At 32.8% G+C, this 59,867-nt stretch overlaps 3 protein-coding genes and 1 pseudogene across 8 annotated transcripts; 2 read left to right on the plus strand and 2 right to left on the minus strand.

The window, feature by feature from the left end:
* Positions 1-823: 823 nt before the first annotated feature.
* On the minus strand, positions 824-2,970 carry LOC120343098 (heat shock 70 kDa protein 1-like; annotated as a pseudogene).
* Positions 2,971-6,940: 3,970 nt separating this feature from the next.
* On the minus strand, positions 6,941-9,896 carry LOC120331033 (uncharacterized). The gene is made up of 6 exons (XM_078110770.1): positions 9,707-9,896; positions 8,720-9,467; positions 8,192-8,354; positions 7,940-8,003; positions 7,545-7,710; positions 6,941-7,352 (listed from the first exon to the last, which is right to left on the minus strand). Exons 1-6 carry the CDS (start codon positions 9,894-9,896, stop codon positions 7,250-7,252), a joined length of 1,434 nt encoding a protein of 477 aa, XP_077966896.1. The 3' UTR covers positions 6,941-7,249.
* A 5,056-nt stretch (positions 9,897-14,952) lies between these two features.
* LOC120343432 (heat shock 70 kDa protein 1-like) lies at positions 14,953-23,505 on the plus strand. Of its 2 annotated transcripts, none has more exons than XM_078111329.1 (13): positions 14,953-15,488; positions 16,885-17,001; positions 17,886-18,015; positions 18,244-18,350; positions 18,731-18,982; positions 19,436-19,559; positions 20,087-20,249; positions 20,549-20,696; positions 20,996-21,166; positions 21,266-21,427; positions 21,752-21,982; positions 22,619-22,819; positions 23,204-23,505. In XM_078111329.1, the coding sequence occupies exons 2-13, from the start codon at positions 16,936-16,938 to the stop codon at positions 23,285-23,287; spliced, it is 1,839 nt and encodes a 612-aa protein (XP_077967455.1). In that variant the 5' UTR covers positions 14,953-15,488; positions 16,885-16,935; the 3' UTR covers positions 23,288-23,505. The 2 variants fall into 2 exon arrangements, with proteins under 2 accessions (XP_077967455.1, XP_077967456.1); XM_078111330.1 differs by lacking the exon at positions 14,953-15,488 and adding an exon at positions 15,502-15,520.
* Positions 23,506-25,166: 1,661 nt separating this feature from the next.
* On the plus strand, positions 25,167-56,673 carry LOC120343430 (uncharacterized). Of its 5 annotated transcripts, none has more exons than XM_078111275.1 (43): positions 25,167-25,609; positions 34,265-34,354; positions 34,752-34,881; positions 35,386-35,483; positions 35,572-35,823; positions 36,214-36,337; positions 36,710-36,845; positions 38,905-39,052; positions 39,304-39,456; positions 39,624-39,770; positions 40,108-40,314; positions 40,682-40,882; positions 41,271-41,345; positions 41,692-41,886; positions 42,211-42,300; positions 42,636-42,815; positions 42,997-43,080; positions 43,433-43,567; positions 43,746-43,835; positions 44,115-44,249; positions 44,402-44,485; positions 44,740-44,877; positions 45,105-45,185; positions 45,608-45,802; positions 45,883-45,972; positions 47,247-47,381; positions 47,734-47,832; positions 48,169-48,327; positions 48,538-48,627; positions 48,954-49,088; positions 49,332-49,421; positions 49,765-49,950; positions 50,240-50,329; positions 50,659-50,796; positions 51,221-51,310; positions 51,770-51,916; positions 52,723-52,803; positions 53,103-53,255; positions 53,345-53,434; positions 54,210-54,332; positions 55,399-55,545; positions 56,013-56,168; positions 56,333-56,673. In XM_078111275.1, exons 2-43 carry the CDS (start codon positions 34,283-34,285, stop codon positions 56,435-56,437), a joined length of 5,454 nt encoding a protein of 1,817 aa, XP_077967401.1. In that variant the 5' UTR covers positions 25,167-25,609; positions 34,265-34,282; the 3' UTR covers positions 56,438-56,673. The 5 variants fall into 5 exon arrangements, with proteins under 5 accessions (XP_077967401.1, XP_077967403.1, XP_077967402.1 ...); XM_078111277.1 differs by having other exon boundaries at positions 55,459-55,545; XM_078111276.1 differs by having other exon boundaries at positions 45,614-45,802.
* Positions 56,674-59,867: the final 3,194 nt, after the last annotated feature.

Here is a 59,867-nt window from a genome sequence, read left to right on the forward strand (position 1 = left end):
GAAATTTCGCCAAATAGGAAATTTCGCCGAATAGGAAATTTCGCCAAATAGGAAAATTCGCCGAAAGAGCATTTTGCTGTTAAACAAGTATTCATGATAAAAACAGTTAAGTTTATAAGGTTAGGGTTAGGATATTCTCTTAAATAACGAAACTTTTTTAAATAAAAACTACTCCAAAAACTCAACTGTTTTTATCACAAATACTTGTTTTACAGCAAAATGCTCTTGCGGCGATTTTCATGCGGCGAAATTTCCTGCGGCGTGATTTCCTTCGGAGAATTTTCCTAGAACCCATATTCCAATGCATGGTGAATAGATCAAATCTACCTCATCTTTAGTCATGTTTGCATCCGAAAGTGTATCTTTTATTGTCTTCATGATTTGTGAGAAAAACTTGCAGTTCGAATCATGGAACTTTGCTCGACTAAGTTTGCTTCTCATATGAAGACCATTAAAGATCCCATCTACTTGGACTCTAAATGCGTGTAACAAAAAATCAAAATGTAATACTAAATAAAAATTAAATCACTGAAAAAGCTGGATCAATACCAAATCACTTACGTTGCAATCTTCTTAACTGAAAGCTGCTTTTTCGCATATTCGCAGGCAAAGCGTAGTCGAGAAACTCCTACCTTGTCTTTTGACATGTCACATTTGTTCATACTATTGAATTCAGTTACAAAGTGTTCCATTGTTTCATTGTTTCAAGACATTGTCCAAATCATCGCCTAAACAAAATAAATGAAGTTGTGACTTGTGACGCATTGTTAGCAAACGTGTTTGAAAAAGAAAGTCTTGAATTAAAATATTTGTTCTAGTTTGGTTAATGGGCCTGCACGCCAAAGACGGTTGAAAATATTACAAATTTGAACCAATATGTGTTTGTTATCCTATAATTGTTACCTCCCAAGTGCGTATCTCCTCCAGTAGCTATTACGTCAAACACATCCTCCTCTATATTAACAATTGTGACGTCAAATGTACCACCTAAGTCAATTACAATCACCGTTTGCTTCTCTTTGTTCTAGATGGCAATCAGTATCAAAGTTAATGGTTTGCCACCTTGGCGTGTTTAAGTCACGATGAGATTTTTCTTATAGGAAAACAAATTAAAAAAAAAAAAAATGGGAGAATAGTACCCAAATATAAAGCATTAAATATTTTTCTCTGAGTTTGCTTTCAATTTGACTCTTGGTAACAAAATAATTTACTTAGAACGCAACTGTTATCCTTAAGTACAAAATTCTTAATTTTACTTCTAGTTTTAAATTCATTAAAGCAAAAACTAATAACTTGACCATTGATGAATGAGGATCACGCTTGCCATAGCATTTAATAATAAACTGCGCGTATATGCAGATTTTCATTTTGTTGGGGTATATTTATGTGATAAATGAATGATAAATCTCTCGTTGCTGTTGGACATAACGTTTTCAAGCCCAGAATGATAGGCTGCATTATCACTTCAAATTTCTGCCCATTCGGTTGAAAATGAATACTCTATAATCAATTTTTTATATATATATTCACCTCTTAGTCCAATCCATAGGCGATGGCCGCAGCAGTTGGCTCATTGATAATACGTAGAACGTTGAGTCCCGCAATAATTCCGGCATATCTTGTTGCACTACGTTGTGCATCGTTGAAATAGGCTGGCACCGTTATCACAGCATCTTTGACTTGTTTACACAATTTAACTTCAGCTGATTTTTTTAAAGACTCGAGAATCATTGCGCTTATTTCCTCCGGAGAAAATATTTTACGCCGACTAATTGAAATAACCTGAACATTGATAACAGAATCGTGTATTAGAATAAAAAGTAATGAATTATCTAAGATCTGAAAGAATGTTGTTGGCTGTAAACACAAAATTGTTTAACGATTTTGTAAGCGTAAGTGTGGTGTTTGTTATATATAGCGAAAAAAATTCATTTTCACAATGAATTCACACCACGTGTATTATGATTTGAAATTCGAGGATTAGCTTGAAGTTGGCAGATGTCGCCACAGGGTGTTGTTCAGTATTTTCATTTATTTTGTAAGCGTAAGTGTGGTGTTTGTTATATATAGCGAAAAAAATTCATTTTCACAATGAATTCACTCCACGTGTATTATGATTTGAAATTCGAGGATTAGCTTGAAGTTGGCAGATGTCGCCACAGGGTGTTGTTCAGTATTTTCATTTATTTTATGACAGATAGTCACAAATGTATTTAATTTTTGAATTATTTAGTATAGTTCAACTTTGTGTAAAAAGCTTAATATAAATATAAATTTTAATACGGGTATTTTTGGCCTATTATCTTCATTAATAACGGTGAATCCCCACAGTTTCATGTCAGCTTGCACAATTGGATCATCATACGTTCGACCGATCAACCGTTTGCTTTCTGAAATATATTAAAACTTATAAAAGCGACTTGTGTATGTATTGAAGTCCAATGAAAGAGCAATAAAACGTTTACAAAATCAATTGTTTTTGGATATAACAATTTGGCTGAAAATAACAATTGATGTTATTTTGAGGATCTTGAATAAACTTGAGAGTATTCTTATGGATAATGTTGCGGATTTGAGTTAACGGATATTATTATTTTATTTGCGGTTCAAAACATTCAAAAATTTAAATGTAAAATAACACTCACCGAACAAACTGTTTTCAACATTGAAATGCGCTTATAGTTTTGCGGCATCACCTACTAGCCTCTCATGTTCAGTGAACGATACAAACGATGGAGTTAATCGATTGCCCTGGCCGTTTTCAATGATTTCAATCTGCGGTATATAGAATATTGTAGCATTTTAAATTTTAATCATACAGTGGTTTAAATATTTTTGTAATTTATGATTTTATTTTATCAGTCGAGTTCGAAGTTTTCTTTGATGATACAAACGTAAACGTACCTGATTTTTTCTATAAACGCCTACACATGAGTTCGTTGTACCTAGATCAATTCCAATAGCTGACATAACTAAGATTTTGTATTCTTTAGGCCTATGATATCAATGCAGAATTAGTAGTTGCCTAGCAGTTCCTCAGGAGTTTTTTGTTTAAATGGAAACATCATGCATAAGGATACGGAACTAAAGTCAAAGCCAAATATGACAAAAAAAATATTGAAATTGCCAGATAACCAAGACAGGACCACCTACTTTGACTTTAGCAGTATTGCATGCCCTACAAAACATTTTTGCAGTTCATGCCTACTGGAATTAATTTTCTTTTTGATGAACTGGGGTGATCTGGCTGTGCATTACGATATTATAACTTTACTACGATATGTCACAAATATTAATGTCTAGTCTACTGGAGTATTCGGGCTACGCATTACAATACTATACCTCTACTACTAAAAACCTTTACCTCGAATTACATTAATATAGACCACAAATATTCTCTCAAAATGAATCCCTCATTCATTTGGCAGCAAACTTGGGGACAACAAAATTTGCTAAAGAATATTCAACACTTAATATTTGAAGTTGAGTTAAATTTTATTTATGAAGTTTTTAACTTTACCTTCTGCCCGACTGATCAATGTTTAAATGTATACATGAGCGTAAAATCAACAAATTTAAATTGGCCGCCAGGTTGAAAAATTGTATGTAATAATTTAACTGCAAGGCACTTCAAATTTTTCAGCTTCTTGTAACGCACATGATTCTGCTACATTACTCAGTTATAACACATATCTATATGGTTATCTCTATAACACATATTTTATGGTCCCAGCCCAGATAACCGCAAACGTTCTATTTGATATACTGATAGCTGATGAATCAGACAAAGTCATATGCGCATTTGCAGATAAAATATTTTTTCAAATATAAGGCTCATACCGGTACATGTGTGCTTTACAGAAATGAGTGACCCACTGCCCTGAGACTTAATCAAATTAAATGTTTGAATACACTTTATTGAGTTTAAACCGATCAAACTAATCTATGCTCCCAACTTTTCATAATATGTATTTTAAACTAGCTTGCGTAATTCTACATGCAACAATTTCGAATATAATTGTATCTACCTAATCCGATTATCAATAAGTAAACGGAGACAGTCAACAAATACTAAGAATTACCTATCAAGTGTATGCTTTGCCAGACAGTTGAAGCATTTTCTCGCGTCACAGTACTTTTTTCAAATATTTATTCAAGTCTCTGTCACATGAATATTCGAGAAACTCGATGGCAAATGGCTGTTCTGGATTTTCGGATCATATCTAACATCTACATAAACCAGTTTACTGCATACAGCGTGTTTATTTTTCCGATTTGTTGCTACTTTCTTCACATAAATTGACTTTTTGCTTACTTAACTTACCAATACTTAATTTCGTGCAAACCTAATTCAAGATCCATTATCAATTCCGAGTTATGTTGACTTTTACTGGATAGATTGAAATTGATCCCACAAGCAGCTAACCATATTCCATTTTTTGTCCAACACACCCGAGTCCACTTGTGACCTCTGTTGCGTATGTCCTTCTAAATGAAATTTTGAATAAGACGTTGCAATGTGATTCACTCTAGTATTCTTTAAAATTGTAACTGATATCAAGCTGTCGTTTAAGGAATTTTAGGTCTCGAAAGTGTCTGTTATCTTATCTGGTCGATATAAACATTTTGAGCTGTTGACAAATCGTGTCCATGATTAAATATATCAGAAATATAACGAAAGTCCGCTTTTCTTCTCAACTATTCAAACGAGAATATCGGTCAGAGACCGAAGACTTATCGATCGAAAGTTAGGGGATCCCCCAAAACAGCGCTCTTACTCCATAGTGATACCTTGTGTCCCATCACTAATTAATTAATAACTCGCTAATTATACGACATATTTCATCCAAAATCAATAGGCTTGTGGTACGACATATGATGAATGCACATGCAAAATCTGGAGCAGATTCAATCTCGCTTTCCTGAGATATCACAAACAGACCAACAGACAAATACCTATCAACATACTTGCCGATTAAAATCGATAAGTAACAAACGAGATAAAACGGTTATAAACAAAGCTATAGATGGCATTAGAGAGTCGATAAGAAACATGTCAACCGGAAAATCGTATTGCGGAAAGGCGAAGTGGTGGTTTCCCTCGCATGATCAGATGAAAATTCGATTTTTACTTGCCAAAATTTAAATTTCACAAATCAATTAATATGTATCTTATTACTCTCAAGTTACTGTCAAATTTTACTAGTATGAGTTTATTTCTATTTGTTTTGCATATTGTCGCGGTGTCGCTGCTCAAGGACCCGTACAATAGTTCTACTGACTTCCTCAACCTGCTATATTATGAGTCTTTTTGTAATTTCGTAATTTTAAAAACTAAAGTTGAATCATTTTTCATCAGAACCCAAAATTTAAAGAGTAAAGAAAAAAGCAAGAAGAGCTCGAAGAAACATGCAGACAAATCTTTAGTAGAATTTCAGGGGGTTCCGAATTTCTGCGAAATCCTAAAAAGTGATCCTCAATTAAGACAAAGCTGATTCAGCAAGGGTTGTTTCTCAATTTTTACCTTGAATAAAGATTACGAGTAATTCGGATTTGTAATAACCATAACTATATCTTTGTATTCTGTTATTTGTAATTAAAAAAATAATTGATCTCACCCCTAGAGATAGTGTTGAACTGATTTGTTGACTTAATTCAAAAGTTTTTTAGTTATAATGATCTTTTCTGTGCTTCAACTATTATTTCAACATACAAAGGTTCAAAATCTCGTTATGTAATTTTCGAAGTTGTATACATGTCCTTAACTTCATTGCTTCGAACTTTTATTAAACAGACATCTATTTTTATTTTGAAAAAAAGACTATTATAAAACAAAAATTAATGAAATGTTTGATTTCACTCTTTATTAATATTTTATTTAATATATATATGATTATTGTAGCAAGCATATAGGTTATTAAAGTTATTTACGTTCATATGTTAGCATAGTTGGAAAATCCGTAATACGGATATTATATCGTATATAACCATTTTATTAACATCGGATTGCTAATAAAATGTACTCTGCAAAAATATGTAATGAACACTGTAATAAGAGTGTTTTCAAAATATATGTTTCGGAGCCAGATTATTTTATATTTGCAACATAGAAGGCGAGCATATAATCTGGGTACGAAGTTTTAAGAATTAAGATTTTTTTTATTCATATCAATTTGTGTTGTGGTTGATCATTAAGCTGAAGACTTGTACAATATTATTTGTGCGTTCTACAATGCCTAAAACATATTATTTTAACTTGTCTTGATCCCAAGACAAACAAGACACCATATATTTCATAACAGAATTGTCAATCTTGTCCCTCATCTAACAAAAAGAGCATGTCGGTTCTGAAAATTGTAAACAAGAATAATCGTTCAAGTCGAACCATTCAAGGCCAGGGAGAAAACCTGTTTAGTTTACTAGTTCATTAGCTTAGCTCACAACTTATAAACTTATCACAAGACTAGTTTATTAATCAAGTAATAAAATAGCGATTTTGGAAAATTTCTACCTATTCAATTACGCCATTTTAATTTTATGGTGAGTTGCGGAAACATACGGCAGTATTCGAAGAATTTAACTAAACTTATCGATATCAAAAGGTTTTTGAAAAGCAAATGCAGCTGCGAAACTTTAATGCAATTTTAGGGTAAAAATTACAGGAATTTCCGGTAAAATCGCCGTTAATCACCTGTGAATTTCGCAGGATGTTACTAGTAATCCTTACAAGTTTTTTTCGGTAATTATCATCGGCAATCCGTAGTAATATTTACCGACGCTATTCTGAAAATCCGGTAAAAATCACCGTAATCCTCCTGGCATTACATTTTACCGGACATAATCAGTAAATATTACAGGCTATTATAAGAAACCGAATTTATTTACAAATAAAATGAAATTGGAAACTATGCGAAAGAAACGGAAAGAAATTGTCAACAGTGATAAACCATGAAGAAAGAAATGGTGAAAACAGTAATAAACCCTGAAGAAAAAAATTGTATAAAAAAAACAGTGATAAACCATAAAATAGAAACACTGAGGAATAGAATGAGTGAAAAAAAACCTAAATTTCATAAAAACAGCTAAAACCTTAAAATGAGAAAATTCCAAATTTTTATATGTCAAATGGATAAGTCACATTATCATCTGAAATATAATTTAAACAGTGAAAAAGTGTAACCTGTCCAAAGCAGTGCAAGTTTCTTTGTATAAAGTTTGTGGAAGTTTTCATTGTTGATGGTATATTGAATTATTGGAATTTTTCCAGTAGGGCCTGAACTTTTGGGTGTAGTCTATTTTCATCAGTCTTCTTTTTTGAGCGGGGGGCATTGTCACCAATTCCTGCGAAGTATCTGAAATGGAATGTGTAAACAGGTTCAACGACAAATATACAAAAATAAAAATAACTTTTGACTAAGTTCTAATATTTTAGCATTAAATACTTGCCGCCAACCAATCTAATGCCCTTGCAAGCCTGAATGCTCGCAGAGTATATCTAATTAAGTGATAATATGATTGTTAAACTAGCATTCAGAATAGCTCACCGTTGTACAAACTCGTACGTTTTCTTTGCCTCCTTCGGGTATTGCATATTGAAAACGTAATAAGATCCAAAGGCGCATGTCACTGCATCGAAGAAATCTGCACATTCAATATATACAGACTTTTCCAATATTACATGTAGCTTGCTAGCATTGATAAGAGAGGTGCCTGAAAATATATTCAAATTACATTCCATTACAATTTTTATCAACATATGCGTAAAGACCGGAAATTGTCTTTTTCCACATTGTGGGCACAAATGGCGTTCTGGATATTAGCCGTGATCATTCACATTATGTCAAAAAGCATGGGATGTCTGTGTAGATACAGACCAATATCATGAAGTGTAGGTTATAACGTTTTTCTGATAAAATTAAACAAAAAAAAACATTCTTACCACGAATGATAACTGTTGGTGTTGGCTGCACAACCTCACATATTCTCTCGTCTGTTACATCTTCCTATAGATGGATAAAATAAAGGATTGAGTAATGTATATGATAAAATATATCATTAATATTCCCAAATATCACACCCCATATCGTTAACTGCCAGATGGACCTGACCAAATATTTAACTTACAAATTTAAAATAAACCTCACTAGGAAGAATAAGTAGTTTTTTTACACAATTCCAAAATTGTACCCACATCAAATATCTGGTAAATGGATGATAATTCCTCTTTGAAATAACATGCCAAGAGATCCAGAAATCTCAAAGTTTTTGGAGCTTTAGACTGATGCTTCTCACACTCGGCCTTTATGGATGCAGCCAAATTGTTCATTCCGGAGTAATTTGATGTCTTTAGTTTCCTAAATAGAAATACTTTTACAAAGAAAGCATTGATACAAAAAAGTATTGCTTTATTATACAATGGCTGCTTTGTGAGTTCCCACTACTTCTCTAAAAGAATATACTGGATACACTCAGACTAGGAGTGGCCTGAATATAATAACCAGTTTTTCCGCTAAATCTTAAATAATTTGGAATATAAAATTTGTTCAAGAAGTACTTTTTCAAATGTCGCCCCACAAACTATTTTTTAAATAAACAATAAAACATTATATAAATATAAACCCGGTACTTCAGAGTATTAAACATTTCTTATAACTTCAAATAAGGAGAAAAGGAGGAGGACTTGTACAATTCCAAACTAGTATATATTTGTGATTGATACCTGTAAATCTCGATCCCATTATTTTCCATACTGCTGCGCAAGAACTGTGTGGAATCACCCCTTCCCTGTAGCCTCGCATAATGTTCATACAGATAAAGTTTTTCAAACAAGAATGGCCACTCCAACCGTAAGTCGGTTATCATCATGAAACTGTTAATGGTTAATCGTTGAAGGTCGAATGTGGACGCCATTTTTATCAATACCGCCGTGGCATTGTGGTGCTGCAACTTGAAATGTTCTTTTAACCAATCTTGGTTTTTTACCATATCATCTGTATGATCTGTTGATGTTGACTTTTTTTCCGGACTTCCAAACTTTCGCTTGCGTGGCGTTTCATACCCTAGCCTTCGTCTGCTCCTTCTGAAATACTCTCGCCTGTTTACCATCTGGTCACAAAGCGATTTATGACCAAATCCGATAACTTGCCCATTAAATGCATCTTGAAAGGCCTCAGGATACTTGTCCGTAATTGCCCTTGCTATATAATCGAGTTCTTTCTTGGACGGCTTTTTGTTGATTTTATCGACATCTTCAACCAATATCCTTACCATCTCCTTTCGGAGCAGAGGAGGAGGTTTCAATTTGTTTTTACAGCACACAAGAAGTTCCGGAGGAAACTTTTCCCATGGTACTTTGAATTGAAACAATGACTTCGGTGTTGAAGAACTTGGTATGTCCATGCTAGTCGAAGTCGAAGGGGTTGAGGCCGGCGACACATCTTCCAGCATCCCCGAAGACTTTTCAGATTCTGCAAACACAAAAATATTTGTCAGGTATGATCATAATAAAAACTGTTGGTTTTCAATTTTTCATAAAATACTGATGGCTTATTCACAACATTAAAGTCTAATGAAAACAATAAATCATAATGCAACTATACATGAAAGAAAAAACAACCATTTCATACATTTACGCATTGGAAATATGTAGAAAGAAATCATAGGAAATGAAAAAGATGGCAATGCCAGAATACAAGTAGAAGCTTACCAACTTTCCAAGCATTTAGCAAAAGACGAATTTTTGCAGGCTTCAAAACTCCTTTGAGGTCATCCTCAACCACCACGCATAGATCGCTCACTTCATCAACTCCCACATCGTCACACAATACTTTTGCCGCAGCTTTTACTGCTTCATTTGGCAATGAAGGTAAAACCTTCAAAATTTCTCTTTTAGGCATATCCATTTAATTGTCCCTTAATAAAATATCTTAATGTGGAAAAAGAAAAGGCAGCATTAAACAATTTGGATCACAACAAATGACATGATAAATGACAATAAAAGCGGTCAGAGGTTAACAACAAAAAATCAGACACCACAAAATAATTCTGAATCAATTGGAAACAATGATATCAGAGGGATTGAGTTTTTGACGTTAAATACAAGTTTTTCATGACTTGTAATAATTTGTTTTACATAGGCTGTCAAAGCCAGTGCCTTCAAAACTCCTAATAGCAGGAAGGATTATAAAGCATGATTAAAAGGAAACCACAAACGGCCTTCACATTGATAAACAGAAATTTGGTGATAATCTGCAATGTCCTTAATCTTTACTGCACGACATCTAGGCGAAGCATCAAAATCCACTAAACATACCCCTAATGAAGGTACATATTGTGCACTCATAATCTCAACTACAAAACTAACATCATCCTCTACATCGACAATGGCCTTTATTTGTTCAATAGAGAAACAATCATCAGTTTTGTCCAAAAACACACAATCCTTTTCTTTGTACAGCACACCTTTCAATTTGACTTCTTGAGCATTTGGCAATCTTCAATTTTGATACCAACTATTTGCAAAGCTTCAGTTACTCTGTTAGAAAAAACACATTCTAATGTGGCAAACTTTTGCATGCATGGATTTATAAAATCTTCTTCCATAGAACAGGCCTGCATTATCTGATGATTCGTTGCAAATGAATGAGTCACATTAGTAAAATTTCCGAGCTGTCTTGCTAATCTTTTAAAATATAAATGTTTGCTTTCAAATCGCAAGGTCCAGGTCCGTATTAGTGGTCCAAACATTATCATTAAATAAGGGTAATGAACAAGGAAATGGTGTTTGGGTCTCAGTTGAACTTCAGGGAATTGACTACTTCGAAGGGAAAGGTATTCATCAATACGTTAACCCAGGGCACTCAAAGCCTCTCTGTCATTTGTCGGAGAACATATAAATTCAACAATTCGCCGCAACAAAAGAACAAGCTGCCAAACAGGGTCATCCGGATTGATGATGTATTTCATAATCCAAAGTGGAAAAAGTCTCAAAAAACACCAACTTTGAGATGCGCTACCATCCAACTTATCCATATTTCTTCGTAAAATTGGCGGTTTTGATGGCCCATCAAATCTGCTGTATTGGAAGGTTGCCATAGCATTTATGATGTAATCAAAACTGAACCACTTTTTGGTAATAAAAAACTTGATAAACAATGGAAGTTCGTATTGCACGACACCTTCAAAAATGTCGTGCGCAAAGCATGGTGGTAAACCTGGTCCACATACATGATAATAGCTCAGTTGATTGAATATAGACTTATGTTTCACACCTTGAACATTACCACCAACCAGTTCACAAGCCTCGGCAGCGTTGTTGTAAGACGTAGGAGTTCTAGCAAGGCCAACTTTGACTGGATTTGAGTGAAAGTCATTTCTCTGAATAGTACAATAACGACAAAAATACTGTGAAGTTCCAAAATTTGTAACAAAACCCCCAAGCCAATGACTCCCCAAATTATCTCCAGCAATACAAACAATGCTACCGCGTACAAGTTCATCGAAGCCAAGATCAACACCATCAGTTTCGAGAATTTTCAAATCATTCAGCAAAGGCTTGAAAATATCTTCAACACTTGAAGATTCAAGATATTTTTCGTTCACCAGCAATACCAGCTGAATAGAGTTTATTTTGGATCGACAATATGGATAGATGTTTCCCAGAGAAAAATAACAAGCCAGAATTTTATGCTTTCTTTTGGCAGATCCTAAGGGATTAACAATTTCGAAAGCATCTTGATATAGGATTATTTAAAGTCGAGGTAACGAGTTATTACATTGAAAAAATGTATTATTCATAATAGCTTCTCCATCCTTTACATCTACTTGATGTCCATCATTGCAAGGGGGATTCTGAACTGTTGTCTGATAGAAGAAAATTTGAACAAAGCTTTTATAGACTGTAAAATTGGGACATATTTATAGGTTGCCAGCTCCAAATATTCACGGTTAGTAGAACGCCCTATATTGAAAGATATTGGTTCAACAAATGGAAATTGTCGTATGTAAAATTGTTCACGAGAATATTTCGTTCGGAGAGTGCCATCACTTCTTGGATTTGACATTAGTGCATTAGAAACAGAACTCTGCAGCTCCTCAATTACGGATTCAGGAACACCCCCACTGGTTGAGATGTTTTTGATCACATCCAACACAATTTCACTTTGATTGATTATGAGCAATGATTCTTGGTGTATTATTTTGTCAATTGTGATACCGGGAACCAAATGTCTATATTGTAGAGATGCATAAAAAAGCGCACTTTGTTTATAAAATATTTCTGAAGAATTTTCTGATATTGTCACTGGTTCCACGTCGGAAAAGTTTGTTTCAGCTTCAGTATCTATGGATGAAGATGTTGCTCCACATATTGGATAATGTATGGATTTATGACAACGATAAATATGACTACAGAATGATCTATAATTGCTGTAATCTTTCAAGCAGTTTATATAAGGGCAAATAATCACTGATCCAAATTTAGTATGAGTTTCCAAATGCTTTAAAATTTCTTTCAAATTATCTCCTTTGAAACTACAGTAAGCAATGCAGCAATTTAGATTAACTTCCATGGATTATCAAAATTTAAATACTTTTCATGTGATGTTACTGTGTTAACAAAAATAAAATTGTGATTTTATATTTAGTCTACTACAATATTGTAATACCATAGACAATAATCAATCAATCAATAGAGCAGCGGTCTCAATATCCAGATATCACTGGAAAATAGCAATCGGCTGTTTTTGTCACTAGATTTTAAACAGAAACAGCAGCTTACATACCGGTACCATACTGTTAGCCATTTTTGCCCTTCGATTTATAGAAAGTGTCAGAGAGTAGACAATATACACAAACATTTTCATGCTGAATGTACCAGAACATACCGCTACGACTGTACAACTGTAGTCTATCAGGATACGATATTCTATTACTACATTATCGGCATTCGCTGCAGATTATATGAACTCTGGAACAAATCAAACTTTAAAAGGGATGTACACTTAGAGTGACTTGCAGCCTTATACCAATACAGTCTGATAAAGTCATTGTACCGGTAGTTATTCTTAAGTTTAAAAAATACTTCAATAACTACTGAACTTATGTACCGGCATTCACTGAATCAGTTAAGACTATCTGTTAGGTACCGTACATCACCAAAATTATATTAGTTACCGTACCGTTGACCTTAACGTGGCCGATATCGCTACAGTCAGACAGTTAGTCTAAATCTGTAAATGCAGAAATGGGTAAAAAGCAATGCTGCAAGTCCGCACGTCCGAAAAATATAAACTAGGAAACCCTAGCTCTTGTCTGATCTCAAAAACATATAACGGTACCGTACCGTACCGGTATCCAAAACATGATGCAGTGATGGGTACGGTACGATAGACCAGTACCGTATTCTACGGTACAGAAGTATCGAATCCTATTTAGACAGTAATAGTTGGCACTAAAACAAACACAACACATACATTTTGACATTTGCAAACCCAAATCTGCATATCGCCCAACTATCCTGCTTCCGGTACGGTAACAATAACAACTGACGATAACCAACAAACGGACAAAGAGCATCGCTCAAAGTCTATTTTACAAGTCGAAAGACAAAGAATCGGATGGCGTGATAATTCACGTGATTGAATACCGCCTCTTATTGGCTGCTGTCTTTTAGCAGTGTGCGCACGCAGTGTTATATACAGCCCCGCCCCCAATGCCTGTAATATTTACCGGTTTTTTTTCGTAAAATCCGTTACCGACATATTTTTGTAATTTTTTACCCACAAAATGAGGGTAAAATTTACCGAACATTTCTTAGAGTGTATCTGCAAATAACTGGCTAACTAATTCCAATTTTTGTGGTCCTCCAAATAATCCACGAAGTCTCTAACCCATAATGTATAAACTTTAGGGTCAGGAACGCGCTATTTGATAAGCTGATAGCTGAAAACCATTTGTACATATAATACTTTTCAAAATGTTAGATTTTTTAAAGACGAAGACCCCTGAATCGTCTGCTCTATACCAATTCCCAACTTAATAACAACGTCCACGATATCACACATGGTGTTTTGAAATGGTTTCTGGTTTTCTAAATTATGAGATCAATACATATATGAAAAACGGCTTGCCCGAAACTTGTTCAAAGTGAATGTTTGAATATACCTTATAAGTTTTTTGAACTGTTGAGTTTACACCGATCAGGCTAATCTATGCTCCCACACTTTTATGATATTATTTTCAACCAGCTTGCGAATTACTGACTGTAAAATACTAGGAATATAATTGCATCTACCTATTTCGAATTATCAGTGAGTATAAGGGGACAATTAACAAATACAAAAACTTACCTATCAATTGTATGCGCTAACAGAAAGTTTTTACGAGAAGCTTACTCCGCGTGACGATACTACCAATCTCAAATATATATTCAAAGCTCTGTTAATGGAATATTCGAGAAGTTCGACAGCAAATGATTGCTCTAGATTTTGTAGCTGATATAAAGCTATCTCTTATTATCAGAAATTTTATGTCACGGAAGTGTCTGTAATCATTTCTTGTAGATTTTATCTACAATCTCTATTTTTTTTATTTTATCAAATATTTTGATCTGATGTCAAATCGAGTCTATACTTAAATATATCAGAAGTCTAGCGAAAGTCGGCCCAGTTTTTGTTCCAAACCGTATAATACTTTTAAATTGTTTCAAAAACGCGTTTTGCGAAAACGCGAAATGTTTAGCCATTTCGCACTATATATATATAAACGATCCAATTAAATTTCCCAAAATGGATTCACCTCTACTCGTACAATAACTTGCTTTCTTGTAACGCGATTCTCGACGATTTAATCAAAGCTTTTGATTTGGCCAGCACAATGAATCCAGTGATATTTGAATCCCAAAAAGTCGAAAATATTAAGATTGCAGGAATTGTTTAACAATTGAACAGCTATATTGAATATGTTTGAAATCCTATAAGACACGTGACGGCCGAGCCTCGTTCAAATCTTTTCTTCGATAATTTAAAAATTTAAACAACCACATTTGTCTGGCGTATGGGGTGTGACTATTAATTCTCCTCAACTAACCAAACAAACAAGATAAAACGACTTTAAACAAAGCGATATATGGCAGTAGAGAGTTGATAAGAAACACGTCAACGGGAGGGTCGTATTGCGGTACGGCGTAGAGGTGGTTTCCCTCGGATGATCAGCTCAAAATTCGATTTTACTTGCCAAAAGACTAATTGCTGTTAAATGTTTCGGTAAAGCAAAATAAACGCCAGGAGAGTTAAAAGGGGTTGTTTGAGTGCAACGCAAATCAGGTGTAAATTTGATTCTACTTGCCAAAAGATTATCTATCGCTGTTAAATGGTTAGGTAAAGCAAAGTGAAAGCCAGACGGATTTAAAATAGTTGTTTTGGGGCAAATGCGGAAAAGTTGAAGCCATAAGTTAATGTTGTAGCAACGATCGTTATGAAAAGCCAAAGGTAAATGTTATATACAGAGTGTATATGAATAGGTAAATTGTCAATTGGCCTTTTATAACTATTGAAGTCAAAAAGATATTCGTGTCTACGAGTCAATTCGTTTTTTTTTGTTTTTCAAAGACACGCTCTTTTCTTCCTTTGAGTTTACTCTTGATTTAATTAAATTACTAAAAACCCTATACATTCGCATATAGACTGTGCAGTATTGCAAGGTATCAAAAGCGGAAGACTTAACTAGATCTCGTGATCGCCCATTGCGGTAGTTCAGCAATGGTGACATTCCGAATGCCAGAGCCTGAAATGAAACCAAAATTGTTATAAAAATCGATGATATAGAGCAGTGGTTCTCAACCTTTTCGTCTTTGCGGACCCTTCTGGTGCTCTCAGAGCGGTCGCGGACCCCTCAAAAGTTTTTTTATTTGAAATTTAGTTTATAGCTTAAACAGCAACCTAATGTTCCATATAGATTCAACCAAATCAAAAATAAAGGCCAAACTAGTGGACATTTTCATTTATTTTGTCAAATCGAATACACTTAATGAGAATTCTGCTGTTGCATATCAGAAGCAAGTCTTAAAATACGTGGTCGTGTTTTTGATAACGATAGACGCATAACGGTTTCGACGTTTAGTTGGTTACGAGCCTTGAATTTGATATAAACGAGAGCAGAAAATGCATTTTCACAAAGGTAAGTGAAGGCGAATGGAACAATAACGCGAAACGCGATGCTTTTGGATACGACGGCAAAATGGCACACCAAAACTGAGAAAGTGATCACTGTACTACGTTCTCGTATTTATCATTGTAATGTCATAACCCGTAATTGTCACAATAAGTCTACGGGAGATGGATTAAAAATAGTTTTTGTATGCTATTGTCACATTGTCATAGGCACCAAATTTTTGAGTAAGTGAAGGCGAATGGAACAATAACGCGAAACGCGATGCTTTTGGATACGACGGCAAAATGGCACACCAAAACTGAGAAAGTGATCACTGTACTACGTTCTCGTATTTATCATTGTAATGTCATAACCCGTAATTGTCACAATAAGTCTACGGGAGATGGATTAAAAATAGTTTTTGTATGCTATTGTCACATTGTCATAGGCACCAAATTTTTGAGCGTATTACAAAAAAAAAACGATATTGAAAATAATTTCCTAAAATCCTAATTTAATCGCGGACCTCCTGGAAATGCTTCGCGGACCACTGGGGGTCCGCGGAACCCCGGTTGAGAACCACTGATATAGATATAGAGTCTGTATAATGTCTGTCCCTTTGCGAATGAGCTGGATGTGTAAAATACATAGCGAAAATATCGAGTAGTTTACTAGCTTTTAGCATAATGAGGTACAATATTGCAACATTACTCAAAATCTAATATTTATATAAAGATACATTCCAAATTCACCTATTTTTGTCTGATAACCTCTCGGTGAAGTGAAATGCCGGCAATTGGAATCGATCTTGGAACTACTAATTCATGTGTTGCAGCATACAGAAATGATCGGGTAAGACGGATATCATGCATTTACTTGTCAAGACCGTTTATGCAATTGGACCATGTAAAATATTAAGTGGAGAATAAAGATTTTGTATTTGTAAAGATTTGTATGTTTTTAGTTCACTTGGATGATAAAGTTATACATGTCTTACTAAAAAACTGTATTGGCGGTTCACGAAACTCAATATTCACGCATTGTAATATTATTTGTTAATACAACATGAGGAAACAAAATCAAATAAAATATATACATATATAAATATACAAGAATTATCCAGAAAAGTATTTGATCAATCAAGGAAAAGCGCGTGCCTAACTGTGTATTGTTTAATTGTGTAAAATAATATCAATAATAATAATGTTGAAGGAATTAATATAGCATTGCTGTTAATGCGGCTATTCAGAAAGGCCCACTGACAAGTGCCGATACTATTTGGTGCATGAGTTTCCAAACTGGGGTACATGTACCCCCAATGGTTCATTTAGACTTTTCAATGGGTGCATTAGATTGAGTATAAAGATATTATTTCCATAACTTCTAATTTGCCTCATCGACTGATGTTAATAATTTTAATATCTATGTCAAGCGACTCCTTCGAGTCACATTTCACCCCAGTGGAAACTTTAACATTCGTCTACATTCACAGTTCATAAATTTTGTCTAATGAATTACCGCACGCAAGGCAATGTTGGGGTACCCGAGCGATCTATAAATGGCCCAAAGGGCACCTATACCAATTGAGTTTGGGAAACCCTGCGTAATACAATATATTAATAAGCTCAATTGGGAAATTCTAGATAAAATTTGACAAATAAAACCGCTATTTGGTATATTTTGTACAATATTCTAAGTCTTGGAATGGGAACTTTTATCACCTAAATATTGAACAGGTTGAAATCATAGCGAATGATCTCGGGCATAGAATAACTCCATCATTTGTTTCATTTAACGACGATGAAAGATTAGTTGGACATGCCGCAAAGGAAGAAGCGTCATCTAATTTTGAGAATACTCTTTTTCGTAAGTCACTTGTCCATATTAACAATCTGCTAATAATATTCTATGATATCGCAGTTTACTTGTTATCTTTGCTCCACCTATATTACTATAAATATAGATGGTAATGATACAAGGGGTATCAAATAATTGAATTCGATTATTTTTAAACATCTCACATGAATAAATATACGCAGGAAAATATTTTCAATTTAGTAAGTCATCGATAAAAATGCAACTTGACATTTTCAGAAATAAAGAGACTGATTGGTCGCCCGTACGACGATCCTGTTGTGCAAAGTGATAAGGAATTATGGGGATTTGAGGTTGTCAACAAAAACAATAAACCTACTATTTCGGTGAGTTATTCTTATTGAATTTAATGGATAACCACATCATAGCACTACTGTGCCTATGGTCTAATAGGCGTTTAGAATTTACTCGAGGTCTAAGTTCATAGTGCGGACTATAGGAGATGAATATTCAACAAATGCTTTGTGCCCAAAGTTTTCCAAACTAGCTGATAAAAGACTAATGGTTGAGGGCAACAGTCGAATTTATTTTGGAATGTCATTTTATCGGTTTTGGTTATTTTCACGGTGTAATTTGGCTGCTTATTAAACGTAATGTCAATAACACATTGAATCTTTTTATCAATTTAATGTATTCAAATCTAAGTCGTAAATAGCATTTGTAGTTTTATTCTCGTTTCATCAATTATAACTTTCTTTCATTACAGATAAAGTACAAAGGCCAGCGAAAAATGTTTTGCCCCGAGGAAATCAGTGCAATGGTTCTCGAATCATTAAAGCAAACGGCGGAAGATTTTTTGGGCGAAACTGTTACAGATGCAGTTATTACTGTGCCTGCATACTTCAACGATGCTCAGCGCAGTGCGACAAGAGATGCTGGGAAAATAGCTGGACTCAACGTTATTCGAATGATCAATGAACCAACCGCTGCAGCACTCGCATATGGCCTTGACAAAGAGGTTGGATCTATTTTTGTATTCTTGTGTTGATTTGTCCACGCACATTTAAGTCAGTTATCTGTAAATTCAGAATGTCATTTTTCAGATTAATTTAAAGGTAAAATGGTAATAAAATTCAAAGTGCATAATAACATTATTTAGTTCTCGCTTCGCTGTAGTAACCAGGCAGTATTTACGGCTTACCTATGTCGCGCAATGGTATATATAATATATAGGATATTTTTCTGGCTATTAGTTTACACTCACTGCAGGGATATGAAGACAGTGAAAATGTCACATCTAGAAATGTTATGCTATTCTGAAAACTTTAATCTTCGTTTACTCATGATGATAAAATGACCACGCGTCATCTAATTCTCAGTACGTCACGCTTCTTAAGTTAACCTCGATTATGTATGGTAGGTGTTGTTGGCAACCCACTTTCTTATATCTCATAACGTATTATATTAACAGAGTGAGGGAGCGCAGAAAGTTCTTATCTTCGACCTTGGCGGAGGAACATTTGACGTAACTGTTTTAACTATCGACGGTAGAATATTCGACGTTCATGCTACTGGAGGAGACACGCATTTGGGAGGTATATTTGACGTAAAGTAACCACTTGAAAACAATGCAAGCATAATTCCCCGTTCCAATCATTTGTGTTATATATTAAAATGTTTGTTATAAATCGCATAAAATTGTCGGCACTGTCTTATTACTACTCTTATCATAAAAGACGCATGGAGCACCCGTCATTACGCCCACACTCTAGCAAATGAACATATAAAAATGAACCTTTTTTGCCTTCACGTAATCGAGCCACACCGTGGAACATGGTCGCACAAAATCCACTCGCAGTACTTTGTGCTGCCATAATGACGTAATCATAATAAAGTTTGATAAAATGACGCTACATTCTTATTGCCCACTTTCTCATCCAGTCGACACAAGATAAAATGAAATTTGGTTGATTCATATTAGTTAGCTAAATGACTTCGCGAGAGTTGTTGCATATAGCTCTGGGAAATGCCCGCGCAAATTTTGCTTAATAATATTATTTATTTAACATTTATTTTTATTTTGAACGATCAACTGCAATTAATCTGTGCATTTTATTCCCAGGTGATGATTTTGACAATCGTATGGTGGAATTTTTTGTGGCCGAATTCAAACGTATGAATGAAGATTGCCACTTTTCTTTGTCATCTAACAAAAGGGGAATGAATCGTTTGCGGATTGCTTGTGAAGCGGCAAAGAGGAAATTGTCGGTCTCTACCAAGGCTAAGTAGGCTATTTATTACATTGAAAGTTTTATAAATAAAGAAAATGTTTTATTATTGCTTGAGTAATAGCATTCTTGGAGAAAAGTATTTAATTATCACATATAATTTTGTGACATGTATTTGTGCATTTTTCTCCGCTTTAGGGACTTGAAGAGAATGAACCAAATCGGTATATTATATTCTGAAAATGATGATGATCTAGAATAGATTCTCGAGTACCTGCTGTTTTAGTTCAATTTATTTACACCTGTGATTTTGGCGATTGAAACATTCACATTTTCTCTATTCCATTTCTACGAAGGATACATATAGATGGGCTCCACGATGGCATTGACTTCGCCAGTAACATTTCTCGGGCTAAATTCGAAGAGCTCAATTATGACTTCTTTGCGAAAACTATGCAAACGGTTGAAGACGTGCTATCTGACGCAAACATGGACAAAGAAGAGGTAAGAAGAGGCAAATAATGTAAAATTTGATGAAAACATGAAATTTTTCATTAAAATTTAAATAAATATTCGATGGTGACAGGGATTAAAATAGCTTTCTGAAGTTGGAAGGTTATGACTATGTTTTACAAAAATAGTTTAAGCATAAAGTATAAAAAAGTAGTTGATCTTCAAATAAACGTCCACATATTTGGACATGCGTATGTGCCATCAGCACTGAAGGTTTTAATTATACACAATAATAGTTTGTATTCATGCTTAGTAGTGCTCCATGGTATTTACTACATTTTTGTTTACAGATTGACAACGTTGTAGTAGTCGGTGGATCAACTCGCATTCCAAAAATACGTGAACTTCTGGAAGATTTCTTCAATGGAAAAAAAATAAGTAAAACTATAAACCCCGATGAAGCTGTCGCATATGGAGCTGCTGCTCTTGCTGCAAACTTATCAAGTGGATCTCAGAAAGAGGTATGTATATAATAAAAGAGCACTATTAGTATTAACGAAATTACCAGACAATGATATATATAATATATATACATATATGTGTTTTTTTGTTTTTACAAGATAAAAGAATTTACCCTGCGTGATGTTGCTCCGTTGTCACTTGGCTATAAAAATAGTAGAGGAGACATGGTCACTGTAATTAAAGGAAACACCAAAATTCCAACGGAAGAATGGGATAGCGCGAAAACAGCGCATGATTATCAAACTGTGGCAACAATAGAAGTACGTAACTTTTTTTGTCTTCCGTCCAGTGAGAATCACTATAATTTTTATAATTTACTGAAGTCGTTTATATAGCGGCTTACATCGCATCTAAATTTGTTCATGTAAAAGGTATTTACTTGCAAGTCGCTTGTTTTTGGTGTTGTTTAAAGCAAAGTAAAATTAAATATCATTGTTTTGAACGTACAACAGTGTAATTTTTGGAAGGCATTGAACTAAGTCGGGTCACAATAATGCATTTAATCATGAATATTTCGTGTACTTTATTCGGTACTACTATAAGTCATGTTTAATAAATAATATGTTTATGAATTGCCTCTTTAGATCTTTGAGGGCGAACGAGCTGCAACGAAGGACAACAATCGCCTTGGTAGTTTTGACGTAAATGACATACCGTCTGCATTGCGTGGCGTGGAAGAGTTTTCAATCTGCTTTTCAATTGATGCAAGCGGAATATTGACGGTAAAAGCGAGCAACAAAAGCACAGGAAAGTCAAATCAAATATCGATATCAAATGACAGGGGTAGATTGAGCGCAAAAGAGGTTTCAAAAATGGTGAGATAATTGTAAATCCTGTAACAAATATACAGCACGTTTGAACTCTTGAGTTCTAACATTAAACCAGCTGGTTGTTTACAAGTGTTTACAAGTTGATTACTTATGTGTTTTAAATATTATTATTTTTAATCAATATTATGTAATCTTATGTGAGAAACAAAATAACGAGATTGTTACATTAAGCTGTATACAATAACACGCGTGCAACACAAACTGTAAATTCTGTTTTTTCAAAGTTCAAAAATGAATCAAACCGTGAAGTCTAAATAAATATGACGTCACAATATTCACGCGAAGAGGTGCATATCCCAAAATGTACAAGGCATTTGAACACCGGTTCAGCGCCATGTCATCTCTAAATGAACCATGCGTCAGTATGTGTCATTCCCAACTAATTTAAAATGTATTTAACAAATCCTGTTTCCCTATAAATAAAAGCCTTCTTATTAACTTACGTATTTTAAGCGTTGATATTCCTCCCGAACTTTGTATCTGATCTGTAAGTACAATATTTTGTTTTTGAATATTGAGTAAAATAGAAAGTATTGTGACCATGTTATTTTCAAACGTTAACGAGAAGAGATTTTATAAAATAACATAATAAAAGTCGCATGCTTTATTTTTCACTTTTAGGTTGCAGATGCAGAACGATTCAGAAAAGAAGATGCGGCGTGGAAAGAAGGAAGTAGAGCAAGAAATGCACTCGAAAATTTCGTGTACTCAGTTAAGCATTCTGTGGAACAAATGGAAGAGGGCAGTGTCATAAACAGTGATGATAAGAAATGCGTGGTAGATAAATGCGCGGAAATACTTGCTTGGATCGATCTTAATGAGGTACGCATGAAATTCTAAACTAATATTATATTGAAACAATATAGGATAAAAGAATATATGAAAAAATAGTAGTGAATTTTTTTTTCTAAATATCATAATTCGAAATACATTTTCTTTATAACCTAAAAAGAATTTTTTCTATAAATCAGTAAAGCTCGCTTTGAACGGGATGGCATAAGAAAATTAAATTTTATTTTCATTTCTACTCATATTTCATAGTTGAGCCCAAATTTTCATTTTAAATTGGAATTGGAACGATTAAAAATAAAAATACCAGTTTAACGATAGAACGATTGTTCGTTTAAAATTCCTTTCTTCAAGTAAAGTAGTAACATTTTAGTATCTTTCTATCACCAAGCACAACTGTTTGATCAATCATTGCAGAATCCCAAGAAAGAAGATTCGGAAAGAAAGCAACAAGAATTAGAGACTTTATTTCAGCCGAAACTCGCCATGATGCCCGAATAACGAGTTAAACTATTGATATGTAGTCAAGCTTTCAGGCTGCATTACCGTTACTTTCTTAACCCAAAAATAAATATATTGTCAGATAGTATAAGCCGTGGTTTCTGTACATAAACAATAAATTTATTGGTGAACTTTTTAATTGTATTATATCATTTTGTTTTTACATATATCCGAAGTTTAATTATGCATATTATAAGGAAATTAATAAATTATCCATCATTATAAAACTGCTTCTAGTTTGTCAGGAATGGACAGAAAATATCGAGTGAACTAAACAGAATGTGAACTTTTTTATTGAGCAGCTGCTTGAATGAAGGGGTTCTGATTTGGCATATTTAAATGTCACGTATTTGTGTTAATAAGAGAGAAGTAAAAGTTTAATCAATGAAAAATTAAAATGCAAGTCTATGTTTTTCCGATATAGACGATTGGGTTCCAAGCTAACGATTCGTAAATACAAACATGCCAACACGCTAAGGTTCACAATAAAATATTGCCAATATTGGATGCACAAATGCGAAAATAGTTGGCACATATCAGATACATATTTGTGTTTGTTATATCTCCGTTCAAACGAGAATCCTCTTCGATCGTGATCGGCGAAGTAGTTGTCTCTACAAACTGTGTGTTGCGGCATAGTTTATTAGCTTTCAGATTATTTATTCGGTAGGCGTAGGCTTAACAAACAGATAAGAAAAAACAGTTTGCACTGTTGTCAAACGCGTTTTTAATTTTTGTTCGTGGATAATACAAAATATCATTTCGACTGGTTTAATTTTAAATTTTGCATTTTTCATATTAATGATGTTCGGAAATCATGGTTAATCCAAGTCAACCGCCTATAATATAAGCATATTGCCATGAACAACAATTTGAAAGGACTTCATTTTCACAAACAGTAAATTGTGAACACGAAATTTAGTAAATTGTGACTTGCCAAAACGATCGCAAAAAAATCTTTACTGTAGTCATGTTACCAAGGATATGGATTTAACTTAGGTGGACGTGCATATATTAATTTACACTTATATAATGATATATATCATTATAATGATTGATTTAGTGAGAATACTGAACGCAAGAAAATGGCTATGATATTCATTTCGTATTCGTTATTAGTTTGATAGAAAATCTGTAGACGACACTTTACATTTAAAGCCTTTTATGTACGCTACCTTTGAAAATGCTTTACGGTCGATAAACTCTAAAATACCCAAGTAAGCATCACCAATATCACGCGATATTTACCGCCCCATTTACTCAATAAACAAAGTACTTTGGAACGGCAAACAGAATGGCTGGTTTTAAGAAATAGGCTAAATTTAGCAGACGTAAAATTATCAACGTAGTATTACATTTCCCAATTTAGCACTAATTATAAAATGCCGTTTGTGATGGGCGGCTTGCTGAGGACATATTGTGGTTACGACACTAGAAATGTATGAATATTAAATTCAGCAACACTTTGTATAATTATTTTTATTTTTAAATATTAATTCTACCAGAACTAGAACTTCATCACGAACGTTAGTTTTATTTCAGCTACGTCTCAAGCACATAAGTGTCAGGACAAAAATAATAATTTAATGTAAATATGAAACCAAAATCGTAGATTTGGCCCAGGCCATATACTATTTTGAACATATATACAACTGAATGATGAAGCCAATAGTGTTTTCTAACTCGAGGATATTGTTACGATATTTTGTTAGGGTTTATTCTGTGACAGATGACGCGTGTCGTGGAAACTTAATATTCGAGTCTTTTATGTAGGCTACCCCGTAATACTTTACGGCAGACATCTGTAAAATTACCGAGAATGAAACGAAGCGAAGCTTCACTTCCTCAATTTGCTCAACAAACAAGCACTGCGGTACGGACAAATAATAATACAGTTCATTTAAGCAATTGAAGCGTAACTAAGAATGGCAGAGGTAAAATCAGCATAACATTGTTGCATACAACTTCAAATATTTTCAAAAACTGACAGTCCTATATATACAGGCAAACGGAAACTTATAGTTGCGACATTATAAATTTAGGAACCAGTTTTGCCAGCACTTTGTATTTCTTATTAGAATTATCACTTGTAGACGATACTTGATTTTCTCGTTTGTCTTCATAGCCAAACAAAAGTCGATAGCAGGTATACACACAGCGCGCATTTAATAATTTTACGAAGCAAATACCAAGCTGAGTGGGCGCATCCTTCAGCTTTCGGTATTTCAATATCAAGTGAACAGACATAAAGTATTGAATTGATCAAACGAGGGATATAAAGAAATCATTGCTGTCAAGAAGTCATCGCTACATTCTGACATTGTAAGTTGCAAACATTTATAATAAACTTGAAATATAAACGTGTGATATACAACGCAGGGTGCAATTTATATGTTGTTACCTCAATTTATTAAATTTTGTACACACTTCATGTGTGACTCAGAAAAGGAAAACCGTTATTTTGCTAATAAATATATTTAATATCATTAAATTTAAATGGTGTATATAAATGTGACTAACGGTACGATTTCATTGTTATTACCTATATCGTTTTAGCAAAAATTACCCAGTTTGTAATTTGAAGAGCATTCAGAAATCACTGGTGTTTTTACTATGTGAAATGGTTAAAAACGCGTACTGTGTGTCTGTGTACCTCTGAATTTGAAATTCATCAAAGTATCCATAATGAAAACAGTCGAGAGTGGTTGATTTGAGTGACGGCAGTAACTGGATGATTATATGAAATGGCTTAGTTGGGTGCCATTAGACTAGGATAGTTGGTTGAATGAATTTTTTGGAAAGAAAAATAGAACCTCCTGAAGTATGCGCACCAAGATGGCGCACAACCTGAACTCAAGTTGTGTACCAGGTTGGGGCTCGGGTTATGCGACATTTTGGTGCGCATACTTTGGGAGCACCAAAAAATATATGTAAGTTTGAAATAATTCATTTAATATTCGAAGTAATTAGTATCTTTATTTAGTCTGAAGAGTTTGGGGAGCAAAAATCGAATCATGCTAATTGTGTTTGGTCACAGTTATAAATGAATAAATTGTTCGACCGTTGATTGTGCAGGGTAGTTTAATCGGTCAACAGTGGCAAATACTGTACAGCTTTCTATGTACTTATCAGTTTGAAAAATTCTGTTTATTATGTGTATATTATATTTCGTATTATTGAAAACTCACATTACTTCGGTGACCGTACATTTGAACCCATGTGTATAACCGTGGGTTCAATCTATATGCGGGTGCTAAAACCCATGGGTTAGGGTTAATATGGGTTCAAATATTCGCAAAACAAAAAAAAATTCCATAGGTGCAATAGTATGCAGGTGCAATTGTCGTGGGTTCAAATGTACGAGAACCTATTACTTCATTTAGGGTTAGATATAATTTTATATAATCAGAGGAAAGGTGGTTTTAGAAAGTCATGAGACTTTTTCTGGAGGCCCATTACTTGTTCGGCAGTTTAATTGCCTGCATCCTTTGACGTGAAAATGAAAATGCACCCTAGTTTATCTCTCACATGTGAAATCCCTATTGAAGCTGATAGATTAAATAAAAACTAGATTTCTTTAACTTGCTATTATGTCCAACTAAGTTTTTTTTAACTAAATTACTAGAAATAATAAATAGACGTTAAATGATGCAAAAATGTTTATCCAATTACATACTTATATGTGGAAATACTAATAAATGATTAAATTTTTTTTTTTCAGTTTTTTATTTCAATTGGATTTTAATGTATAATGTTAGGGCTTATTCACAAGAGGGCGAAATAGAGCAGGATATAATTCAACGCTAATTGCGCAATATACGTTGTGAAAGTAACATGGTGGACACGAGCGAATAATAATGGATATACGCGATAATATATATTTAAACTTGCTGCGGAAATTTAGAAATTTCTGAACTATACATGCAACTGTCGCCATAGCATAACACACCATGATGACGTTTACTAATCTCTTAGTCATAGACAAACTATTAGGCTTGTCTTATAATATCATATTAATAGTATAGAACTATTGTTTGGAATCAACTATTTATTTCGTAGTATCAATAAAATAATTTAATATCATAAATGACCATGCTGAGTTTCAGGCTTGCATATTAAATATGAAAAGAAAATATCATAATATTGAAGTTCTGATAATAATGGTTTAAATAAAATAAAATTAATTTAGAACGTATCGAATTAATTTTAGTCCGGATAAGTAGTTATTTGACTTTATTTATAATACCATTTTGTTTAATCAAGCCGATTGCGCCTATGCAATCCCTAAATTTACATTAAGCACGTTTTCCCCTGATTTAAACAAGTGGTAATGATTGCCTGATAACTTAAGAAGGCACACTTGTATTGACAGAGGTAATGATATAAGTCAGGGTGGTCTAAACCCAGGCCCGCGGGCCACACTTGGCCCGCCGCTCTATTATCTGTGGCCCGCGTCACATTCGGAGAGTAATCAAAAAATCCTATTTCGTGTTGTTTCGTAATAAAATTATTCAGATAATCTTTTGACATATTGTTACATCACTACTGTCACTGATTGGACTAATGTTATGGCTAGTTCGGGCAACCAGCGAAGTTGAATGATGTGCTTGGCAGTATAATTCATTATCTGGCTTTCTATATTTTTGGTCGGGAATATATGCTAACAATATAGGCACCATAGAAACTAAAAATTGAATGCGGATTTCTATTATCCTGGGATGGCTATGTCTGATAACTATGTGTTTGCACAATAAAAGGGTTTGTTTTGTATTGCACTGTTCACCTATTCTTGGCACTATTGTGGCCCGCGAACAATGCAAAAAAATATTTGTGGCCCGCGGAGCCGACAACATTGGACCACCCTGATATAAGTCATGATTCCCATGACAAAGTATTAAAGATTACCAAAAAAAAAATACTATGTCTATCGATCTATTCATCGTGGCCAAAGGGCAATGATACTTTTATTGCCCTCCTAGCTTTTATGTCACAAAAGGTTCTAAAATATTTTTCTTCTATTATATTATCTATTTTATGTTGCCTACCAAAGTAGCCATTGAATTGTCGGACTGTAGACTTCGAGTTGGTAAATATGGAACACTCTACGCTGCTGATACTAAGTCTTCCGTGACACAGTGTTGGCTCAAGATTTCATTGTCACCAAGCCCTAGTTTAGATTTATGTCAAGCTTGATAAGATCCATTTGGGATTCATTTAATATAATACAGACGTTGTTTGCACATAAAATATTGTTTAACGACCAAACTCCGATAAATGTCAAACATGTGATATATGTTTGAATTCCGTTGCATGATTTGTTGATTTACCTATTAGAATGTTGAACAAAAATGAGTTGGCTTTATTCATATATTTAAATAAAATGTTGATTTAACTTGCTTTTATTTGGAATTTTCGAAGGCAACACATATATATACATCGTTGCGTGAATTGCATTGGAATTGAAGGAGTTTGGGGAAATTAGTGAATTGAAACCCGTTTTTCTCTGAAATCTGATTTTTTAAATAATATGTTTAAAACGTATACCAGTAAAATGTGAGTAAAAAGAGTAAAAATTCAGAATATTCATGTTATAAATTGTTCGAAATAGCGCGTTTCACGATGCATGTATACTGAAATGCTTTCAAATTTCGCTATTTATCGTGTTAATATATCAGGAAATTTGTTTTGCTCTATCGTCATTGAGGTTTGATTAATAATAATTTGATAAATAATGTTTTTCTCACTCACATATATCCAGTTAAATTTATTCGTAACTTGTATATATTGCTACCATCATCAAAATAAAACAGGGCTGCAGCGAATATTGTAAACGAAGTGGACCTATGAATCGTTTTGTTATTATTTTGTTGTTGTTAGTCTTTTTCTTGTGGTTACCGTATGAAAAAATCGTTTCGTGCTTTTTTTGTTATATCAAGTACGCTTCAACCGAAGCAAAATTGAATTCTTGACAAAACTCAAATGTATCCTTTCCTTGTATACATTGTTGCCATGACCCTAGGTATAAAACAGGGCTGTAACAGTTATTATTAATATGACCGCTTTAATCAAAGTTTAAATTGAGAAGGTCGTTTGTTGACCGTTAACTGTATTTTTCGACAGATCCCAGGAATTTATAGGGTAGTCACCAATATAAATGGCCAAATGATGCACCATATGATATTTATCGAAGCTTTATATTGCAATCTAGGCCCCAACGGACGCCCCATATCATATGCGAGTATGGTGCTTATGCTCTTTCAGCTGTCTGCGTAAATAAAATTGTCAAATATTCACAAGTGAGAAACATTTTAAAATGTAAATCGCACATAACCCAGATTAGAAAATGATTGTATTGTGTCCCTCGGTCTATATTTATGTGCGAGCCAAACTAGATAAGTAGATAACTCCCCCGGCGAAGTTGTATTCCTAAAGATATATTTCTTTGTAAACAAACTAATCTTTACTGCGATGACGCTAATACGTTTATTACGTGTACCGAGACAGTAGATATTGATAACAACGAGTTCCATGTAATTTGATATTCAACATCGTATGAATGAAAATGCGAAACATTTCCCGAATAAACAGCAATTTCGCAATCGGTTGTACGAGGGCTCAAAAGGAATTTTACTGTGTTATTAATAATAGAATTAAATATAAAACAATAAAGTAAGTCAATAGGAACAGGTACTCGCGTACTTGCTATTAAATTTGGTTATATATATGAGGTTGAGGCAAAGACATATCTATACCGATTTGCAAGTAAGATAAAACGTTTTGTATATAGTATCGTGGATGCTCAAACGTGATTCATTGCATATGCATTGCGTTCACGGATTAATTCAAATATATTAAAGTTTTTACTTAATATTCGCACATTCTCAACTTTAATATGATATATAAATTTCAGTTAAATCTTTTCTATATCAAGATTAAATGATAATTAATGACTTTCATGTTTATGAAAATGATAATTTATCGGTTATTCATGATTGGTTATTAATATTGGTGTATTAATAAAGGTGTTGAATAAAAGCATTTTATCACAACAACATTTTAGCAAAACGATTTAGTAGACCGCTGCGTGAATAGTATAATATCGTTCATAGCAATAACAAATAGACATTTAATCGAGTGCATAATTTTTTTCAATAAACTAGATATTATTGCAAACTCCAAGAAAAGTTCAAGCAATCCTTTCTTTAGTTTAGTACCGTTATTGCCTATTCTATTTCTCCACAAGATGGCGAGAATAAGAAGCAAGTTACAGTCCAAAATAGTGCAATAATAATGCGATACGTTGTCACGGGAGCTTAGTAAATGGGGCTCTATACGTAAAATGTAACGCATCAGCCAGTACGCCAATAAGGTAATAAAAATGGTTGTAGATGGCTAGTCGACACATCGAGTGGCTGTTGTCCCAATGTCAAATACCATTTGGCAGCTGTTAATTTGTCAGCCACTGAGAAATAAATGTTTTGCAAAATAAGTTTCCCATTCAATCGGTTACACTCTTGATTGAAAAGGTTCGGCAACCAAACCCTTGAGACTGCAAATTAACAAAATCGAAAAAAAATTGAAACAAGAGAAATATAGTGTGATTCTGATTGGAAATCGGCTAATATTAAAATATTGCTACTAAACTGTCATTTACTGACAACTAACAACAAAAGTAACTTAACTTAATTATGCACATCTTATTCATATTTCTATCAGAACATGATCATGAGACTCAGTAAGAACAGATTTGGCATAACAGTGGCGTGAAAATGCGATCATTTGATGCGTGTACTCTCACGTATATGTACAAAAGTACAAACGAATTATATATACGTCTGATGTGAATTCGTTTTCAGAGGCATGTAGCTTAGTAGAGATATGAGTTCACGCAATTGAGAATAGCTTCTTGGGTTCATGCACAAAATAACTAGCTTTTAGAATGTGAACAATATGCTTTATTTTTTTAACGAATAATTTTTTCTGCAATCGAGTGCAGCCCTGGTCCAGTTAAAGATGAGCTAAAAGTATTCTATGGTTGTGGATTTTTTTTTTTCGATGGTGATCAATGTAACGTATTTTTTAAAGATAAAATTTTCATATCAGGATGTTGAAGATTATCAAAAATATCGATCTCCGCCTGCTATATCCTGCCATGCACGACTAGGTATTGACATAGAACTGGAGTGTCCATGAGCAAGCACCATAAATGTCAAGCTTGCTAATCACAAGCTTATAACCAAGTTGTGATTAATAACGTTGTTTGCATATCTGTTGTCAAAGCATTATCAAATTTGATGTTGAGGCATTTTGAACTCGTTATGAAGTAAATTTAGCTGCAAACAATTTTTTAAATACAGAATAGCATGAGTTTGTTTTCTTTAAAAATAGTTGATGATGTTAATTTTCGGTACTTCCGTAGTGTGTGTACCAGGTTAGGGTTATGGCATGATTCCCTATTTTAGTTCGGATACTGTCTGTGTTAGCCAAGTGAACATACCCCCTAGCCATAGGGTTCAGTTCCTTTATACAACCTGGTGTAAAGTTGGCGAACAAAGTTAGTTGCTTCCATATTGGTACACATACTTTTGGATCGCCAAATTTTGTCTTCACTTAGGTTGGATCTTATGATATGGGCGTTGGGGTATGAGAGTATGAATTGCAGACAGGGTCATCTTAAGATCAAATCACTTTACATATGCTTTTACAGCGCTTTCAATTCTGGGAATTATTGTGGTAATTTTTTAAACTAATGTTTCAGAGCTGTTCCTATTTCCATTTAACGCTCCCAATTTTTCTTACAAATATAGACACATTTCTGAAGCCTACTACAGGGTGAGGCTAATCAATTGAACTAAATATAATTAATGAAATATTGATGCGCATATACGTCAGGAGGTCCCAATCAAATATTTGTCATGCAACTCAAGGGTCCTGCTGCACATTAACACAAATTTCTATAACGTTTCATCTGACCAAACTAAGACTTCTTTAGACAAGCAGTTTACAACAACGACAAGAAAATAACAATCATGCGGTTTAAAAATACGGCGATAAATAAATTTGTTTGAAATTAAATTCTCAGATTTATTTTAACTAAACAATGAATAAATACTATTTTATATTTAAAAAACATATTGCCATGTAAAAAATACGACAGGTTCTCGGCATGGGATAAATGTTCCACGGTATACTTGATCTCACAATATGTTTCACTAGAACATTTATCAATATGTTCTAGGCTCAGCTTTTGATAGTCAGGGACAGGGTTCTTTTGCAGTAATTTTTTGGAAAGCGTTGAAGTTCTTTTGATTCTTGGCAGGATCCATACGCTTTTGATGTGTCAAAATAAAACTAAATCAGACTTTATATTAGGGATAGACTTTCGATAATACTCCCCGTAAACTAGTGCCTGTGCTACAGTAATAAAATAATGATACACACTTGCGAATAAAAGATATCTCATGCATGGTATTAAATAGAACTGGGCATTTCTTAACGAATATTCGAATTGAATGCGATAGTATGATCACTGGAGAAATACTGGGCATCATCAGGTATTTAAACATACCCAGCCCCAGTAAAAATAATCATTACCCTAATGTACACCGCCAAGCATTGATCTTTATGTTAATTGGATGGACAAATTTCCGGCATTTTTATAGCCTGTGTCATCATATTTTATTTTTCGACCTTTCTCTTGTAGTCTTTATTAATAATAACTTGGTAAGTATTCGAAAGTTGAAATCCATAGTAAATTTTTTTATACCTTCACAGCTTGAAAAGAGGCGATTTATGAGCATTTAGGATGATATAATACCGTGGTATTGTTTTGGCATGGGAATGAGATTGCATTTTCTAAACGTTGCTGTCAAATATTAGATAAATTTTACTAAATATGAGAAAAAGAGCAGAGAAACCTTATTGAAAGAAGTAAAACATACAGTTAATCATAGTGTTTCACTGGCTCAGATATGAATCTGGCTAATGTCAAAAATTAAGAAGGTGATGTAAAATATATGAAATTAAATAGATTTTCCCCTCTGTTACTTCGAAATTCCTAATGCATACTCCTGGCGTGAAAAATACCATGTATAAGTTGCCATCCATTCTGTTCATTCAAATTTCTGGGTATACTTGCTTCCACGAAATTCAACTTCATCTAAATCAGGACTAAACCGGAACGCTTTAGTACTCATCCGCATGCTATCAGATTATTTTGTACGATAACAAAACAACCAAATTATCAACGCCAGTGTCGCGGCACCCCACGCTACGCTACACCAATACTAACTTGAAACACTGAAAGTCTTACTTTGCCAACAAACACGCCCTGTATCTAACTGTAGTTGCCAGGTTATCGAAAGAAAAAACGCGAATATTAATTTTTATTTGTGTAGTATATTTTCGTGAACATCAAACGTATATCAAAACACTGGGCTTTATCTAGATGAGAAATAATTTTTAGGAAAAAACTTTTTGTCCACATGTAAATAAGTAAAACCATATAAATAGCCTTACAAAAACTTGAACAGTTTCTTGCAACAGTTCTTACGTCTTGATAGCAGTGGCTTTATGACGACAGACAAGAAAATCAAACAGTTGGAAATAATGAACAATTGAGAAAACACTTGAAAATATTACGCAGAGTTTCTAGTTCACCATGTGCAATAGCTATCTCAAATATAATAATCGGCCTAGGATTTTTCACAACTGCCATAAGTGCAAGTTCCATATAATCGGAAATTCTTATCGTTCCGAAAACGATAAATTATACTTCATCGTTGTTTTGCTTGTTGAGCCACTAGCTTGTAAGTGTTTATCAATTTTTGACAATATTCGTTAAAACTGTAAATGTACTTTCACAACTTTTTTAATTTAATAAAAGACAGTTTCTGTGTACCAAATTACGGCCATTATGGTCCACAAGGACCCGAATTCACTGATATCTAAAACTTAGCGGTATATCCTTCGTTTCAGATTCTATAACGTTCAACGATGGGAGATGTTGGAATCGGAATTGATTTCGGAACCTCGTTTTCTTGTGTTGCAGTTTGTAGAGATGGAAAGGTGAAGTATAGTTTTATTGCTAAAATACTTCTCGTAGTTATTTTATTATTGGTTATACATTTTATATATTCTATATTAATTCAAACCCAAACACATTATTACATAATATATAGCTTTGTTAGCTAGTGTATATTGCGATATATCTAGTTGCCGTGCAATGTCCCACTTATCAATACCTTGCGCTTTCCCGTCTACAGTATATGCAGTAGCCTTTAGCGCGAAAATAAATTGCATGGTGCATTATTCCGTTCGGTAATCGGTATACACTATACACCATAAAATAAGGAATATTACCATGCATCACTCGAGTTTTATTCATACAATTAGAATCCCTTTTGTAAATGAAATGATAATTAGTATTTTAACACACAAGTTTGTTTTGTTTATTAATGTTTAGGTCGAAGTGATTGCGAACGAGCATGACAAGCGATTGACACCTTCGTACGTTGCATTTACTGAGGAAGAAAGATTGTATGGCGACGCTGCAAGACATCAAAACCCATTGAATCTAAAGAATACATTCTATCGTATGTGATAAGGATATAATTTATATGAATATAAACATTGAAATGACGTTTGAAAATCAAATGAACCGATTATTGACGGTTCACTGGTAATAGACAAAATGCTATAGGGCGTCCTAGAGTAATGGTTAACTTATATGTACACATATATCAGCAAACGTTAGTTGCAGATAGATAGTTATGCTGGACGGCTTAAAACAAATTCACTAGTATTACTTCAAAGAAAAATATCACTGAAAAAAATCACCTTTCACTCAGGCCAAAGATCACATATACAACAGTGGACAACAGTAATATTATCGGACGTTGTACCAAAATCGGATATTCCAAAACGCAAAAACAACTAGCGAAACTACTGTGCATTGCAACAGAGATTATACATGAACAATATGTATGTTTGACCAGGATCTAAAATTTTCTATATTTAGAATGATTGAACAGAACAAATATTTAAAATGATTTACGAAAATATTCTAATTTAAGCTAATGAATTCAATTTTGTTTTAGAAACTAAAATGTTACTTGGGCGAAAGTATGAAGAGATTCCAAAAGGCGCATTTATTGGATATGATATAGAAGCTTCAGACTCTAAGTTGAAATTACCAGTACGTCTTATTGCTTTATATTGTTGAATTGAGTAGGAAACTTTTCTTCACACTTCACTTGTCGCTAATATTAAATTTTGAATTGCAGTTTATCTACAAAGGGAAAAATAAACCTTTAAGTCCGGAGCAAGTAAGTGCCATGGTTATTGGGAAAATGAAAAAAGATGCTGAAATTTACTTGGACACTGAAGTGAAGAGAGCAGTAATATCGGTCCCTACTAGTTTCAACCACGCTCAGCGGAAGGCCACGATAGATGCAGGAAAAATTGCTGGTTTTGAAACTGTTGAGTTAATCAATGGTACTACAGCAGCTGCCATCGCATATGGACTAGATAGAGAAGTAGGATTTAATATCCCATTTTTATATTCATTGCAGTATAATTTACTCTTTGTTGTTTAATGGATATATTAATCTTTTAAAATTTACTAATTCCTGAAATTAATGTAATTTTGTAATTATAATTATTCGAATATGATAAAATTGCTTAGCAAAGACAAAGCGGAAATATTTGTCCAATCAAATTTGTTGAATGATGATTAAATCAGATGTTAAACCCATTCTAACTTTATTTTGTTCATGAGATTTTGCCATTCCGATTTGTTTTATTTCTGGGTAATCCAATGTAAAGTTTTTATAACAAAAGTTTCCGAATCTGTAACTTTCCTCTTGAATAGTATACTACTGCAAGTACAATTTATCTGCGAATGCAAACCTTTCCTACATTTTCAGAAAGACCAGGAACGAAATGTCCTCATCTTAGATTTTGGCGGTGGAAAATTTGATGTCTCCATCGTGAAAATACATAAAAGAAATTTTCAAGTTATGGGAGCTTACGGTGATTCTTGCTTTGGAGGTAAAATTCACGATACAGAACAAATATTATAATTTTTCGTAGTTTCAAATTTTAATATAAAATAGTATTGTTTAAGTCAATTCGATGGAAGCTGGATGGCTGCACATTGTAAGACATGGAACTCCACATAATAGCATTTTTGATTCGTGGTCTATTAGGTATAATGTATAATACCGTTCTTCTAAACTCTAGAATCTGGAGGATTGTGACTGGGCAAGTTTGTCATGCTTAAACGTATGCTTTCTGATTCGTAATTAATGTTTAAAATGTGAAGCCATACAATTTTTTTAATTTCAATTCAGATTTATTTATAAAAAAATATGGGCAAGAAATGGATTTCTGGTATAAAATACAAAGTTATTCTGCTAACAGGTGAAGACTTTGACAACAATCTTGTTCGACACTTCACAGGAGATGAAAGTAATTTCAACGACAAAAAAGCTATTTGTCGATTACAAGAAGCGTGCGAGAAGGCAAAAAGAACACTATCTGGTGCTTCGCGTGCACGGTAAATTTCGAAGTTTTCTATTATTTCCCGAATTATTTAGAGAAACTGTGTAATACTAGATTTCCACGAATTATCTCAGATAATGATAATCAGATACATAGCAATCATTTTATGTAAATGCTATTACAGCGTTAAAGGTTAAAGTATATATATCTTCATTTTTTGACACATTTTAACGTGAATCTAAGCTTTGATTGCAATAGAATCGATTAATAATTTATTTCATTGATATTCTCAGAGACTATTGAAAAACTTTTAAAAAATATTTTAACCCTGCTAAAACGCTTAACAACAGTGAAAAACCGTCTAAAAACACCAATAACCCTGCTAAAACGCTTAAAAACAGTGAAAAACTGTCTAAAAACACCAATAAACCTGCTAAAACGCATAAAAACATTGATAGACCGTCTAAAAACACCAATAACCCTGCTAAAACGCTTAAAAACAGTGCAAAACCGTCTAAAAACAAAAATAACCCCGCTATAACGCCTAAAACATTAAAAAACTGTCTAAAAACACCAATAACACTGCTAAAACGCTTAAAAACAGTGAAAAAACGTCTGAAAACACCAATAAACCTGCTAAAACGCCTAAAAACAGTGAAAAACCGTCTAAAAACACCAATAACACTGCTAAAACACTCAAAAGCAGTGAAAAACACGCTAAAAACACCAATAACCCTGCTAAAACGCTCAAAAACTGTGAAAAACCGTCTAAAAACACCAATAACCCTGCTAAAACGCTTAAAAACAGTTAAAAAACGTCTAAAAACACCAATAACCTTGCTAAAACACTTAAAAGCAGTGAAAAACCCGCTAAAAACACCATAACCCTGCTAAAACGCTTAAAAACAGTGAAAACCGTCTAAAAACACCAATAACCCTGCTAAAACACCTAAAAACAGAGAAAAACCGTCTGAAAACACCAATTCCCCTGCTAAAACGCTTAAAAACAGTGAAAAACCGTCTAAAAACACCAATAACCATGCTAAAACGCTCAAAAGCAGTGAAAAACCGTCTACAAACACCAATAACCCTGCTAAAACGCTTAAAAACACTGAAAACCGTCTAAAAACACCAATAACCCTGCTAAAACGCTTAACAACAGTGAAAAACCGTCTAAAAACACCAATAACCCTGCTAAAACGCTTAAAAACAGTGAAAAACTGTCTAAAAACACCAATAAACCTGCTAAAACGCTTAAAAACACTGAAAACCGTCTAAAAACACCAATAACCCTGCTAAAACGCACCTAATGACCCGTGGTGTTCCTGGGTCATTTTGACACCCTTCTATAATTTTTTTAATATTTCACCAACCAAAAATGCCAAAGACATCATTAATGTGTCCCTAAAAAGCTTATTTTTGTCGCTTTCCACTAAAACGCGCCCACATTACGTATCGTAAATGCGTCCGACCATATGCCTGTAAGAAGAGAGAAATTTCAAAAAATTTCGAGAAAAAGTTGCTCACTTTTAACGCTGTGGTCAACACGTGATTGATATGCGAGAGAAAGAGTTTTCCTTTGGACGAGTTTTACGTCACCTTCAAAATAAAACAAAGGTGGGATTTGTAAGTGAAGTGATATTCGTTTTATCGAAGAGCATTTGATCGCGTGCTGTCTGGTATCTTTGTTTGTTTATTATGAGCCGGAGAACGTTGCTCGCGCCTTCAAAATACTTCGTTTTCAACTAACAATAGATATTTGTTTATTTTTAAGCTTTGAAATACTCATACAAATAAATTTGACCTTGTTGCAAAATAAAAATTATACATAAAAAAAATATGATGACGTCACCGTAATTGAGAACACTCGGATCAAGCATGGATAATTTAAACTCAAACATTTTGAGTTTTGAAATTGGTTTTGTTCACATGCAGACCACTATGAAATACTTTTGACCCCCCAAAATAGATTTAATTTAGCCATAATCCCAAATTATGACACAGATCTGCCATTTATGACCGGGCCGATCCTAGAGAGTTAACTCAATAAAAACATGCACAAACGAATACTAGATGTGTCCTATAATAAGCAATGTTTATTCTTTATTTTGCAGAATACGTGTGGACTGTCTTTTCGGTGGGAAACCTTTTAGTTCTGAGATTACCCGTTCTGATTTTGAGGATATTAACAAAGAATTTTTTGATAGAGCTATGGAGATAGTTAAAAAAGTTTTTAGATGCGCAAATGTGAAGAGATCGGAGGTCAATTAAATTATTTAATGTCGACATTTGTGTTTATAGGCCATATGCTACTGTTGTATATTTTATTATTTCAGACGGCATATGACAGTTGATATGTACATATATACTACAGACGAAATAGAGTACGATTATTCTTACGACTCATCAAATAAGCTTATTGTAATTAAATATCTTTCTATGGCATAACCAAATATTTAAATAACTGTTATGTCAACCATTATATGCCTTAAATTTCTCTTTTTTTTTCAAAGATCACCGAGTTGGTTCCAGTCGGGGGATCAACTCGCATCCCCAAATTTCGTCACCTTATTCAAGAATATTTCAATGGAATGGAATTAAGTAGAACAATTAATCCAGATGAGGCGGTGGCTTGTGGCGCAGCATTTCATTGTGCGAGCAAGAGGGTGGGAGTGGTACCTCATTTCAAAGTCATGAATAAAGTTTTTACTCGATTTTATTTAGTAATGTTTGAAATCTTGGCTGCGATTGAATTATTTTAAATGTTAAAACAAACACGAAATTTATTCATATACACAGTAGTTGTTAATATGGTTATTTTATGTACTTTCAGATAAATGGTTATACGATGGTAGATGTTGCTCCTCGACCAATTGTGATTAAGAGTGACAGAAATACACAGGAATATACTCTTGTAAAACCTCAAACCAATTTACCCTCATTTATAGAACTGACCGCTCAACCGGGAAGCCAGTGGCAGGTAGAATTGTGATATAATCCATTCAAAATTTATTTATACTTACTTCCAACGCTATGAGTAACGGCGTTTACGCATAGAATATATTTGATCAACATTATTTTTATGTTTATTGCATATGGTGATACAATATACAGAACACAATACGATTAGGCTAAAATATAATCATAAAATCGCATTAGAGTTTTGAAACAATTTTTATTAGATCGGAAAAATGTTCAAATTTTCTATCTAACGTTACTAACCCATAAACTACGTTTTGAATTTGGTGCCAAACCCGGTTCCGACTTGAGATTGTAACGAAACTGTCTGCCTGTAATTTGTATAATAATTTTTTTAGGTTTTTGAGAATGAACCTTTAGTCGGCAGCACGAAAGACTCGATATTTACTGTTCAAGCCGATTCCATGACTGTAACTGAATTTTGTTGGAAAATAGACGTGAATGGTCTTGTCAAAATTGAGACTTCCGTAAAAGGAGATAAAATTAAACCGATTATCATCAGCGGTAATAAACGAAATGTTACAGAAGATAAAATTCAACAAATGGCACGTATTTTAGTATATGCGGCGTTTTACCTTTTGTACATGAACGAACAGTTTATTTTTGCCCCTACTATGCTCACAGTTCAGTAATTAATTAAAATCACCTGCGAGCAGCAATGTATGTAGGAGGGGGGCGGGTAAAGTATAAATATTTTCTTCACATATTTGTGTAGTGTTTGTTGTTTTCGTCGTTTGGAAAGTATTTCTTTCTCTGATACCGATGACCAATCTTGCATTTTTCGCAATATTTCGTTCTTTCTTTTCCTATCATGGAACAACTTAGAAACACTATTCAATACACCTGGGAACATTTATGTAACTTTTGACTTTTTAATTAACCTATTTCATCTATGCTATCTTGTATTTATAGATGAAGCAACATAAAATGTTTCAGGAGGATGATGATATGATAGCACAAGCAAGTGACGCGCGCAATGTACTAGAAAAATATGCATACAGCGTCAAACAGTCAGTCATGAATCCTAAGTATAAAGACGAGCTCGAAGATCACGTGAAAGATGAAATAACTGCAGAATGTAACAAAATTTTAGAATGGCTGGATGATAATCAGGTCAATTAAATTACATTTCACAATAGTCTGACGTACCTGTATTGTTCACTCGATTATTTTAATGATTGAAGATGACTTATTTAACTACTTCAAAAGGATCTATTTGGCCTATTGGCCAAATATATATATAAATTTGATATGGTATTATTTAAAATTTTAGATATACTATTCAAAATCAAATTTGATGAATTTATCTTGTAAATATCCTGTGAACAAACTACTGTGTGAATATATTAATGATTCCAACTTTTTTTAATTGGATATTAGTAACAAATGCCAACAAAAAACAACTTTGTGTAATTTTGAATCGTAATTCGTATTAATAATGTATTAATTATTTACTTTTTATTACACTTCTTTTAATATTCATGGATTATCTATATTAAAGAGTGCAACTGCAGAACAATCTAAAACTAAACGAACTGCATTGGAGAAAATTTGTGGGCCGCTTTTGAAGATAAAGGCAAGTCATGTCAGAATTTATATTTGAAACAAATTGAATACGAAAATATATCTCATTGTATTTATCCTAAACATATATTTTTTGTTGCCCATTAAAAAGCGTAAGACAGATAAAACTAATAAGGTAATTAATAAGTAATCCGTTATCAATAGCACATATATATACCAAATTCGCTGAAGAAACCAAACATTTGTTAATATATTTATCAAAATTTTCATTTGATGAGATTGTTTATATTACACAAATATCGTTGATGTGGACATCAAATTTAGAACATAAATTATATTTTCAAACTCAATGCTATTCAATAATTTATTTGAATCTGGAAATGTTGTTATCATTATAGGCCATGAACTTAGAACAGCAAAAAATCAAAGCGGAGGAACGTAAACTACGAGAGAAAGCAAAGAATGATTTGCAAAGTTTTATTCATAATGCTGAAAGCAATGCCAAACTTCAGCGCTTTGAGAAATTTATCAAAGAGAAGTCAGCTATTCTTCAAAATTGCTGTATATTGGGTAATTGGATGAAAGACAATCAGGTTGGAATAGTTTCCTTTTATTCATCTGTATTGACTAACTACTTGTTCTGCGAAACATTTTGTAATTTTTTATTATATTTTGGACATCAGTGTATATTATTGAAATAATTGAGATCAAAACACTAATCCACGAATAAATTAACATATGTTTGTATTGGGGTGTTAAAAATTTTTGCTGTTCATTTGTAGGATTACACATTTATCTATTGAGCGGTAAATAATTTATCCGCGTTGATGCGCAATCTTACCTACTCGCCAAGCATTTAACAAAAATTATTATTTAAAAAAAAGAAATAATAAAACCTCATTTGAATACTTAATCAGGATGCAACCAAAACTGATATATATGAAAACTTGGAGAAATTTCGAAATTACATTGCGTCAATATTTGAAAAGATGGAACAGTATTCTTCGGTATGGAAAACGGAGTTATTGACAATACAAATTATAGTAACATTAGAAAAATATTTTTAATGAAAAATTACCATTTACAGATTAAAGGTAATATTGAATTTAAATGAAATTGTTATAAATTGTTTCCGAAAACTTTTAAAAGACTTTATGTCTTTGAGATTTTGTCTTAATCTGCGGGTGCATAATATAAATCTTATTTTAATTATGTTAATAACCTAATTTTCTAACAAACCCACTAAAACATGAGTTCAACAAGACAATAAAACAAACAGCATACAACAAACTTACACAAATACTCTGTTTAATAAGCATCGTTTATATTTTTGTTTACATAGGCAGAAACTCATAAAGAACCCCAATTGATTTCTGAATCAAAACAAAAACTTGAAGAGTGCCTTGACAACGTAAAAACGGCTTTATCCAATACAGAATACGCCGAATTTCTAACAGACCATGAAAGAAAGAAAATAAATGAATACTATGCTGATGCATATGCACTGATCGAAAACCCATCGGTGGGATTTCAAAATATTTACTGTCAGAACATAGTTGTTATGCAATAGTTTAATCATAACTTGTTGTATAATATTTTTTTTCGTAACTTTTTTCGTCAATAATATTTAATTGAGTTCCATGTTGTGTTATTTTCATTTTAGTTACTGTATCGATTCCTAAGTTAAACAAATGATTTTGCAGAATCCAACTCCCGAAGATTTAAACGAAAGAATAACGTCACTTGAACTTAACTGCTATCCTATTTTTCGTGGAATAGATAATAAGGTGAAACGTTTGTTAAGCTTTATTGCTCAGCTAAGAGCGAAAATGCCAAAATCTCATGCATAATGCATATAACGTAATTCGACAAAATTATTAATCAACCTTTTATTTGCCAATAATTTCCAGACTCGAGACATAGACCCAAGTCATCATTAATTAAATCGTTAAAGTTTCGAAATGATCCGAGTCATCTAAATGAATGAATCGCAATCGTGAGTAAAACCGTGAAACTTAAATCGATGGTTGAGTAGACTTAAAGTTGACTCATTATTTGACTTTACAAGCGGCCAGGAATTTATAAATTTCTACCCAACACTGATTTTACAAAGCACTCATATGACGATTTGAAATTCAGGTTGCAATAAAAAGCCTTGTTACCTTGCTCAAGGAATTGGAAGCAGACTTGAAATATGAAAGATCAAATGATGCGGAATTGGTTGAAATGCAGAATGCCTGTGGCCGCGTCCGTGAATGGATAAACAATAGCAAAGTGAGAATGGTTTTGAACAAAATGGGTATAAAAAGTCAATATTTCAGATTGAATCGATTTTCAATTAAATTGCAGAAAATTCATTATGCCATTTCACTAACTTGCGCATACTCTGAATAGATATTTTAAAGCGATCCACAATAAACAATCATAGGAAATATTGATATGCTTTGTTTAGGCTCTTGACACAGAAGAACTTGTGAAGAAAAGGAAAAACTTGAAAAAACGTCGTGGAACTCTATTCGGTCGTCTAAATCAGGAAAAACAGGTAGGTGTGATTTCTAACAAATTGCTTTATTATAAAACTGACAGTAAATTTGCACATTTATCAAAATGAACGCTTCAAGTATCTAAGGAACATGTATATCTGCAAAAAAATCATTGTAAAATTATGGGAATTGTTTTTAAAAATCGATAACAAATTTTATAGAATTGAAATGAAATTCAATTTCTAAGATTGTAGATTTAACGATATGATAAATTGTAAAACGTATGACAATAGAGATCTATTATAATTCTTTCAATACAGCTCATGCTTTACACCCAGGTTCTAAAGAAACGACTACAAGATTATCTTGATGAAATGGATGAGAACATCAGAAATGAAAGGTCAGACGACCCAGATCTCCAGAAATTACAAAAGACTTTCACCAGTGTGCAGGAAAGAATTAAAACATGTCATGTACGGATATATTCATTTAGATATTATTCTCGAATTAATTCAATCTGTCAAAATATAACAATACTAATAACTCGTGTTCATGAATTTAGAAAGGAGTCTATTTTTATGAAAAAGATATTAAAATTACTTGATCTATTCTAAAATTTTTTCAGGCTTTCGGTGAATTACTCCAGATGCAGGATACATTAACAGAATATCGAAAACTGGTTTTTGATCGATTGAGCGGAGAAAAAGAGGTTAACTTGGTTTATCAAAATTTTCATATTTATATATCGAAAACTGGTTTTTGATCGATTGAGTGCAGAAAAAGAGTTAACTTGGTTTATCAAATTTTCATATTTATATATAAATTAATGTAGAAATTACTGATCTATCAACATCTTATTATATCATACGCAAGATAAAATGTTTAATTTGTATTTATAAATTATATGAGGTCATTCTGTATTTTGTAATATTGAATTAAATATTTACTTGAAATTTAAATCAGGAGGCGTCCAAAAATCTAACTTCCAGCACTCACATATTGAAGAATTTACTTGAACAAGCATCCGAGCTTATTGAAAATGAAATAGATGACTACAAGCAACAGTATGAAGAAATCATGAAATGGATGGAATCAAATCCGGTATCACAAAGATAATGTTCTGAGTTTGAAGAAATATAATTATATCTTTTGTACTAAAAAAATTACAATCGTTAATAATTGTTACTTTTGGAATAATACTAGAAAAAATAAATAAATAGGTTTTTAATTTGTGCCTCTCTAATTCCTTAGACTTTGCTTCTGTAATGCCGGAGTAAATTTAAGTGGTTCATTCTCATTGTTTTGTCTACAATTTTTTTATTTTTCAGAATGTCAAAAAATCAGAGTATGAATTGAAAAAAGAAAGCATTGATAATATTTCACAAAAACTTCTACAAAGATTGGAACAGGTTGTTTTGTAGTAGTTCTCCTAATTCTATTGATAAATCATGTTAAATTATTGTGAACGTTGAGAATGAGAATATCTATTGGAACTTTTTACGACCAACAACTTAATTTGAACAAAATTTTTAATTCATTTTACTTTTTCGTACCTTGCCCTTCCCTGTGCACAAGCGCCTGTAATCGGATAAAAACTCATTTCAGTCTACATAAATTGAATATCTTTGTGAGAAACTGTTAGTCTACATTGGTAATTGGCCATATGGGTCACTATTTCCAACCCACTGTAAAATAAGCTATTTTCTACAGAAATTGCAAAAAGTTAAAACATTAAATACCACTTGGTTCAAATTTTGATTCGATTCAATTCCATAATATCCCTTAACTAATTGCATAAATTTTTATAGAAATATTCATGATCGTTTCAAAGTTTCAGGTACAAACAAAAGAGATGAAACGCGAAGAAGTGGAATTGCAGCAGGATTTAGTATCACTTGAACATTTTAGCAAGAAAGTTTTTAATGTCACAGCTGAATTGGCCAAAACAAATAAAATAAATTCGAACAAAGAAAAATCTATTATGAAAACCTCTAAAGAAATATTAAAACTAGTAAGGAATGGTGAGGTGTGTTGATATCCAATATCATATTTTGCATTCATAACGGACATAAAATATTTCAGTTGGAAAATATATCCCAATTTCAGATAAAAACCAGGAGTGATTGCAAAAAGTTTCATGATAATCTTCACGAAATTTATAAATCTTTACATGAAATAGAGAAGCAAAAAAATAAGGTTGGATTAGATTATTTTAATATATTCTATCATTTTCTGCTCATATGTTGGGTTATTAAAATTGTTTTATTATTATGAATATAATTATCCAAAAAAATATGATTGATATAATCAGAGAAAATTGTACAAACAAGTTTTTTATGTCATACATGTAAAGATATATATTTAGAGCTCAATGCAGTATTTCTCAAACTGTGTGCCGCGCACACTAGTGTGCCGTGAGAGATTCTCAAGTGAGCAGCAGAGCTTTTTGGAATTCTAGAAAATAAGCTGTTTGTCTTACACATAGACATGCATTCAACCTATGAGATTTGAATATCCCTAATTAAGTAGACTGATAATATTATTGCATTTGACTTGTCGTTGTAGTAACAAATATTGTTCCAGTATACTTGCATTGTGATGTCATAATGTTTTTGTAAAAATGAGATCCACCTTCCACTATGTTCACTTGCGCGTTGAGTTAGGCCAGTGGTCGGCAAAATTTGTGTACCTGCGGAACGAATATACACATTTCTCCCGCTTACGAACAATCGCCACAATTAATATATTATCCAACAATATTTTGTTTTTATTCACTCATTCTCAATAGGAAAGATAATGTGGTTATGAAAACTTGATTGCCCGTGGTACGGTACGTCGTTCAAATGACGATCTGCCAAGCGAGTACGAAGTTTGCCGACCCCTGAGTTAGGCTAACAGGAAAGCAAGTTTGGTCGAGTTTTGTCTATCTGCTTACAAATTCTATTCAATCATCGGTGCAAAAGCCATCAAAATAATCCATCCATTTGCATCTACATGGCTCTATTAACCCGTATTTTCTGCTTTGGCTCTAATCAAAAGCAAAAAAGGGAGCGACGGACCCTCGTTTCTCAAAACAGGCACACACATCGCAATAACATTTGTAGAATAATTCGCCCAAGTCTAGCTCAAATTTTTCACAAGTGTGCCGCGCGATTTTTCTTTTTTGCTTAGTGTGCCGCGAGCAAAAAAAGTTTGAGAACCACTGGCTTAATGCCATATCCCCTTCAATTTTTTAAATTATGAAATGTATTCAAAATATTTTATATATTAATATTTATAAATAATAAATATTTTCAATTTAGCGATTATGTTCTAAGCACTTCGAATGCATTTGCTTGATTTTACGACACGACTTTCGTAACATGTTTGTGCTATACATGAATTGCGCGTTTTGGAGATATGGGGTTTAAAAAGAGCAAACACTCTATTTTATTATTTTTGTCATACATTAATTATAACGGTTTCTCTAGGAGGATGAAAAGGACCTAGTGATCTTTGTTGAATATGTCAAAACTTTAGCTACTAGTGATCAAGATAGTGATGACTCTAACGCTTTTGTTCTCAACAAGTGTGACGAAATTTCCAAATGGATCTCAAATAATAAGGTACTTTATACAGGGTGTCCCAGTCGCGCACAATGCATGTAAAAAATAAAAAAATAATACATAAACCCAAAACAAATAAAACATGAAGAATAAATTATCAAATTCATGTGGTACGCGACTTCTGGGACACCCTGTATAAATGTTTCAAAAATTAATGTTATACCAATAAATTCATATAGGCAGTAATTTCTGGTATGGCGACTTTGGAGCACAAATCTGGTTTATTTTTATTTTATTTATTTCATCAGATTCAAGCAATGTAAAATATTCAACTCTTTATAGAATTGTTACATGAATGTCCACTTTTTTTTACTTATTTAAAATATTAAATAATTATTTGACTTTATTAAAGGAAGCGATTAAGAATGATTACGATTCAAAAAAGGAAGAATTAAGAAGTGTTGCTCAACCTATATTTGATCAGTTGGATCAACAAAAAGAGTTATTGAAGGTTTTATGAAAAAACTATTAAATACCAATTTGAATAAAGAAGTGAAAAGAAATATAAAAAGGAAAAGAGTTTAAATAATTGTGACATTGAGCCTAATTTGTCATTTTTCAAAGTAATTATTGGTAATGTTTCAGTCTGTGATATTACCGTTGAGTTATCCTTGTTGGACGTATTTAAAATTAATGATATGTCATGAAATTTGTTAATCTTGCAAGAAACTCTATGGAGGTTTTTATTATTAAACAGTAGTCAAAATAATAAGCACCACAGTATAAATCAAAACTAGTGTTTGGTTGATTGTGCATTGTTAAAGTGAATAAATATTACTTATTTTAGGCAGAGCAAAGGAAAGCCAGGAGGAGTTTGATAAACTACGTAACAGAAGCTAAAAACTACCTTCTCAGCCCCGCAAACAGACAGAGATTGTCCCTTGTAACGCAAAATGGTCTTATAAACAGCTGCAACACAGTCTTATCGTGGACTTCTACGAACAAGGTATGCATGCATACGAAGTTTTAAAAAACATTTCTATTTTGAATATTACATTAAATTTGAGACTGTACCCATTACCGCAATAAACTGGTTTATATTACAAATATTAGTTGTGGTTGGCCAACATGTGATAAAGCTTCTTTAGCCTTTATTAGCCGTCCAAAAATAAAAAAAAATATTTTTATATTATTTATGTTAATCAATATATTATAGGCACCAGACCCTTCCGACTGTGAAAAAAAGAAACAAGACTTCAACCACATTTGTATGAACTCCGTGAATAATATGAAACAAGAGGACAAGGTACAATTTCACTTGACCAGTTAAAATTTATGTGACACTCATTCTGTATTCTCCCAAATATTTCTACACTAAGTTTGATACAGGATGTCGTAGAGTTCACTTTTCTTTCATAACTACCGGCATTTTTTATACTACGAAAACTAATTCCAACAACTAGTTCAATTTAAATGTTAGTTAAAAAAATCTTTCACATCCCATTAAAGTCGCATGCAACTTTATCGTTACTACTTTGATTTCCTTTCAAAACTATCTGTGTTACAAAACTCCCTTTATTTTTAATATTTTTTTTATATTTATGGATTGGAATTTTTTAATTCAAAATTTAGACTTTTGCTGAGGAGCTAAACAATTTAGCACGAAGGGTTGATAAAGATATTAGTAATTTGAAAAACAAAGATGAAAATTATCTCAAACTACAAAATGATGTTGATAAAATTACGGAATGGATTTCTGCAAATAAGGTAACACCAAGGATAAGATGAGATACTATCTCTAATTTTTACAGTAAGTTTTCATTAGAAGAATTTGAAAAATAAATATGACTTCCAATTTATGAAATGTTGCTAACTTAAACACATTTCAGATACAATGGTAATTTATTTTCAATTTTTATTAAATTGTAATGTATATATTATAATATAATTTTGCATCTAAGTAATTTGCAAGATGCATATTGTATTTAATTATACAAAATTACATTTCAGACGGCCGTTAAATCTGAGTATGAATCTAAAATTCAACAGTTGGATAAAATTCAACAGTATGTTACAGACAAACTAAGTGAACAACAGAAAGTAAGATTTCAAGTTTCTCTATAATAGAAATTCCTTAATATCAGGTAAACTTTACTCCAGTTCATGCATAAATATGTGGTATTAGAAAAGTCTAAAACTAGTGACAAAATGATAATGATCACATCACTTGAATTTCGATTACGATACGTGTTACGATTAAGAATATAATAAATTTTTTACTTCAATTGTATTATTAAAAACCAACCAATCATTCTAGTTGAATAACAAAATTATTTTTGTGGTATAACAAGCAACGTAAACCGTGAAGTTTGCCTAGATTTCAAATTAAAATTCGCTAATTTGTAAAATTTAATTTTGAATATTTTTCTAACATTCATTGTAGATAGAAAATAGGATGCGTAAAGAGGAAAAAGAACAACAGCAGTCAGCACGACAAGCTTTCAAAAACGACGTTTTGGAAGTCCACAATTACTTGGATAGCATTACGGAGGAACGATTATCGTCGCGGGTGAAAACTGTTCATCTTGATCAATGCAAAGAACATTTAACTTGGATGCGGGATCATCAGGTACAATATGCTTGTAAACTATTTATTCTGTTGCGTTGAGTTAGTTATATTAGAATGTATAAGCTGTTGGATTGTGGAATTGTTTATTTTACTTACAGTTTTTTATTACACTTTTAGATTTATAGTTATAAAATACGTTTATTAGCTTTTACAATAAATTAGATACATTTGTAACAGAATTTTTCATTTTAGCATTTTCGGGAATGTTCGATATTCCACGCATTGTGCAGAAATGCTGCCAGAAACTTGATTAGTCAATTATTTGGTTAATTTAAAAATTGCTGTTTAGACCTCTCAATCAGCCGAACTTGAACGAAGACAGAACTGTTTTAAAAAAAATATTGTGCCAATTATTGACAATTTGAAGCAAGAAGATATGGTAATATATATTTTGGGTTGCAGTGTAAATATCTAACAACAATTTTAAACTATTATTTATTCCAACAACTGATTTATATTGTAATATTTTGACATCAAGTTTGTTTGACCGTAATGTTTTTAATACAGGTCAAAATTGGAATGCGTCTATAAATTCCATTGAATCGCTTTTGTAAATAGAAAACTAGCAATGTGAGTTTTAAAATAAACATAAGTCAATAATTCCTACTAGTATTTTCTCTCATGCAATTGTGAAAAAGCTATGAAATATTCGGAATTTCTTCCACAGCAATAGGACTATTCAATCAGTTTTATTTTTATTTTTTGCAGAATGCCCTCCATAAGCTCCATGAATTACTCAAAGATGTTAAAAGTGCGATTGATAGGACGGGAAACGACGAACTCAAAGATAAAGAAAAGTTACAATGTGAATGTACTGACATTACCGACTGGATTTTCAAAAATCCGGTAGGTTCCAAGACCGAAAGTAAATGTAAAGTGACATATTATAAATGTATGATAATATTTGCTATAAAACTACGTTCCATGAGGTTCAATTTTAATTACTCCCGTTTTATGTGAACCAAAATGACGTACACCAGATAGCAGTATGTGTTAGGTATGTGTTGTGTTAGTATGTGTTACCAGGTTCGGGTTAGGCCATAAATTCAGGTACAAATAATACGGGGGTCACTTGGCTAGTCTTCGAATTCGTAATAGAACTAAAATGAGGAAAATTGGAATAAAATTATGTCCTAACCATTCCTGGCACAAATACTACTTTCCGGTGTCCGCCATCTTGGTGCACATACTTCGGGTGTACCCAATTTTCAAAACCTGATGTAAAGTTGCATTTATTCGATAATATCTTATAATATATATACGCTTTTAGAAGGTTCATATGACTGACTACGAAAATAAACAGAACGAACTCGATAAAATTAAAAAAGATTACCAGCAGCAATTGGAACAGAAAAATCAGGTATTTTAACAATTTAACTCCTATGATAAATTACTCAATAAAATTAATCAGGGATTTATTTCCTGGCTAGTTTGATCAAAGAGATCCCATTGGCCAAAGACATTGAACTATTTGAGCCATAGAAATTGATATCAACAACATTTAGTTTAACACAATGGAAACGGATGATTTTTTAATATCTCACGAGTAATCGAAGTATCTCATTTTTGAATTATTGACATTAAGCTGATTGATCTAAGGATTTCTTGTTAAAAAATTGTTTATTTAGGAATTAGCAACTCCATAGGCATTTTTCAAAATGATTCATAATAAAATAATTGATGTTGAGTGTAAAATATGATAGTGAAACAAGTTTAAGAGCACGAATATTGTCTCAAAATAAATCGCCAATATTGAATGTTTAGCAAAAACTAATTTGAAAAAAAGCAATTGAAGTTTTTTAATCAAACATTTTTACAGGAGTTGCAATCAGATTTTATGAGTTATTTGAAACAAATAAAGCGTTATTTGGAAAAGATACCATACGTAGAATTAATACATAAAGATGAAAAACAAACGCTTTTATCCCAACACAGCATCGGACATCTTTGGATTGAAGAGCACAAAGTAATTGTTACTGCCTGGGGTTAATACCATATTGTGTGTGTGAATATTGATTTATTTGCTAAGATTCATTCTGAACTCGAAATTTCATTTTTTTGGGGGGAACCAATAAGTAATGTAAGATTATGTCATAAAACTTGTAATTCGACAACAATATTGTATTAAGTTTTAATTTCCCTTCTTTGCGATGTTTTAATCACTTGAATGTAGTTAAGTGATTTTGCTAAATTTAAAATAAAGTATATTGGTTGTACACCATCTATTATTTTTTCCTGTATATAAAAACATCAAACTTTCTACACGGAAGTAAGAAGGTATCAAAAAATTAATTTATTGCCAAAATTATGCCAGCGTTCGTAAAAGTGTTCATTTCAAATATCCGTGTCATTATACATCAGCATTTAGTCTATCTTGTTAATTGACTTTTGTATTGTACAATTTTTGTACATTCTTTCACATCAATATTCAAAATATTTGTTCTGTGACAAACCTTACGAAAAATCCTTTTTATTTTTGATTGTTTAGAACGTTAAAAATTGCGAAATCATCAAGAAAAAGCAACTTCTCAGTGACGCTTGTCAGCAAATAATTAATAGATTACACAAAAAAATAATTTATTGCCCAAATTATGCCAGCGTTTGTAAAAGTGTTCATTTCAAATATCCGTGTCATTATACATCAGCATTTAGTCGATCTTGTTAATTGACTTTTGTATTGTACAATTTTTGTACATTCTTTCACATCAATATTCAAACTATTTGTTCTGTGACAAACCTTAAGAAAAATCCTTTTTATTTGTGATTGTTTAGAACGTTAAAAATTGCGTAATCATCAAGAAAAAGCAACTTCTCAGTGACGCTTGTCAGCCAATATTTGATAGATTACTCCAGGTAATATTTTGTATTTGGAAACAGTTTGATTTTCCCCCTCTTCTTTCATTACAGCAATAAAGGAATTGTATTTTGCAATGTATATTTGTAGTAGGAAATATCATACCAGTAAAATTGAACTCTTTCCTCCACATCGCTGCAAACAAGTTGATGTACCGGTATCCACTTACTTCTTGCTAGAAACTTTGTAGGCCATTGTATCGATATTTACCATTTCTCGAAAGTGCATGTTTCATGAGAACATCAATAATTTTTCTATTTTATTTTATGAATTATCAATATAATATATTCATTTTAAGGCTGAGTTTAACAGAACAAAAAAATCTTTTGAAGATGAAGTGCATTCGGTAGAAAAGAAAATACATTTTGAATATTCCTCATTGAAAGAAAATGATAGACGATTCATCAAAGAAAAATGCAAACATGCAAGGCAAATGCGTGATAAATATGAAGTGAGTGAACAATGCCTTTTTCTTCAAAATAAAAAAGCTTTTCTCATTTTCCATAAAATATTGTTAAAAGTTAATATATAATTATACAGGGTTCAAACACAGAAGCATTGAAAAAACTACACCGTGATTTCACATCTGCAGTCATGCCTATTTTAACAAGACTCGAATTGGAGGGCAAGGTTAGATTTTACTTTAACATAATTCAGTTCATAATTCATACTTCAGTTGTCCTTGAATCACGTTTGTTTTAGAAGGCCATTGTTTCCATACAAACTTACAAACAAATGTATAATATATATATATGTATATATATATAACAAAAAATATACATATACAGGCAATGTCACAGGCATATTCAACTTACTGCCAATGGTCAAACACAAAATTGTTTGATACCAACCAACTCAGAAAAATGAGAATGCAAACGTATAAAAAATGTGTTATTTAAATTTGCTGAATATTATTAGCAAATATTTTTAGATTTTTTCGGTAAGTAAAAACTAATCGAACCTACGGCTAGTATTATGAATAATTATTTATCGCGTCCATAAATTGAACTAGTCAACTAGCGGTCGTTTGGCCAAACACTAAACAAATTTATCATATGCTTCCTCTTTATAATAACTAAACGTAAAAACCATTTGGAAGTATCAACAAGTTATAAGATAAGCTTATATTTAAATATAGAGTTAAAATAATTGTCTCATTGTGACTTTTATCTTTTTTTTTAATAAGGTCTCAACACCCCGATCTTAATAACCCCCCAGCAAAAAAAAAATTTCTTTACTTTTGATCCTCAATATTTTAATATTAAAGGTAATTCAATGCTTCAGGTTTTCTCTTATAATGTTATCAAGATTTTAATCATGTAAGAAATTCTTGCTAGAATCACACTTTTATTTTTAACTGCGGATCGAGCTAGATTACATAACTTCTGCAAAACTTTTCATTTAGACTGCAATAACTCAGACACCAGGAAGAAGTAATTTTATACCAGAGCCGGCTTTAGCGGTGGAAGGAAAGTCGGTTTTCGACTCCCAAGGACCATGCAAACAAAACTATAAGACTCAAGCTCAGGTACATCCTGGTTTTAAACGATATTTTATTAAAAAAATATTTTGTTCTAATCATCTGTTGTAAAAGGTTTTAATGCATAAGCAAAGGATATTGCATTATCGTGTTTGTTTTTGATGGAAACCTATTTTTTTTGAGAAAACTCAGAAGCAGTTTTAGTGGTTCCAATACAATTGTTTTGTTTTCCAATACGATTCCAAATAGAAAATTACTATAATTAACAAGGATGGAGAAAACTTAAAAAAATGTTATCTAATAATAATATCTAAATTGATTCAGTTTGATATTATATAAAAATTGTGAAGCATACGAGAGAAAAATAAATAGGACTTTCAATCCAATGCCCTATAGGGGTAATTTCACAATTTTTCAATTTTATTTAACTTTATTATACATTCAATTTTGTGGAATATAAATTGTTTAAATTATCATGATTTCGAAATAATAGTGAATTTTAAAAGTAGATTCAGATTTTAAAAATTTTAAACATGCGATGCAAAATAAATAACATTAAGGAGGACATCTTTGCGTAGCTTGCATCTTGAAGAGATGTGGTGTATAAATAGGCCACAGAGTTGCAAATAAGATTGTTTTGCTTCAAACCCATTTTTATCGTTTACCTAATTCACTATCAATAGATAATTAATACGACAAAATATTTGTAACATTATAGGAAGAAATTTTTACAAAAACCTCATAATCAACAAAACATGATATCAACATGGCTATAACGCTTCCATGAAAAATGGTTACTCTGAGTTTTTGCGTTGTATAACGATTTCCCTCGAAATACGCTCCAGTCAGAACAAACAATCTAAGAGAGAATATTGAGAAATTGTTGTATATTTTTGTACCAATGACAATTATACTTATTCATTTTTTCACCAGCGACATCGCAAGTGTGGCATGTTTCATAATTTTAAATGCTAAACCGTGGCTCTGGAAAGTAATGAATTCACTTTCAGAGGCACTTTACTACCTTTTCCTGCGTTCATTAAAAAATGTAACAATATGAGCATGGTATTTAATGATATTTACATATTTTGATACAATATTTGATTTGATATAGTCACAGAAAGCGTTAGTCATCGACGACAGGTTTTTGTATGTCAGCGATTCTCAATTACAGGAAGTGTATTATACACAACACGAAACAACAAGACCAAAGTCGGCCCGGCCTTCATCCTCGAATTCTAGATCAAATAGAAATAAGGAAGTAAGTTTATCAACTTTTGATATTTTAAGAACACTCGTTGCAAACAATTATTACCTCATTTTTGAGATAGTTTTTTTTTTACATTTTCAGTGCGAATCTTTTCTTTACAAAACTTTCCCAACGACTGAGTTTTTACAACTCAATTTTTTGCGTGTAATTTGATCCGTGACACATTTTTAAATTGGGGCAATACATTGAAATTTGTATATTCTCTTCAAAATACAACCATGAATGTAAAATGATCCAACTAGCCATTGTGTTAACAATTATATTCCCGTACAACCCTATAGGACTAAATTTTATTAATGTTTATTTCTGTTGAAATTTTGTATATTTTTTGACAAGTAATGTTGAATTGTTGTTATTCTAATCCAGGAAATAGTCCCACTATGAAATTACATAATGACAGTTTTGAAACGATTTATAACCTTGTTGTATAAAGTTAACTTTTTGTATGTTTATTTTAGACTGGCAAAGCAATAAATGATCTGATATCTTATGCAGAAGGTATTAAAAAAGAACTAAACGAAGATGCACGTAGAGAGAAGTTTCTAATACCTTCAGAGAGACAAGAGATCTACGGAGCATGCTCCAATGCCATTAACAATATTAAAGCACTTAAGGTGTGATCACTCGGATATTTTCATTTTACAGATTTAGAACGTTGACTATTCTTTAGTATCAAGTTTGGTTTGAAATATCAAACTCGTTGCACCGTGCAATTCAGTAGTATCGGTGCCCAATTATTTCATTACTGTGCCTCAGGATTGATGATTTTTACGTTTAGGAGCCAACGTTGGGTGAGATAGAAAGAAGAAGAAAACAGTTGGAAATGAAATATCAAACCTGTGGATTAAGCAACTGCAGACGAACTCAGTCTGACTGGGTATAACAAGCTAACAAGTAGTTTCGTTGTTTATAAATGAGATTCGAAAAAGATATTAACGATTTTCAAACCTTGTGTTATGTAGGTATTCGTAATTCTTGCTTGAATTTTGAATAAATACCTTATAATTTTCAAACCTTGCTTTATGTATTTATTCTTGATAATTGCTTGATTGCTGATTGTAAAAAGTTTTGTTTTAATATTAATTGAAATGTTTTACTCAATATTAACATTGATATGAATTACAATAAAAATATATCATGAAAAAAATTCGTTTTTTTAAAGACAACCAAAAGTATTTTCTACGAGACTATTTTATGTTTGTTTAGATAAAACCCGCAATATGAGTTTTTAATTGAGTTAATCTGGTATGTGCCATTGGTTTCAATTCTTTTGAGACAGGGGCGGACACCCAAGTGTGCGAGGAAGGCGGCCGTCGCTCCGTAATTTCGTCTATATCTAAACACAAGTTGTTTTCGACAAAATTACAATTGTGTTCTCAAGGTGTAATAGTCGCAACTCGCGGCGGTAACAAATGGTTAATAGGTTCCCTACAAAAATGTACGCGAAAACGTTATTTAGGCACCTGGGCATCTTACCGCCAATCCTGCACTTCTGTATAGCCCGTACTTGGTATTATTACTATATGTGACGAATGAATATTTTTTTGTTTCTCCCGCTCCCAAAATCATTCAATAGTTTTATTGTCAAAAAAGGCGATCAAAATATACTTCCTTACAATAATTAACTATTATCTCTGAACCAACTAAATAGATACGAAGTTGTTATAAACAATTATAACCGTTGGCGTATCTTTTCACGCTATGAATTTTATATAAATCTCGAGTACAATTTGAAGGGCAATATTGTCGTCTTTACTATATTGTTACGTTGTTTATTTACGAATGAAGTCAAAACACTCATTAGAATAGGATTTTCAGACCTCGGAAACGATTTGAGATATTTCCGTATTTGGTGTTTCAGATGGTAAATAATCGCTACTCCACCGCGCATTTCATAATGAGCAATTCACTAAATTTAATAAAGTTCACCGCGATTTTCACCGAAACACTGGTTTGATTGCTAAACGCGAGAGGCTGGCAAATCATATACTTTCATCAACCCGAATAATTGAAATATTTTTATGGAATATATACCAACTATTTTAATTATATAACAGGAGTCCAGATCCACAGTTATAAATGTTCACACAACGGCAGATGTTTAATTTTGGTTTTTATATCTGACAGAAAAGACAACTATTAATTAAAGGGGGTATCAGGACTCAATTATTTTAACCTGATATTTATAATTTTTGGCGTATTTGTATTCACCATCACCTTCTGTGTATTAAACGTCCGAATTTCAAACAAACAATATTATTTTCACTGACGCTGAAATATGGATATTTATGAATACGATAGTTGACTTATAATTCACTTTACCAACGTGTCTGTGTTATTTTCTCATTGGATATAATTCTGCGAAGTTGTCATGTTGCTTTAAGTTGAAATGCTGATTAAACAAATCGGCAAGAATGACAATTCTACTGGTAGTAATAATATTTCTCTGCTGGAATTTAACGAAAATTGCACAAAATATCCATGATTCTTTTTTGTTATTACTAAATCAACGAAACGACTTTATGAAAAATTAGAAATTGAAACTACGGAAAAAACGACTCCTTAAATCGGTCGTTTTTGTAAGTTAACATGAGCCGTGGGCGAAATCTCCCGGAATTCAAGAGTTCGATTAGATGACGCGCATAACGTTCCCAAGAAAGCAGCGTTGGTCTCGCGATACCGGACATTTGAAAATTAAAAAAACGTTCCAAAATATTAAAAGAATGACAAAATCAAACAGTCAATGTGATGTAACAATGCGTGAACATGACACCACTTCTTTTGGTTGAATATTCATGGTCGCTGTCAGTAACCTAACAGCTACACTTGTGCGAAGCGAACAACGCATGTCATAAGATCAATAGCCATAATTTTTGTGCCGCAACTACTAGAAAGCTTATGTTGAAAAAAGATACGGTTTCATCCAGTTATTTGTAGCTGGTCCTCATTTATTAAAGATTACCCTTTTCTGGTTTAAACCAGCGGTTTCCAACCCATGTGTCACACCTGCACACAGAAAGTTTTTTACACATACTTTCAAAAACCAGTTGTTTATAGTACAACCAGCAACTTTTTGTGAGTAAGCAATAGCGTTTATCAAATAATATCATTCTTGTGTATTGTAGAATTATAATATAATATTGGGCCATATTTAATTGGCGGAATCACATTAGTGGCTCGAGGTGTCGATATGAATACATAGCGAAAATGTAAATTAAATTTGAAACAACCAGTCCAAAATTCATTCAAAATGAAAGAGGCGGAAGATGCACAATATGTACAACATGGAAATCTCCAGGCAACTACGGGTTTGCGGTACTCGTTTTTGAAAGACACAATAAAGTATTACTCTACTAAAACCCCGCAAAAAATATGTTATTGAGGTTAGCTTTCTCATCTTGAGGCAAATGACCGCATATATATATGCGAATTGTTTTTAAAAAGTGAAATTGTCAAATGGGAGAGAAAGATTGAAAACATGCTTTACAAATCGCGGTGTGAATGCCAAACCAAAGATATTAGTTGATAATAAAAATATTGGGAAACGACATCTCTGGGCAGGTTTCGCACTAATTGACGAAATAAACTTATCAATTGTCTCCTAATTATCACTGCTTAAAACCATTGTTCTTTCTATAAAAACGTCACAGTTTACAAAAATTAAACTCTAAATCATTGCGTGACACATGTTATTTAATGTGAACAAGCGGTAAAACTGGAATATAGTTTGCTGCCCCACAAGTTTTTTGTGTTGGGTATGACTGGTTTGCACTAAAATATGCAAAAGATATTAGCAAAATTAAATTACCACAAAAATAAGCGTTTTATATCTTGTTTCTTTTAGATTTTCATAGTTATTTCTTTCTAAATATTCGGTATATAAATTTGAATTAGAAAGCGACGAGAATTGGGACTAATCAATGGAAAATTTTATTGTTAACTGACACGACAGACAAATTTATCGCTCAAACACTTCAACAGCATACCAGAAGAATGTTCACCTATTATGGTCTTTTTTTTTTATCATTTTTGTAACTTGTTCATGTATTTATCTGCCTCTAGCTCTAGCCCCTAGCGTCTGTAATGCGTCCACAACTTTACATTTATTACATCACTCAATTTCTGAATTCATTAATATTGTCCGGTGATCTCTAGTCGTATGCTGTACTAGGGTAATGCGTCAAGATTATAACAGTCCGTACCGCAGCCGTTATTCTTTGGTTTATTATTCAATCACTACCCCGGCCTGTGGTGTCTGGAGTCGTTTTCTTCTAGTAACTAGAGTGACACCGGGATGTCGAGTCTCTTAAATG

Source organism: Styela clava, chromosome 3, assembly GCF_964204865.1.
Source record: "Styela clava chromosome 3, kaStyClav1.hap1.2, whole genome shotgun sequence".
NCBI classification, from domain to species: Eukaryota; Metazoa; Chordata; class Ascidiacea; order Stolidobranchia; family Styelidae; genus Styela; species Styela clava.

Excerpts from the sequence above, each read along its gene's own strand:
- LOC120331033 (XM_078110770.1), bottom strand. The coding sequence starts at position 9,896 with ATGCCTAAAAGAGAAATTTTGAAGGTTTTACCTTCATTGCCAAATGAA. Across the intron at positions 8,355-8,719 it reads AATGGGATCGAGATTTACAG|GAAACTAAAGACATCAAATT; the intron begins GTATCAATCACA and ends ATTTCTATTTAG. Across the intron at positions 7,711-7,939 it reads ACCAACAGTTATCATTCGTG|GCACCTCTCTTATCAATGCT; the intron begins GTAAGAATGTTT and ends ATATATTTTCAG.
- LOC120343432 (XM_078111329.1), top strand. The coding sequence starts at position 16,936 with ATGCCGGCAATTGGAATCGATCTTGGAACTACTAATTCATGTGTTGCA. Across the intron at positions 18,016-18,243 it reads TTTTGAGAATACTCTTTTTC|AAATAAAGAGACTGATTGGT; the intron begins GTAAGTCACTTG and ends TGACATTTTCAG. Across the intron at positions 20,697-20,995 it reads CAAACATGGACAAAGAAGAG|ATTGACAACGTTGTAGTAGT; the intron begins GTAAGAAGAGGC and ends TTTTGTTTACAG.
- LOC120343430 (XM_078111275.1), top strand. The coding sequence starts at position 34,283 with ATGGGAGATGTTGGAATCGGAATTGATTTCGGAACCTCGTTTTCTTGT. Across the intron at positions 39,053-39,303 it reads CAAATGTGAAGAGATCGGAG|ATCACCGAGTTGGTTCCAGT; the intron begins GTCAATTAAATT and ends TTTTTTTCAAAG. Across the intron at positions 44,486-44,739 it reads GATTGAGCGGAGAAAAAGAG|GAGGCGTCCAAAAATCTAAC; the intron begins GTTAACTTGGTT and ends AATTTAAATCAG.